The sequence below is a fragment of the Triplophysa rosa genome, linkage group LG18 (genome assembly GCF_024868665.1).
Source record: "Triplophysa rosa linkage group LG18, Trosa_1v2, whole genome shotgun sequence".
NCBI classification, from domain to species: domain Eukaryota; kingdom Metazoa; phylum Chordata; class Actinopteri; order Cypriniformes; family Nemacheilidae; genus Triplophysa; species Triplophysa rosa.
In genome coordinates, this window is record NC_079907.1 from 458,052 (window position 1) to 528,115 (window position 70,064).

Below are 70,064 nucleotides of genomic sequence, written 5' to 3' on the forward strand. Positions count from 1 at the left end.
TTTTAATCTTGCATACACTACTCTTCCATAATATAAATCTTCAGAGGGTTTAGGCTGCATTAGTTAGATCAACCGGAACCAAAAACACAACTGATGTACTTGTTGCATCAAAGAGTACAGAACAGTACTCTACTCTCAGCCAGTCTTGTCTCATTGTTCCAAGGTTACCACAGCGAGCAGGATGCAGTTCATGGCCTGACCTGATGGTAGAGCGGAGAATGGGAAGTGGGGACCTGACAAGAGCTGAGATGATAGAGCTGGATAAAGAAGGACGCGGTCTCTTGACATGTCTTCACCACAAAATTTCAAATGCTATTAGATTATTAATGATAATCTTAAACTATAATTTATTTTATTATTAAGTTTATTTATTTTATTTAGCCTTGTTGTGCAAGCTCTCTGGAGCTTGTGCAGAGGCAGCAGCTTTTGCCAGAGGGGAACTGGAATCCCCTGGTTGGGCCTGGGTTCTCCTGAGGTTTTTTTTCTCGATTAGAGTTTTGGGTTCCTCGCCACCGTTTGCATACTGTTTTTGCACTATCTGCCTGACCGGGGGGGCTGCTTTAGAATCTTAAAGTTTTACTTAATTAATATTGCATATAGGAATTTATAGTCTGTTATATTTGACCTGTGCTTCTCTCTCCCTTATCCTAAATGTGTGCTCTCACGGAGCGTGTGTGTGTGTGCGTACTTGTCTGTGTACGTACGTGTGTGTGTGTGTTGTGTGTGTGTGTGCGTGCGCATCCGTGTGTGTGTGTGTCTCTGTGTCTGTGTGTGTTGGTGCGTGTTGTGTGTGTGGAGTGTTTTGTATGTGGGTGTGTCTGTCTTCTGTGTTTTCAACCTTTTCTTGTTTTTGCAGGTACAACCTTGATTGTTTTGCTTGTAGTCAATGTGTCTCATGTACAGCTGCTTTGTAACAATGAAAATTGTAAAAGCGCTATATAAATAAAGTTGAGTTGAGAGAATTTGAAGAATTTAGGAAAACAGACCGTTCTGGGGCACCTCTGACTACCGTTGACTACGGTGGTCAATGATGTCTCAGACCTGAAAATTACTAACATTCTTCCAAACATCTTTCTCTGTGTTCATTAGAACAAAGTAATTCATATAGGTTTGAAATGACACGATGAATGAATTGAACTCTCTCTTTAAAGTGCATGTAAAGTGACACTAATGCAGCATTAAACGGGTTGAAAGGTTGATTCTTACAAACAGCAGAAACAGATCTGAGTGCAGTAAAGATGTGATGCGCGTCACCCATCACACACGACCTTCAGCGAGACACGTGCTGATTCAATCGTGTGTTGAATCATAAAGCCAGATTCACCCGTGACGCGTGTCATTACGGCAAGATTCAGTGCAAACCTCTGAGAAACAGAACGTTCACCCCAAAAATCACTTACTTCACTCACCGTCATGACGTCACAACCCACAGACTGACACATCTGCTGTAAAACATGAAGGAACACGCATGAATCTTTCCGTCCAGTGTTGCTTCAGAGTGACTGTCGAGATCTCATATATAAATCTCACAGATGTGAAATGATCATGAAGACTGCGGAGAGACAACACAACGGAGTCTTTTACAAACATAACACTGAGCTTTATTGCTTCATTTTTTAAACATAACACTGAATGATAATGAGTTCATTACACACACACACACACACGTACAGATGTGTGTGTTTCTCAGCTGTGCACAAAGAGCACAAACACAAGTGCTTCATGTTACAGGTGCAATAATAATAATATAATACTGTTTATACAAATAGACAAAATACAATATCAAACAGCTTGCATATAGAGCTCACAGGCTCAGTTATGGCCTTGTATTCCATTTGTGGCTTTTGGATTCAACAGTTCAGATTATTTGTACCGCTAGAACACAAATAGCAGCAAAGGCACAATATATAAACACTATATAGAGAGAGAGAGAGAGAGAAGTGCAATAAAAGCATCAGAGGTGTCTTTGGCATATTCATGAAGACAGACAGCACACCATAAATGAATGAATATTCTTACTGTCTCAACAGTTGTGTGTGTTTTGCGTTTACATTTTGTGTGTCTGCTTCTTCTACAAACAGCAAAGACAATGACGGAACAAACTGTGCAAATATAGTCAAGAATAAAACATTCTGCAGATAAAACAAAAATCTTCATTCTGGTGATTGTCTTTTAAAGGGCTCATCGGATGAACGTTTTCAACAAGTTGGCATGATTTATTAGGGTCTTCGTGATATGTCTGTAACATATTTAGCTTAATTACACTCAATGGGTCAGAGCCGATACCCTTGTGGTTAGTGCTCCGGCAAATGGTGCTGTTGCACTCCGGGTGACCCGAGTTCCAGTCCCGGCTCGTGGTGCTTTCCCAATCCCACCCCCTCTTTCTCACCCACTTAATTTCCTGTCCTCTCAATGTTACTGTGCAAATAAAGGCAAAAACGCCAAAAAAAATAAAATAAAAATAAACACTCAATGGTTGTGTAAACAACCTCCTTTATGCTCACAGCAACTCGTTTTGGTGTATGTCTCTTTAAATGCAAATGAGTTACTGTGGACCCCACCCCTCTTCCGTCAGAGTCGACACAACGCACATGTAGTGTTTCCCAATGCTGGTCCTCGGGTAACACCTCCCAGAATCTTTTAGATTCAACCTGATTCAACTCGTCAGCTTGTTGGCGTGTTACTTAGGGAGACATTTCAAACATTCTGGGAGGTGTGCCCCGATGACCAGGGTTGGGAAACACTGGTTTAGTGCATGCCATGGCCACGCAGTGGGTGTAAACATGCAGATTATTGGGCAGTAACATCATAATAAGAACCCCTTCTTATGTCACAAGGGGAGTGAAATCTGAGCGGCTGGATTTCTCACATGCTACCAAAACAAAGTTATTTGGTTCTGATTTTTCATGTTTTCCGACCCGATTATAGCACTTAAAGACAGAAAAATTTGGATTTTCATCCGATGGGCCCTTTAAGTATTGTTTTTATGTTTTTAAAGGAATGCAAATGTCATATTTTGGATGTTTTAATACTTTCACAGCTCACGATTTAAAGTAAACCACAACTAATTTATTGCTCGGTTGGTTCTTTCAGAAAGTGTAAACTTGGCTTTTGCAGGGGCTGCGGTGCATCTGTTTGCCTGACCAATGGTAGACCATCCATCAAAAGAATCTGTATTAAAAACTACAGTCACAGTGATGCACAAATATAACACATGTTAAAACACACAATTTAGCCAAAAGACTTAAATTGACAACTCCTATTATCGTTATGGCCATGTCCTGTTCAAATAATATACATTTGTAAGAGATGAATTTGTTGATTTTGTTTAGGTGCGTTAATCAAATCTAAGCTATCCATTGATGCTTTTAAATCTTCATGATTGACTTTCATCATAGGTGCTTTACTGTAACTGTAGTTTTTGCTTTTAGAAACCTGTCTGTTTATTTTTTAAAGGGATACTTCTCCCAAAAATGAAACTTCTGTCATGGTTTAATCACCTTCCAAACACGTTTAAATGTCTTTGTTTTGCTGAACACACAGGAAGACATTTGGAAGAATGTTAGATCACACCCACCATTTACTGCCATAGTAGGGAAAATAAATAATATAGTCAATAGGGGGTGAGATTTGACAATCTTCCAGGTATGTTTCTGTGTGTTCGGCAGAACAAAGACGTTTTGATACAGGTTTGGAACAATCTAAGGGTGATTAAATGATGACAGAATTTTCACTTTTGTGTGAAGTTGCCCTTTAACAGACATTTAGCCACAAAAACATTTGACTAGAACTAAAGCATTTCATGTGATGTCAGAGGAATGTCAGCGAAATGTCTTTTAGTTCACGCGAGAGAAACTTTTCTTCAGATCCTAAGAACAGAGTCCTGCTCAGATCCTGCGTTAAACGTAACACATTTGTAATATTTGTGTTTGTCAGGGCCCTTAAGAACGTCTGGAGTGAACCGCTGGAAAGTGTGAGGAAATGTTGGCCTGGACGCACACACGGGCCTTTTATGAAACGAGTCGTACACAAAGATTTCAATAAAATAAACTTCACAAACACATAAAGTAGATCATGTGTCGTCATGGCGATTTTTATAATAATCTACACACCTGTATCTCACCTTCAACATAACTGTGAATATAATCAACCGATAGCAGATTATGAGAACACTTGGGTTTTATAATACATGACAGTAGCCGCTATAAAACATTTGAGCGTGTCTCAACGCGTCAACGCTCGAGACGCCTCAAGACCCAAACTCAAAACTCACAGTGAGATGTCATCCATGGCCGAAGACGTGGATAATTCTGGATGAAGGACACGTATAATGTTCTGGGTTTTAAAGGCAGATGTTGATTTGTTTGGCTAACTCTCTCTCCAGGTCTGAAATGAGAGTATCGAAGTCCTTCAGACTCAGTCGACACGTGAAGGGAGCGTCAAAATCCAACGCAAAATCATCCACGAACAAACCGTCAGGGGACACCCACACGTCCGTCTTCTTCGTCTCTTCAATGTCGTCATCATCGCTCTCGCTGCCGGCAACCTCGTCGTAATCTGCCTCATCGTTAGACAGGAAATCCCGCCCGCACACGCTCCAATCGCCGGCGTAACGGTTACAGGGTGGGCTTTCCAGACGGCCACGCCCCCTGCGGGACACCACCACCGCGTCCTGTGCTGACGGAAGGTCGGCGCGCAGCTGTACACGTTGAGCCCACCGCAGTGAGGATTTCTGGGATGCGAGGGGAGCTTGGTCGGAATCCTCCGTCACTCTTCCTTTGGGTACTGTGGAGACAAGCACAGAAAACACACGCATGCTGAACATCTTTTGGCTGATGCCGCGTACAAATCCATTAGACATGCGTGTCGTGACTTCTGGAAACAATAAAGCTCTGGTCACATGACTCGTGTAAACATGACCCGATACCCTGAGGTTTATGATGCAACGTGACTCCAAATGTTAAAGGTCAGCCGATGATTACTGGACAGTCTGCATGATGTCACAATGTGGGCGGTGCCATTTAAACTGACTGAATGACAGACACTCACCGGGCCAGAGCTTCAGAAGGTAATGCAATGCCTCGATGTGCCGTTTGAAGTCCACGGCGCTAGCGATGTCTTCACTGTGAGCAAAGCCCCGCCCTCCTCGAGTGACCCCGGGCCCTGAGCCGGGAGCCGTTAGCCCGGCCTGCCAACACTCCTGTGAGGGGGTCAGAAGAACCGGCCCGAAACACACCGCCAGATTCTGACAGGTCATTCGGTTGGAGTCACTGAAGGACGCCACGAGACTCAGATGATCCAACAGGAAGGACAGAGTCGCCTTCAGGAGGAACAACACAACAAACATCAATCATGTGAACACACACACGGTCACAAACACACACAACAACAACAACATGATTGCTTTTACATCAATTGATAAACTCTTCCTCGAAGGACCAGGAAGATGTGTGATGTGAAACAGAGCAACAGGACACTCAAACATGGCCAGAGAATCAGATTCAGATTTTTCTAAAAGAAGAAGAAAGGATGAGAAGAGAGAGAGTAGAAATAGATGAGAGCAGCAGGAGCAGATGGTTCTCACTCTCTATTAGTTTGATTTGGAACGTGATGGAAACCCTCAGGCTACTGGTGCTGTTCCTCACATGAGACAACAAACCACACATTTAAAACACACACACACACACACACACACACACACACACACATGTCTGGTTTATTATCTCCGTGGGGACAGTCCATAGGCGTAATGTTTTTATACTGTACAAACTGTATATTCTATCCCCTATCCCTAACCCTATCCCTAAACCTAAAGATCATAGAACACTTTTTGCATTTTTAGATTTGAAAAAAATATTGTTCTGTACAATTTATTAGCTGTTTTGCCCATGAGGACCTCAATTTTGGTCCCCACAGTGACACGAGTCCCCATGTGTTGGTGTGTATTCAGGTTTAGGTCCCCACCGGGATATACAAACATGAACATATACACAAATAAACACACATACACACAAACAAACACACGCACGCTTCCTCTCACCCAAATACTTTTAGTTCTCTTACATAAAATCACATCCTCTCACTGCTTCTGCTGTCCAAGACGAGACACACACTCACATCTGGCAGATTCATGAACACACACACACACAGTGATCATTACCCTCTCTGGTTCAGGCAGACACTGAAGGAGTGAGATTGTGTTGTCTGATCTGTGTGTGTCGCTGTCACTCTTGCAGGCCGGACGAGCCATCATGTCCTCCAGAACAACTTCATACAGAGTCCTGGTGATGAGAGCTGACGGCAGCTCACGCAGATAATCCTTCAAAATCCCTGAACACAACAGCACACAACATCACTACACAGCACAGTTTCCCATCTCTGTACCGTGGTATTGCAGATGTGGTTTTGTGTTTAGCATCGCTGTGGTTGAAGCTCAACACTGATGTGTAACAGTAGATGTGTGTTTAACATGTTTTACACGTGTGTGTGTGTGGTTGACTGACCGGTAATAACATTGACATCGGGATAGAGCTCTTCATTTAACACGACCACAGCACTGTCCCTCTCAAAGGCATCACGCAGTTCCTTCTTCACTGCTGCTGAACCGCACAGACGATACAAGCCCACAACCTACACACACACACACACACACACACACACACATTAAGAAGACTGCTGGAAAACAAAGCCTGTATGTTTGAGCGATGTGTGACGTGTCTCACCCTCAGACCTCTGCGCTCAATCTCACACACGCACTTCTGAATGATGAGAGGAACTTGGAGAGCAGACGTCTCCTTCTCCACCAGCTGTTTCAGCTCCACCCCAAACACGGACGGAGGAGGAAGATCACTGAGACGAGGAAACGGACTCACAAAGTGCTCCAACAGAGTCAACTTCACATAGAGCAAACCTCGCGGTTCCAACCTCACACACAACTGCTGACAGCGAGAGGCTGACGGAGACACCAGAGAGAGACGAGAGAGGTCATTTTGTTGATCAATAACAATCTACGGTGGCACAACAGCATACATTGTCCAATAAGATGCGAGACGTCTCACCTTTGAAGAGGGGGGGTATGGCCACAGCACCCACGCAGCACACCCGGTTTCGGGCGGGTGCGGAGGGTCCATTGTCAGCGCCGGCCGGTGTCAGAATGACCAGTTTGAGCAGTCGTGCTCTCTCCAGCTCCAGGTTAAAGGTGTGATTGAGCGGCAGCCGCGGCCCTTGACAGGTGAGCAGTGACGTCCGAGCTCGGGTCACACCGTCCACCTGAATGGCACAGAACACTTCTTTAGTAGCGTCGCTCTGCGGGGAACGCCGCAGCTCCTCGATGCCCAGCAGATGCACCGTGAGCAGACCGGAGAGACGCTGGGCACAGCGCGGCTGATCCGTCAGAGAGTACAGGCGGAACGAATCCGTGTCTGTGACGGCGGGTGACTCCTGAACTCCGCCGTGTGGCGGTGATGTGGCGGGCTGACCCGACCCCTGCTTCGGCAGCAGTTCAGGCGAGTCTCCGTCGCTAAGATATCCTCCTTTACTCGCAGAGCGAGCTCGCGAGGAGCGTCGTGTCGGCCGGGCGGGAGCACTGGTGTCCAGATGGTACCGGCTGATGACGTTGGACGATTCTTTGCGTGCGTTTGGGGGCGACGCCTCATCCGTCGCGCCGCTGGCGTTCCCCTGAGCGTGCCGCTGGTTACGGGACGAGCGCAGGCTAAGCTTTCGTCTCAGCTCGGGAAGTTTGCGCATCTTCATAGAGAGCCGCCGCACTGTTCCTGGAGACTTGATCCTGTCAATCACACTCATGCCACTCCCACTCGGCCCTGCGGGACTGTCCGGAGTCCCTCGGCTAGCAGAGCTAACACATTCTGACACGACAGCATCTGCACCAACACAAACCGAGACACGTTAGAGAACAAGTAGTGTCCAAATTTTTTTTTTGAAACGTAAAGTGTGATCGTACCTGAGCTGGTCTCCGGTTCGACGTCTCCAGCAAGACTCAAACCTCTCGCGCATCTCTCCGTCTCTCTCTTTCTCCACGGGTCTCCGTACTTCTCCACATCGTCCTCTTCAGGAATGGGGTTGTACCAAATGTTGGAGTCTCCGTGCGCTCCCTGACGCCACTCGGTGAGGCTGGTTTGAAGGGGTTCGTCTGACGTCTGGGGTTTTCCTGTGGACAGAACCCACGCTCGGCTGCTGCTGTCCAGATGCTGGAGGTAAGCGCCCTGTCCGGAGATCTTCACTGCAGCGGGAGAGACGCACACATCTGTAGAGAGAGGGCTTAACTCCGGCACACCTGCATCAACAGACTCGTACGGTGTCCCGGAGAATCCCAACTCCACATCATTCTGCTTGGAGCCGTCTTCACTCAAAGTCCTCTGACCCCAGTCCTGCGGCCTGTACACTAACCCAGGAGGCGCCGGCTCTCGGCACGCGGAGGAAAGTTTGGCCCAGTTCTGTATTTTGGAGACGGTGATGTGAGAGCGTCTGGTACACTCCTCCGTCGGCTCTGTCTCTACAGGGCCTGCGCTGGACGTTGACGATGAAGAACTCTGGATGAGATCCACCTTCCCCGTCACTTCTGAGAAGAACAAAAACAGCTGTTATTACCACAGCAGCACTTCAGGCCTTATTTGGAGTTGAAATATTCGGTGGGATTGAAGATCGCTGGAAACTTGCAGTTTGATTTGAGAGAATGCCTCCCTACCACAACATTTCTGATACGAGTTTCCAGTGACGGAGAGAGTGTGACTGGAACGACAAGAAAAAACAGACGGCTGAAGATGTTCATCTCATCTGGCACATCTGGAAGTTTCTCTAAAATCTCTCTCTCTTGAAATGATGAACGTGGCTCATGACACACAGGATCTGATCCAGAAGCAGTGAAGAACTGCAGCTCAACACATCGTCTGTGATAACATCCATGACCTCTGAAAGACCTGAATAAAAACATCAATCAATCCGTCTCTTCTTTACTCGGTACAGCTCGGGAATGTGTCGTTCGTTTGTAAAAACCAAACTCTTAAACATAGAACATAGAACTTACTGTGACAAACCTCTGAACTCTTAAAGGGGTCATATGGCGTGAACACATGTTGTTCTGTGTCTTTGGTGTGTTATAAGTCGCTCATGCGTGTATAAGACGTGTAAAACTGCAGAAATGAAAGTGAGGGAACAAAAGAGTCATTCTATGTAAAAGCGAATGCTCACCAGACCTGCCTGAAACACCTCGTGTAGCCACACCCCCACAAATCTACATCAGTTGGTGGTCTGATTTGACTAAGACCGCCCAAATGTAGACGCAAGTAAGGTGGGCGTACCTGTCAGTACAATTGAAGAGGAACCTGATGTTCCAAATATGGTCAGAGGCGTTACATTTCCCTCACACGCTTGCAGTATTCCACCAATCACTACACACTGGTGAACTGACCAATCACAGCACACCTCGCTTTTCAGAACCATGAGCTTTGTTAAACATCTGAGAGGCGGAGCAAAGAGGAGATACAAACATGCGCGGTGTGTGGAAAATACAGCGTTTATCAACCTTAAATCCTGTAGACACATTACATTACATCTAAAACAAACCATAATATTCCTTTTAGCCGTGTCATGTGACCCCTTTAAACATAGAACTTACTGTGACAAACCTCAGAAGTCTCAAAGTTTCCTTTGGATTGGTGTGGCTGATATGAAACATGTGGACAGTTTAACTATCACTCCATCATGAAAGAGAACATTTTACACACACACACACACACACACACGCACACACACACGCACACACACACACACACACACACACACACACACACACACACACACGCACAGGCTTTGGTTGACTATCCCCGTTGGGACAGTCCATAGGCGTAATGTTTTTATACTGTACAAACTGTATATTCTATCCCCTATCCCTAACCCTATCCCTAAACCTAAAGATCATAGAACACTTTTTGCATTTTTAGATTTGAAAAAAATATTGTTCTGTACAATTTATTAGCTTTTGTGCCCATGAGGACCTCAATTTTGGTCCCCACAGTGACACGAGTCCCCATGTGTTGGTGTGTATTCAGGTTTAGGTCCCCACCGGGATATACAAACATGAACACACACACGCACACACGCACGCGCACACGCACACACACACGCACACACACACACAGACAGACTCTCTCGGAGCAGGAAGTCTTACAGTGTGTTAAGTGGACCAGCAGACAACTTCCTGTTTTGATTAAATAGCCAAAAGAGAGAGACATATACTGTAGATTAGGAGAGAGAGAGAGAGAGATGGAGAAACAGAGGGAAAAAAGAGACTTTACTCTAAAAAAATATTTTTTTTCATTTACATCTTTTATTTTTATAATCATTTTTATCTTCACCTAGAAAATTACTTCAATGTACTAGTATGTTTTTTGTTTTGTTTTTATGTCAATTGCTTTGGCAAGACTGTAACTACAAACAATCACAACAAAAAAGACACAAAGAATGTAAGATGGAAAAACGATAAGAGAAAAAAAAAAGAGAGGAGACTCAGACACGATCAAAGAGAGATTTCAGTGAGACGTCAGTGAGAAACACACAGCTGCTGTAGAGGATTTCAATGAGCGCTCTGTGTTCAGCTGGACACACACACGCACGCACGCACACGCACACACACACACACACTTAACCCCATTCACTATTCATTACAGCAGCACCCTAAAACACACGCTTATGTGTAACACACGCTGGACTCGACCCTCACCTCTGACACTCGCTCAACACCACACTCTCTCTCTCTCTGTGTGTGTGTGTGTCCCAGGTTTCAACATCACATTGATGAAGTGTTCTCACACTGTTTAGTTTATAGGAAGAGAAACTATAAACCCAGCAAGAGTAAAAATAGCATCATTTTCTGGAGCTGCTCACACTCATAAGTCCAGATACAGTTGCTCATTCAACTTTATGAAGGAAAACAGACACAGACACACGCACACGCACGCACACACACGCGCACATGTTGGGTTTCCATGTTTTATGGGGACATTCCATAGACACAATGGTTTTTATACTGTACAAACTGTATCTCATATTCCCTCCCCCTAACCCTAACAATCACACACAACTGTCTGCTCTTTTACATTTTCACAAAAGTTCATTCTGTATGATTTATAAGCTTGTTTCCTCATGGGGACCAAAACATGTCCCCACAAGGACAAGGGTTTTGGATATTGCCATCTATGTGGGGACATTATGTTCCAATTTTTATTGCATGGCAAGAAATAGAAAGGTTTCCTTGTGTTGTGTGTGTGTGTTTGTTTATTTGTCATGTTTGACAGTTTAGTGGATAATGAGGGGAAAAGTTTCCTGAGCATTTTCACAGTGTAACGGTTAAAGAGTTTTTCCCAGAATGCCGATCTCATCCCCCCGCCTCGGGCCGCCCACATCTCTGCAGCTCATAATCTGAGACTTCCTGTTTCTGTACGTGCCCTCATCTGCCTATAAAAACAACACATCCAAACTATTAATAATCAGCAAAGACAAAAAATGATGGGAATATTCTGTGTTCTACGTCCCAAAAACACTGCTGCGAGTTATCTAACAGAGATACAACAACAGCCAAAACAAACAACCACCAGCAACACACACGAACACACACACAAACACACACACACACACACACACACACGCACACACACACACACGCACACACACACACACACACGGTCCTGTGAGAGAGGAAGATCATGTCTCTCTCTGCCGATGAAGATCTTTCCTGTGAGATCTCTGACTGTCACACATCACACCGAGAGGAAACTCGCTCATAAACAACAACAGAAACAGACTTTACACACACACACACAACACAAACATTCATGATAGAAGCTAAAAATAATATAATGTACAGCTGCATTTTTATTCACCTCTCGTCCAAAACTAATATTCTCATCATTTATTCGCTCTCATGTCACGTCAACTCTGCGTGAGTTTCTTTCATCTTCAGAACACAACAGAAGATATTTTGAAGAATGTCGATACTCAAACAACACTGAACTCCACTGACTTCCATTGTATGAACACAAAACCACCGAGACATTTCTCAAAATATCTCCTTTTGTGTTCCACTGAAGAAAGACTCGCATACAGATTTACAACCACACGAAAGAGAACAAATGATGCCAGAATCGTTTTTCAGGTCAACTGTTCCTTTAAAGCCCTTTAATACTCTAATAACAAACTCTGCTCATTCGTTGAGCTGTTATTCTGGAAATCTCTTGATTTTTGTGTCACATTTTTGAGTGTGATCTCTGTGTGGAATGTGTTCCGTCTGTACAGAACGTCTGCAGATGGAACGTTGTCTGATTATAGCATTAAACTGTCACTCCACATGACAGATCAGACGGAGTACAATGAACCAAATCTGTTTTTCAATAAGCTTCCAACTGCAGATGCACACATTTGACACATTCCCTCTCAGTGCGTGTTTATTCAAGATTGAGATATATAATTATGGCTCAGTGACCAACTAAAGTTATCCTCTGACCTCTCTATTCAGTAGAATGTTTGGGCAGAATTTCACTCGCGTTACTCAGTAATCCCACTACAGTATAATATCATATTATACAGGTGCTTTACCGTGGTATAATCACAGCACTAGAGCTGCGTGTCTTCATGTTTATGAGCATCTGTTCAGACTGAATGTGTCCGGTGATCACACTTCCGGGAAGAGGAAGATTCCGAATATAAATAAATACTTCTTCAGTAGGAAAAGCTGGAGGATGTATCATATACCACAAACACTAGGACACTAAATCATATCTAAAGACCTGGGCCCGTATTCATGAAAAATCCTAGTGACAAAATTCTTAATAAGAAAATTCTTAGAAATGTGGGCATTTGCCCTTAAAATGACAGAAAAGATTCCAGTAAAGAAAAAAGAAATTCATAAAGCATCTTAACCCTTAAAAGAGCTCTTAAGGTCCAAAAGTTTAGGAGTAGCGAGGAGGACTTTTAAGAGACTTAAGAGTTTCTTTAGCAGCAGAGAAAATGGACGAAACACGAAAAGTGAGAAGAAATGTGTTGCGATGCATGACAATTTCCATATTACTTTAAAGGTTTATCTGATTTTTTATTTTTATTGTTTTTTGTGTGTGTTCAACTTTTGTTTTTCTGGGTATTGGTGTTCTTGAACAGCTGCTTTGATGCAATGCAAATTGTTAAAGCGCTATATAAATTGAATGACAGCGAGTTAATAAGACACAACACATTACATTCTTAGAAGTTTTAAAGGGGTGATATGACACGGCTAAAAGGAATATTATGGTTTGTTTTAGATGTAATGTAATGTGTCTACAGGATTTAAGGTTGATAAACGCTGTATTTTCCACACACCGCGCATGTTTGTATCTCCTCTTTGCTCCGCCTCTCAGATGTTTAACAAAGCTCATGGTTCTGAAAAGCGAGGTGTGCTGTGATTGGTCAGTTCACCAGTGTGTAGTGATTGGTGGAATACTGCAAGCGTGTGAGGGAAATGTAACGCCTCTGACCATATTTGGAACATCAGGTTCCTCTTCAATTGTACTGACAGGTACGCCCACCTTACTTGCGTCTACATTTGGGCGGTCTTAGTCAAATCAGACCACCAACTGATGTAGATTTGTGGGGGTGTGGCTACACGAGGTGTTTCAGGCAGGTCTGGTGAGCATTCGCTTTTACATAGAATGACTCTTTTGTTCCCACACTTTCATTTCTGCAGTTTTACACGTCTCATACACGCATGAGCGACTTATAACACACCAAAGACACAGAACAACATGTGTTCACGCCATATGACCCCTTTAAGAATACGGGCCCAGAAGAATATAAAGATGTTTGAGCTGACACATGAGAAACATGGCCGTATGTTGGGTACAGAAACACACGACATGTAGATTAATGGAGCAGATGAAGTAAGACGGTGCGTCTGGACGAGAGACTGAAGCTCACTGTTCAACTCTATAGAGCTCTTCTGTTCAACAGTTTACACCTCAAATGTTGTCACACTTCACATTCTCAACCACCGACCGAACACACTGAGAGCTGCTCTAAACTCTCCATTAACACACAAAAACATGATGTGTGCGTGTGTGTTTATCATCTGAGAACATGCCCTTCTTCAGTAGAACTGAGAAACATCAGGACGTGAGCTCACATACGGTCGGACGAAAACACCAACGTAGAGGTTTTCCTATAAACTACCACAAACTATGGTTACCATAGTTAAACTCATTTTCATAAAGGTGCACAGTTCAACAGGCCTGGAGACGAGTCAAAGATCAAGAAAAACAGATCGAGATGTGAAACAGACTGAGGTTTATGTTTTGGACTGTCATGTGGTCCACAGATGCACAGTAATAAAGGACTCTATTGACCCAGACTGTTAAACACACACACACACACACACACACAACATGAGTTTACTGTGAGGCTGAACGGCTCCTCTGGGAAACAGCGATCCGGCTCTCAACAGCCGTGAATTTACAGCTGGCATCTGTATTCCCAGACCGAGGGTTCACATTCCTGCTCCGCATTTCTCATTTCTCTCTCGGACTCCGGCTTCAGTTCTGCTCCATCATTCTCGCAGGCTCTGTCCCAAAAACGAATGAGCCGCCTACAGAGACGACATCTTAAGACATCATGGGTGTACTCCTTCCAACACAAACACTGCTCCATACGTATGGCAGCACATTTATGATGCCCTAAGGAGATGCATAACAAGATAAAGATGGGTTTCTTCCAATCTCATAGTAAAATTGAGTACCTATACAGTAGTATTGCATTCGTCACATCATCGAAGAGTCTTCAGTTTGATCACATTTATAAAAGAGAGATACAGCTGTAGGATTATTTCTGGAGAAACACGATCTGCTGCAGGCGTACAGTGACCGGAACTACAGCACGAGCACACAACACATCATCCGTCGCATGAATCCCTTCGTGTTTTGTACATTATGCACGTACATGCCGACTGCCCAAAAACACAGACACATGACTCCGTTTGACTTACCGCGTGCAGTTCATGTCCGGCATCTTTTAGCACTGGGACCAGTTTCAAACCGTTATATCCAGCGTTTATATAACATCCATCACTGAAATGGCGTGAACAAACAGACACACCTCAACTTCTCTCACTATGGCAAGAGTAACGAGCTGCAGATGCAGGCCCACAGCAACCGCGTACGTTAAAAGCTAAAGGTAAGATAAGATAAATTAATTTTAGCGATATTTCTAGAGTTTCGTACCATCACTTTGAAAACTTGCTTATGTCAATCAATGAAACTCAATTGTGTATCGAGTCACTGCCTGTGTAGAGCACTTCAGATGAGTCACTAATGAGGGATCATCTGAGTTAGGATGCTCAGTGTTTAACACACAGTCGGTTATTGTCTGCCTGTCTCTTATCAAATCATTCTGATGTCATTCTTTACATAGTGCTGTAGTGACTGTATAGCAGCATTACAACACACAGCCTGCAAGCCAACAATAAACTCTTCACAAACACACACACACACTAACAGCACAGTGTGAACACAACACAGCCACAAACTACTTTCCCTATTTTAGACATACAGAGAGAGAGAGAGAGAGAGAGAGAGAGAGAGAGAGAGAGAGAGAAGAACATTGCGTCATTGCTAAACATCTCATTACTCTAAAAGATAAAGCACGACGGCATTGACAAAAAAAACTGAAATCATTCATGAGCATTGTATATGATTATGATTTGTTGTTTTTGGAGAGAGTAAAAAGAGATCAACAAAACCACAGTGAAAATCTGATAATCATGTGATTTTCTGAACAGAAACTCTCAAAACAATCTTTACAAAGACAACACGTAAAAGCAACACAAAACTGAATGTCATGTGTGTTATGGACTAAACATGAGCAAACAAGACAGAGTATTATTTCAAACCTCCTTCTCTGTAAATCATGTGAGACGGCACTGCTGATCATTTATTTAGATTTATATGAAGAAAATCATGTTTGTTTGCAGACTGTGTGGGAGTAAAAGTTCCCATGAGAACCCTACTATATATAATATTTATAAAAACTATATAATATCTTAGTATTCCACGGTATTATTATTTACACCGTACTGCAAGTGACAAAACACAACAACATGTAGAGATGTGCTCTTACATCCCATCACCTCACGATCTCTATCTGTCAGACAAACACTCATCTGCTGTTACATCACAATAAAAAACTCTTGAAGACTGAGCTCGGTGTCAGATATACAGTAACACACAGAATATAAATATATAGCAATCAATCAAACATACACTAGTCTAGCAGTCAAAAGGCTTGGACACATTTGACTGATGTTTCTGAAGGCGTCTGCTGTAATGTTAAAGGGAAAGGATCTGTGAGCACACTTACATGTCATGATGAAGTTGAAACAAGAGAGTGGATACAGACGCATAATACTGTGAGAGACGCACACAGATTGATCACAGTTACATTGATTTGTATTCATTATCATTGCATTGATAGGTGTGTGTCCAAACTCCAGACTAACTTCATCTCTGACACTGCGAAACTTTCGATCCCCAAAACGCACAAACTTTCTTCATATTAAACTCTTTCAAAAACTATACATGAGATAACGGTGCACTGGCGCATGTTTCAGAGTGGTAATACAATCTTCGTCATTTCATTACAGAACAGAGAATAAAGCGACAATGATGAAATAAACAGTTGTGAAGTCTCACCGGTGAGTTTGGGGTCGGTTTTGCGGCGGAATCGGTCTTTTCCTCTCAGTTTGGAGAAAGTTCGTTTGAGCAGCGGCTCCGCCATCACGAAACGCCCGGAGTCCGCGCGAGACGCGAGCACAAATCAAGAGGAGAGCGGAGCGAGTGCACGCGCTTCCACGCGTGGAGATCCGCGAGCGTCTGCGCTCATGATGCCAAACACAGGAAACACATTCCACACATTCCAGGGCTGAGTGTTTTTACCATAGATATCAAAACTAGATGCCGCTTTAGCATCTGTTTCTAGGGGCCGTAGGTCGTCCGCCATATTGGAACAGAGCGAGCCGGTCTGTGTTGCCAAGTGTGCGGCTTTCCAGTGGAATTGGGTTACTTTGTAACTTTTGCTCCGGTTTGTTTTATCCACAGGTTAGGAGTGGAAGGATTTTGTTATTTATCTGTCAATCTTAAGATGAATTTGTTATGAATGTTAAGTTCTGTTATTTGGACTAGAGACGTTAGGCTCGTGATGAAGGAATTTGGTTCACAGATCTGGCAACCCTGCCAAGCCGGTCCGTTAACGCTCAAGAGCAAGCTGACTGATTGAAAACATATTTGTTGTCGTGTAAACTCAAACATTACATTTCAAACAACGAAAATGTATCCAATTTTTCGGGAATTAAAAGTTTTCTGCATTCTGGCAAACTAAGTGACGTCAGTGACCGTTCCAAGATGGCGGCCGCGTCTATGTGCCAGGGGAGCTTGAGTGCGGCATCTAGTTTTGATGTCTATGGTTTTCACACGCTATTACGGTACCGTGGAATCATGGGAAATGTAGTTTACACGAGCACAGCGCTACTGACAGACCGACAGTTATTCTCTGTGAGAGAGAGGCAGAATATCTGAAAACAGTTTTATACACAATTTATACACATTTTGTATAGTTTATACACAAATACGCCAGTCACAAACTCTTCAATAGCCCTTTTATTATTCTATCTTTCGTTTGCTGTAGATTTGAATGTAGCCATTCAACAAAGCAGCATTTCAAAGTTATTTTCTCACACTCATCACAATTTATTTTGCACTTATACTTTCTAAATGTATAAAGTGATGCTTTTATACTCTTTAACGTATATTTGTGTAAACATATGTACATGTCTGTGCTTAGCCAATGTAAAGACTCTTTTTTAACATGCCAGTAAACCTATTAGAATCTTGAATATCAGATAGATAGAGATATATTAATATGTTTATTATTAACTTTTTTAATTATTACAAAAGTTGATATTAAGAAAAACATTTGACCTTTTTTATGTGCAAAACAGTCCCAAATGCAATACATGTTATTCAACCTATTATGTTCCACTGCCGCCATCTGCCGGTAAAGTACAGACTTAAAACACATTGTACATTTATTCACTTATTATATTTAACCTATTTTTCAAGCAATACTTTAAAAACATAATCTGACTTGAGTGTACTGCAGAAAAGGGGGAAATCAATCGTCACAAAACAGAATATTACGTAAAAAAATACTATTTAAATATTACAAAATAAACAAAGTAAATAATCATTCATGAAAAATCAAATAGAAGTAGTCGAAAATACTACTAAAAACTTTCAAAAGTCGTTTTTTTCGTCCACATGAGTTCAGAGTTTACACACTTTCAACTCGAATGATGAATTAAAATCCACCTGACAGGTGAGCGCTCTCTGCACATCAGTGGCAGAGCAAACAAAACACGGTTTACAAAACTTCATAAGTCAGTTATAAAGAAAAGTTAAACGCGATTAGTAAAGTAACGAATGACACTCATGAGTGTGACAGGACCCGGAACTGCGCCTTATCAGTTCTGTCAGAAACACTTTCTGCAGCGCGTCATTCGGGTCTGTCGTTATCGGTTTACACGAGTGTGTCCGACTCTGAACTCTTTATTAAGTGAAAAAATCTGATTGAGATATCGATGATCGGTGTTCTCGCGCTCTCCGGCGCGGTGCTCGTGTGCGTGCTCGCGGCGCGTCTCGCCTTCAAACGACGCGCGTTGCGATGCTTCAATCAGCCGCCGCAAAGAAACTGGATTCTGGGACACATGGGACTAGTGAGTTTACCTGTTTTACCTCGTTATACTATAATATATATATTGAGACTATAAATTATTTTATGTGATCATCTGCTATTGATACGAAGTCATTTGTTATCGGATGTCTGTGTCATTTTATTTTTATTGAATAGTTACATTATTATATGGTGGCTTTGTGTTCTGCGGGTGTATTTTAAGGCGTGTGGTGTATTTTGAAAGTCTAAAATGCTTTGAGTTGGTTGTTTTAAAGTTTGTAAAGGGTTTATACAGGAAGGTGTTTTACATCAGCTCCTGCTGTCATCACAGGATATTGTGCAAAAATATGTTTTCAAAGTCAAGTGTAACAGGACTCGAGGAAGCATGTTTTCAAAGATAACTTCCTTAAAAAGAGTGAAAACAGAAAGAGAAATGTTGCAGTGCTGCACAGTTACTGAAGCGTTTGTGTCTTTACACGTTTGACAGTCAAAGCAGAGAAACCGGTTTAAATGTGACACACTGCCCTCTACATACTGTACACTACACGACAGCTGTAACGACTCAATACTTCACCTGAGGTCTTTATTTATTTATGTTGCACTGACAGATTTAAAAGTCATAACAGAAGTGCCCGTCAGCCTGGATTCATTTATTCTGTGAGCAAAATAGACACCAGAAAACCACGGCTTTGTTCACACTAGCATAACTCTATTATACTTAGTCTTGTTAAATATGCATACTGGGCAGAGTTTGTACATTTTCTTTACGCATAAAGTACCCAAGTGACCTAATTGGCAAATTATTGAGTGACTAACAGAGCACCATGAGTCTGACTCACAGACTCACAGACTGACTTTAGACTCAATCAGACTGAATCACAATACACAGACTGAATCATAAACCACACTGATTCAGAATAGTTGGGTTACTTAAGAGGGCTAAAAGGGTACATACTGTCCAATCCATATTGACGTGACCATGTAAAGTAAAACCTTTTTAATTGCGAGTGGCAACTTACGTTTGAGGTGCATATCCACACCTGTACTGGAGTGTGGGCCAGAGATTTGCCATTTGATGTATAACAAACGCATCTTAAAAGTTATGAGAGACAGGTTGCATTAACACCTTATTGCATCAGTAATGCTATAACCTTACCTAGTATGGGTTTTCTCCGCATTTGCAAATTTGCAATGCCTTCACAAAGGAGACGTCGGGCAGCTGCTCGAAGAACACGCCATAGGAGAACACGGGTGATTTGATTGTCAAGAAATATACTTCCAAATTAAGATTACCCCATAAATGCACTGCTAGGCCATCCCTACACTTGCGCACAATATTATTAATAAATGCTGACCAATACTTAATTATTCTTTTGTCTGTATTCTGCCTAATGATGGACGTCTCTTATGTAGATAGGCTACACCATGTTGCACTTATATGCATTCTATTGTATTTGCATACAGTTGTCTAATTTTTATGTGCAAAGTATTTTAAAATGTACGTTCTCCAAATGTAAATGAGTTATTAGCTACTTCACACAACGCTCCCGACCGCGGTCTCCTCACCTGTTCTTTTCTTTCCTTGTCCATGAAACCACACAATTTTTACATGTTTTTTTTTTTTCGTTTGGAAAAATAAACAATTTAATAATAGTCATGAAATGGTTTAAGACTTATTTGTTTTTTGTAATTATTCGTTTATGGAAAGTGATGTATTAGAAAGTTGAATTGCGCCAAAGTGTCCGTTAAAACTACCTGATTAAAATGATTAAGAAGGCGAATATTCCCCCTTTCATGTACCATTTAGCTGTTTTATCTGCGAGTTAAAAAAAAAACATTTAAGCAATGTTTTATATAATATTTATATAATATGTATTTTATAAATACATATAAAACAAATGTAAATGAACTGCTGAAAATATAAAACACTGTCAATTTTACAACAAAACAAGGTCAATTTTAATGTTACATTAGATTTACAATACTTAACAACATGTTTAATTGTACATGAAAGTCGGCTGAGACTGTTTTGCGGGCTGTGCGTGGTATTCTGTCCCGTCCCGTGGGCTCATGGGATAGAGAAGTATGCCAAGTATCCGTCGCTGAGTACTTCTGGGCGTAACCGGTAGGCCATCCGGGAAATTCTCACCTACTCTTTTATGAATACTGACGATTTGGACGTACTCGTTCACGTACTGTTTTCTCCTACTACATAGTAGGTGAGTATAGGAGTATTCGGATGCAACATTACTATACGCACGTCCGAATCTTGCGAGAAATAGTCCACCACACAGATTTTTCTCAGATACTGTTTTATTAATACTGACGGACATACTATACGTTCGCCTACTGCTTTATGCCTACTATATAGCATGGAAGTATGAAATTTCGAACGCAGCTATGGATTGAATCAGACTGAATCATCCCAAACCACTGAATCAAATGAATCACAATAAACCACTGAATCAGACTAAATGACAATAAACCACTGAATCAGACTAAATCACACTGGATTAGACTAAACCACACTAAACCACACTGAATCAAAATAAATGACTGAATCAGACTGAATCATCCCAAACCGCTGAATCAAATGAATCACAATAAACCACTGAATCAGACTGAATCACACTGGATTAGACTAAACCACACTAAACCACACTGAATCAGAATAAATGACTGAATCAGACTGAATCATCCCAAACCGCTGAATCAAATGAATCACAATAAACCACTGAATCAGACTAAATCACAACTGGATCAGACTGAAGCAGAATAAATGTCTGAATCACACCGAACTGCAGTGAAATCATTTTTAAACATATTGAAAATAGTAAAAAAGGATTCTTTTATGCCACACATCATGGACGAGTGTCTGACAGAGGCAGTGTAATGTCTTTATCAGTCAAGTCAATTCTCTCTCATGTGGTAGGAGATCAAATCTGAAGTGCAGAACAGAGACAGAGATAAACACGTTGAGTGTTAAAGCCACAGCTGCTATATTGATAACGTGTTCAATGTCCGCGGATGTTTGCTGAAGATGATTTACTGATCTCAGTCAGACTGTGTGTGTGTGTGTTTCAGATGGGTAATAATGAAGAGGGTTTACAGGCCGTGGATGAAATAATCCGGCGGTATGTTCATTCATGTGCCTGGTATCTCGGTCCGTTCTACAATATGGTTCGTCTTTTCCATCCAGACTATGTGAAATCTCTCCTGACGGCCTCTGGTGAGAACCACATACATGACATGAATAAAACAGGTCACACATGTACTCATTTCTGTAGCTGATCACAAGTCACAGTAACACAAGAAGTATTTACAAAGTGCAAACTATCACACATTGAGAATATCGTGTGGTGAAGAGAGTGAGAAACTGTGTGCAAATGATCATCTGTTGTTGTTTTTTACTAACAAAGACTTTTCATTATTCTGACAGCTTCCATTACATTCAAAGACAGGATCTTTTACGGCTTTATGAAACCCTGGCTGGGTATGTGACATCCACACAAACACATGTTTATACGTACACTTGTGTCCACATACCGTGTGTCGGATTGAAATCCCAGCGCACAGAAATGAGTGTGCTTCACAGTACGTACTCCTGTATGAAGTGTGTCCGTCACCTTCTGTGTATTACAGGGAACTGTCTTCTGCTGCAGAACGGTCAGGAATGGTCTCGCCATCGTCGACTTCTGACTTCAGCTTTCCATTTCGACATCCTCAAAAAATATGTGCTTATATTCAATCAGTCATCCAACAAAATGCACGTACGTCAAACACACACATGCGTGTGACACTGTTATACTGGCACAGACATTTCAGGGCTGTAGATCTGCAAAGATAACCCACAGTGTAGACAGACGGCTTAGGGTCAGACCGCTGCTTGTGTCACAACAATGTCTGGTTTATTATCCCCGTGGGGACAGTCCATAGGCGTAATGTTTTTATACTGTACAAACTGTATATTCTATCCCCTATCCCTAACCCTATCCCTAAACCTAAAGATCATAGAACACTTTTTGCATTTTTAGATTTGTAAAAAATATTGTTCTGTACAATTTATTAGCTTTTTTGCCCATAAGGACCTCAATTTTGGTCCCCACGGTGACACGAGTCCCCATGTGTTGGTGTGTATTCAGGTTTAGGTCCCTGCCGGGATATACAAACATGAACACACACACACACATGCACGCAGACACACACACACACACACACTCACAAACATGCACGCGCACACTCTCTCTCTCTCTCTCTCACACACACACACACACGCATTCTGTTTTAAATTCAATTTAGCATACATAGAATTATAGAAACAGTAATATGATAAAAATATTGTAGTGTCTATTTACACCGAGTACAAATAGCCCACCTTGTTGGCAGAGACTATCTGCACTAGCTTCGCCCACCAATATGTGATTGGAATAGAGAAAGTGTAAGATTGACGCCATTTCAAACAGTGACTCGACTCATAAAGTGTAAAGTCTGTATAGTGTGGCATGGGAGACCGGTGTTCTAATCCCTCTGAAAACCTTTTTTATTACTTTACAGATCATAAAGGCATTTCTTTTCAATAAAATTGATTTAAGACTTAAAATTCATTTTTATTCATAAACTTTAGGCTTATGGTAAGGTTAGGGGTAGGTGTAGGCCCAGGGCTTTAATATCTCAATAAGTTGCCATCATTTTAATAATTTTTATAAATATAATGATTTACTGTCTGTTATTATTGCATAATGCTTAATGCACAACACTACTGAGGTGCAAATAGTAACGTTATCTGCCACTATTTATAAGTAAAAAACATCTAACTACTATTTCTACTTAATCCAAAGAAAATAGGCCCTACAGCTATTTTTGGTTAGTGTAAATATCATATCGCTAAGAAATGCTGCTATTTTCACTTAGTGCAAATAGCCGCTGCCTAAAAATATATTGTATTATGGAACACAGCTGCCGAGTCGAGAAACGCTTGCATCACATGTCGAACATTCAGAATTTCTTTCGGCAGTGTTTGAGTTGAAACATGAGCAGGACGTCTTTCATAAGGTTTATTTGTAAGATGTAAGCAGTGTTGGGTGTAACTAGTTACTAAGTAATTAGTTACTGTAATTTAATTATTTTCCCCTTGAAAAAGTAAAGTAAGGGATTACTCTTATTTTTTCTGTAATTTAATTAGTTACTTATTAAACTAAATACTTTGTGTAATATGTGTGTGTGCAGAAGAGGAATTTACATCAAAATTCAAAGTCTAACTTTAAAATCCGTGCTTTAATGTATAATTCTCACATTTGTAATTCATAATAATACTTTGTCGTTTTATATGATTTATTTGAATGAATTAAAAGAGCCGTTTCATGTCTATCCTTGAATCACTTAACTCATCGAGGTTGATGTAGGATATAGAAAGTAATTAGTAATAAGTAACGAAATACTTCTTGGAGAGAGTAACTTGTACAGTAATCTAATTACGTTATCGAATATGTAATTAGTAACTAGTAATTAATTCCTTTTTCAGAGTAACTCAACACTGGATGTAAGATGAAACATTAAGTGAAGTCGTTTGATGTGTTTGTTTCTGAAGTTGTCATTGTCTGGTGCGATTCAGGATAAATGGCGTCATCTGCTGGCGGCGGGGCAGAATGATCTGGACATGTTTGAGCACATGAGCTCATTGACTCTGGACAGTTTGCTGAAATGCACCTTCAGCTGCGACAGTCAGTGTCCGGGGTGAGTGTCCGCGTTCACCGTTCACACACACACACGGATAGAAAACACAGGTGTCTCACCTCCGTCTGTCTCACCGTCTCCCAGAAAGCCCCGTGAATACATCGCAGCCATTTTGCAGCTGTCCACACTGGTGGTTCAGAGACAACATTATCTCCCTCACCACTGGGACTGGCTGTACTGGCGCTCTGAACAGGGCCGGAGGTTTCGCAAGGCTTGTGACATCGTGCACGGCTTCACCGCTGACATCGTGAGAGAGCGACGACTCCAACTCGACCAGCAGGGAAGTGCAAAGAGCCGCTCTGCAAACCAGGAACACACGGGAGGATACAAGAAAAAAGACACCGATCTTATCGATTTACTGCTGTTGTCGAAAGTAAGTCACAGGTTTGATGATGCACGTGCTGTAGAAGCCTTCAGCCAATCACATTTAGTCACACAAATAAATGTCACACACAGGATGAGAACGGCGAGGGACTCGCCAACGAGGAGATTCAGGCACACGCGGACATGTTCATGTTTGCGGGTGAGTTCAGATCTTGCGTGTGTTCACTCGTGTTCACATGACGGCGGGTAACTGTGACCTCTGTCTGGACTCAGGTCACGACACCACGGCCAGCGCCCTCTCCTGGATCTTCTACAATCTGTCCATGCATCAGGACTATCAGGACCGCTGTCGTGCGGAAGTCACATCACTGCTGCAGGACAGAGAGACGGACGACATCACCTGGTCAGACACACGCATACAGTACATGATGACATCGCCTCACTGAAGCGCTTCAACAGTTCGAATTGTGGTGTGTTGATGGATGCTTGTTTTTGATTGGCTGTAGGGATGACCTCAGACAGCTTACATTCACCACCATGTGCATCAAGGAGAGTTTGAGGCTTCACCCGCCCGTTCTGGCTCTGACCCGATACTTCTCGCAGGACATGAAGACTCCAGGCGACCTTGTCATTCCACAGGGTATCACTTCACTGATGTCACGTCAAATCCAGAGATGTCTAGATAAGAAGCTGTAAAACAAGCATGGAAAGAATATTTAAGACGGATGCTAATCGTGTTTTTTTCCTGTAGGAAGTTTGTGCTTGATCAGTATTTACGGTATTCATCGCAATCCTGTTATCTGGAGCGATCCAGAGGTAAGACTCACTCTCATCGACACTGAAACAAATGAGAACATTAGGAATGATGTCTGCCGTCTCTCCCTCTTCAGGTGTTTGACCCCATGCGCTTTGATCCACAGAGGCCAAAGGAAAGGTCACCTCATGCTTTTATACCGTTCTCTGCAGGACCCAGGTACCGTTCACACTATAATACACACAAGCTCATGTCGGAGGGAGATGAGTGACAGTTCATCTGTAGCCAGGTTTCCATTACAGGTTTGCGCAAAATGTAAGCGATGTTTTCTAAATGTCGATTAAAACAATATCGCGGAATGACTGCGTTTCCATTAAAGGGGTGATATGACACGGCTAAAAGGAATATTATGGTTTGTTTTAGATGTAATGTAATGTGTCTACAGGATTTAAGGTTGATAAACGCTGTATTTTCCACACACCGCGCATGTTTGTATCTCCTCTTTGCTCCGCCTCTCAGATGTTTAACAAAGCTCATGGCTCTGAAAAGCGAGGTGTGCTGTGATTGGCCAGTTCACCAGTGTGTAGTGATTGGTGGAATACTGCAAGCGTGTGAGGGAAATGTAACGCCTCTGACCATATTTGGAACATCAGGTTCCTCTTCAATTGTACTGACAGGTACACCCACCTTACTTGAGTATACATTTGGGCGGTCTAAGTCAAATCAGACCACCAACTGAAGTAGATTTGTGGGGGTGTGGCTACACGAGGTGTTTCAGGCAGGTCTGGTGAGCATTCGCTTTTACATAGAATGACTCTTTTGTTCCCACACTTTCATTTCTGCAGTTTTACACGTCTCATACACGCATGAGCGACTTATAACACACCAAAGACACAGAACAACACGTGTTCACGCCATATGACCCCTTTAAATGATGTTATGCGATTAAAGTTTATTTTGATTCTTCTGGCGATAAGTCATTCTTCTTCTTCTTTGTACGTTTTATGACAGGTTGCAAAGAAACTTTAGTGCATATAGTGCCACCTACTGTGATGAAAGAGTGAAGAGAAATGTCTATAATTCCTGATATATGTTCATATGACCTCACTGTTCCTAATAAATCACTCGCTCGTTTTCCTCCATTTGAGCTGTCATATAAGATATTACTTCATGTGGATTCCTTACATCCTATCTTTCCCAATGTTCTGACAAAAAGGGTTTCCATTGCAGTTTTGCGAAATATGCCTTTGTCGTATTGCCTGAAAAAAACACCTCATGCGAGCGTGAGAACTTTTTTGCGAGACATGGGAGATTTTTCGAAATTGACCTGTTTGCATTGGGCGTATTTTTAATGCGCTATTTAAATGGGTAATGGAAGCCTGGCTATTGTTTGACTCACCAATCAGATCCTTCTACTGTTTCTCTTCTGTGTATGTCTGCTAGGAACTGCATCGGTCAGAACTTTGCTATGGCAGAAATAAAGGTGGTGGTCGCTCAGACGCTGTCAAGGTTCAGAATTCTGCCCGGACCCAAACCGGTGCGCCGTCTCTACAACCTGGTCATGAGAGCAGAAGGAGGAATGATTTTAAACTTTCAACCTCTCGCGCTGTCTCAGGATCAGTAACTTCCAAAAAAAACTGTGAACATGGGGAGCGCCCTTATACATTTTCACTGTGATTTATATAAATGTAGTTTTTTTATAAATGGCATGTTAATTTAAACACACAAAAATATAATATTTGCTTGCTTGTTGATTAATAAATATGTGTGCAAATGTTCATGGAAATAAAATATTTCACACAGTATGCCACTGATAACACTAATATATCTGCACGTGTGACACACACTCAACATGTGAAGTCCAGGAACTGTAGATGAGAGATGAGCGACGTCTGGTGTTCACAGCTCGTGCAATAAACACAAGCAGAAAACACACGACACGAGATATTATAAACATTTACAAGAAAAACCTTCACATTAGTTTCAATAATATTACAGCAAGCGCAGAAAGACAAAAACACTTTTGCTTTAGGCAAACTCCCTCACATCTGTCACTAACATACAAGAATATTCAATAACCCATGAGTTGATTAGACCCTTGATTAGATTTGATTCAAGGACTGACATGAAACGGCTTATTTAATTCATTCAAATAAATAATAAATAACTACATAAATTATTTTTATTAACTGACCATAGTATACAAATGTGAGAAGGATACATTTTTAAGTTAGCTTTATAATTTTGATGTCAATTCCACTATTGAATATATTCCACAGTATTTAGTTCAATACATCAGAAGTAGTAATTAAATTACAGAAAAATAAGAGTAATCCCTTACTTCACGTTTTCAAGGGGAAAAGTAATTAAATTACAGTAACTCCTTACTTAGTAACTAGTTACACCAAACACTGCAGGAGCAAGAACAGAGAGGAGCACAGCGTCAAGATGACTCTACCGACACCTTCCAGACATGATGAGAAAATGAGGAAGATCAAGAAAAGATCCTCCATAAGAGAGCAAGAGGGAGTGATCTCAGAGAGGGAGAAAGAAAGAAAGAAAGAAAGAAAGAAAGAAAGAAAGAAAGAAAGAAAGAAAGAAAGAAAGAAAGAAAGAAAGAGAGATGAGGAAGAGAGAGAGAGAGAGAAAGAGAGAAAGAGAAGGTAGGAGAGAGATGAGGAAGACAGATGATGCTGAAGGAATAAAGAGAGAGTCAACACCGAAACCGCTGGTGATGAACGCATCTTCTCGAAACTCTGCTTCAGTACCTGTGAGGTCGAAGAAAAGAGTCAAAGATTCAGAGCAACACATCAACGTATGGGAACACGAGAGAGATGATGAAGATCCAGACTGACATCAAAACAAGTCCTGCAGTTCACAGAAAGTCTAGTAAGAAATCCCAAGATGCTCCTCCATTGAGCATGCATACCTTGACACGTTCACTATCTCCTCCACCAATACAAGTCGCTCCATGTACACCGGCTTCAGCAGCAGAGAGGGAAAAATCCCATCATCCATCAGGGCCTGGACCGCTGGTCACATCACGGTCTGATCTCTTTTCACAACTGGCCCTGTTGGACATCGCAGATGAAGATGAGGTGCAGATCATCTCTCCGTTTGAGCTGAAGGACACCAGACACAGAAGACCGAAGCCCATGATGAAAAAACAACCGATGAACACGGAGATGCTGGAGAGTGAAAGATCAGAGAAGAAACTGAACAATGCCAAAAAAACGGATCACGAAGGTAAGAGAAGGTTTATAAAGATGTGACAAGAGTGCATTGTGTTGAGATAAAAACATTGTGACTCTCTCAATGTCTTCGTTCTTCAGGATCATCTCCATACATGCCATATGAATATACTGTCAGGACAAAAGGAATATTTGTTCTTCATCACTGGCTTGAGGAAAAGACCAAAGAAGGACAGGAGAAGAAAATGAGAAAAGAAAGAGAACGAACAGAAGCACAGTAACCGCGGGGGAGATACTTCGACAGTCCAGCAATGAAGCATTTCTACGTTAACAAGAACAACCCCTTCTATAACTCACACTACAGTAACACCTCCTCCGGCTCCGGGTGACCCCTCATCTGCTCCTCGTGCACCCCAAACCTCCTATACATAGTTGTTCTCTATGTGCGCAAAAAACCTTCAGTGTTATGTGCAAAAAAAGTATATGTGCAAATAAAAAAAGTATATGTGCAAAACAATCAAGTATATGCAAAAACCTTCAGTGTGTGCAAAGAAAACTCCTGTACAGTTTAACTTAACATGTGTGCAATGAATAAACGTGTCTTTGTTTGAAAACACATTTGTATATTTGTACATTTGTCATTGATAGAACTGATATTATTATTGAAATGTAACATGATTAATGATCAATTCTATCATCCACTCGCCCTCATGTCGTGTAAGATTCTCCACAGCTTTTCCACACCACGACCATTAACGTCTCTCCATGTCTCAAATAGAATAAACGCAAGAATCATCGCGTCATGAGGATGAGCCGCTTCGCTTCGAGTGCGCACTGCGCAGTGCCGCCTGAAGTCTGCAGCCAATCAAATGATGTGTGGACGGACAGGTGATCCTGAGCGGAAGTTGTCTCAGAGTGGCATGCGTGTCTGATACCAAACATTGAAGAGATTCTACGGGTTAGTAGAGACGCGTCTCCATCCGCAGCAGACGCGCGTTAATATCGCGCATACAGTCTTGACAGCTTTATCCGGACGGGCCGTGACACGCGTCTGATAAAGGTGAGATCTGATCAAACTCTGATAAACAGTCTGATTATTGCGCTGCGGCTGAATGAGCTTCTGCCGGGCCCGGATTAACTGCGCGCGTGCTCATGAGTGTGTGCGTGTGCGTGTGTGTGTGTGTGTGTGTGTGTGTGTGTGTGTGTACAGGTTTAACTGTGCGCGTGAGCGCTATTATAAAACCTGTCCAGGACCGTCACAATATCAAATCGCCTTATAAAGCAACTTTTAACCTTTTTAAAATAATAACTCATTATTAGTCATTTTTTGTTGTTGTTTTGTTTATTTAGTGTCTCTGTCTGTCTGTCTCTCTCTCTCTCTCTCTCTGTCTCTGTCTCTCTCTCTCTGTCTCTCTCTCTCTCTCTCTCTCTCTCTCTCTCTCTCTCTCCCTCTCCCTCTCCCTCTCCCTCTCTCTCTTTGAGCACTGAATTACACTCAAAATACGACTGTACTGTCAATCTGTAAACTGGAGTATTTACAATATGATCATATAATACAATGTCAGTTATCATGTTTATTAATATTATCGTGATTATCGGTATGCTAGCCTATCTAATACAGTGGCGCGCACAGTTGAACGGATAGAACCTAATATAACGACAGCTCAATGACTTTACATTTCTCAAAATGCTACTGTTGTGGTGCCATGATAAAGTGGTGATCACGTGGTAAAGAATTCCAATAAGTATGATTAAATCTTGTTTACATACAATTTGCAGTATCTGTGAAAGTCACATGATTTTTAAACACAAACCTTGATATATGAGTCAATGATGCACATTATGACTGTTTTACAAACATTATCTTCAATATTTTTGTTTTATCAGGTGACACGTTTGCAATGTCATTTATATTTGACTGGATCTACAGAGGCTTTAGTGGAATACTTCAGTTTTTGGGTAAATTGAGTGTTTTATTTTCACTGCCATTCAAATGTTGAGACACAGTTGACTGAACGTTTGCAACTGCTTAAAATAAGATTGTGTGTGTGTGTGTGTGTGTGTGCGTGTGTGCGTTTCGCAGGTCTGTACAGGAAGTCTGGTAAACTGGTGTTTCTTGGTTTAGACAATGCTGGTAAAACAACACTTCTGCACATGCTGAAAGATGATCGATTAGGACAACATGTGCCCACATTACATCCCAGTAAGACATCATCAGTATTACACAACTGTACGAGAAAATCATTGGTATGAAAACTCTTGACTGTTTTATTTTTTTAGCATCAGAGGAGTTAACCATTGCTGGAATGACCTTCACTACATTTGATCTGGGTGGTCATGTACAAGGTGAGAAAGTTCACTCAAGAACAAAGGTTCAGTCATCAGTCAAAACCTGTCTGAGTCTTTCTTGACAAAAGAAGATAGTTTGAGAAATGTTTGTTTTGTGTCAAATTCTTCCTGCGCCTGCAGCACGGAGAGTGTGGAAGAACTATCTCCCTGCCGTCAGCGGCGTCGTCTTCTTCGTCGACTGTGCCGATCACGAGCGCCTCGCAGAATCAAAGGTGGAGCTTGACGTGAGTCTCCTCTCTTGGCCAATCACGTTAAAGTCGAGTGTTTAGCGAAGGTTTTAAAGTGCCAGGCCGTGTGTTTGTGTAGTCTCTCCTGTCGGATGAGACGATCTCCAGTGTGCCGGTCCTGGTGCTGGGAAACAAGATCGACCGACCTGAAGCTGTGAGTGACATGAGACTGCGAGAGGTTTTGTGTCTGGAGGGACACACCACTGGGAAGGTCAGAATCAGCCAATCACAGACATCAAACACTGACATGTGATTCTTCAATGCTCAGTGGGATTTTCTGTGATCGTAGGGTGACGTGTCTTCGAAGGAGTTGAACGTCCGGCCGCTGGAGGTCTTCATGTGCAGCGTTCTGAAGAAACAGGGTTACGGGGAAGGTTTCAGATGGCTGTCGCAGTACATCGACTGATTTCTTCCTCTGATTTTAGTTCTGCTCGTGAAGCGATAAGTGATGTTGATTTTAGCTTGAGATTTCCAGTTCTTCCGTTATGTTTTTTCAATATATTTGGATAGAAATACACAAAAAATACACAAAGCCAATTCACTCTGACCAGCGGTATTTGCAGTATTTAAAAGCGCATGTGTGATATTTCTGGTTAAGTGGTGACATCATTTCTAAATGATAAAAATACAAACCATACTTGAATATCATATACTATCATTTCACATGATCAGATGACAAAGACATGATAAAATATTGAGTTGTACAGTATATGTGATCCGTTATTGTAGATATTGTTCATATTATCAGATAAGTTCAGTGATCTTCATCATATTCTATATACTGTATATATATATATGAAGAGTTCGGTTCCAAAATGAGATAACTCTGTTTTTAACATTTTTCAAAAATATTTTTTTTTATTGTGCAGTCCAATTAATTTCAATCAAACCGGGTTGGTTTGTTTTGAACTTGCACAATAAAACACAATAAAAACATGATAAAATAATAAAAACATGATTTTAGATTTTTTGTTTTGTTTAGTTGTTATCTTTTTGGAACCAAACTCTTCATATATAAAGCAGACTGCTTTTGTTTTGGTGCTGTGGATGTTTTTGATGATCAGATACGAGTCTGATAAGAGAGCATCTACAACACACACGTGTGTGTTTGATACACAACAGATGTTTTTGCAAATGTGTATATATTGTATAATGAAGTGTAAATGTGTTTTATTCTTCATAGCCTTGAATTGAATGTACAGATGTATCTGCTGTGTGTAAACATCTATAAATATTTTCAAGAATGTTTTGTGGTGCCTCCTTTTGTGCAAGATCTCGATCTAGTTATATCGCATATCTCTAAATGATAACAAACAAGATTTATAGAATTTATGAATGTTTAAACTGGTTAAAGTGTAACAAATGTTTCATGCAACCCCTGGAAATAATTTCATCACTTTGGCATTCTGCCGTGTGACCACACACAGATTGACATACCGTATCCCACAATGCAATGCATTCTGTAAAACTAGACCGAAAGTATTCTCAGCTGTGATTTCTCATGCTCAGGTCAGTACACTAGCTTACTGCACACTGAAGAGTATACACTACGGCCAACTGTATTTAATGAACAGTACACACACTTCATTTGCATTCTGAATCCAGTGTTGTGTAAAATGATTTCACATATTCGACAGTTCAATGACATGATAAAAAGAGATTGAGACTGTCACTCAACTCATTCTCAGCAGCATACAGAACATTTGCATACTGTTTATAATGACATACTGAGATTGTAAGTATGCTGATGTGAACATAGCTGTAGTTTGATGGGTCTGCCAGAATTCAGGCCAATTTTACACAAAATTGTTGTATTGGTTATATTAAAAGCATGCAATGTAGAGGTCATGTGACTATAATTTAGCATACTACAATATTAAGTAGACTAGTATTCTATTTCATTCTGACCTCAGTTCCGGTTCAGATGTCTGGCAAGAGAAAACACACCAACACACAGACGGATGAGAAAGAGGCTTTCAATACTTCTAATCTTTTATTTAACAGATTCAGGGGACACATTTTGCCCTACAAGAGCTGATCCTGCCCACATTACACATCTACTCTGAGACATCTGAAGGATTAAGTTTATTTTACAGAAAAGAACAAAACAAGAAAAGCTTTCTGCCGTCAACTATCATGCAATACTCAAACAAAACTATTCAGAGAACCAAAAACATTGACATAATCGCCAAAATCATAACATTTGACTTTTTTGTTAGAAAAACAAGAGAGGAAATTTCTCCAAACGTTCAGCAAATGCTCATTCATGTAAAACATCGCGTTTACATTCAAGAAACTGGAGTCACTCCAGAATTCCTAAAGGTTCTAAATTAAAAAGCAGAATGAGATGTGAAATCATTACATTTGAACTGCTCGTCTGTGTTTCATGATGATAAATCACACGCAGTGTTTTAAGATCGCTGATGATGCTTCACAGTTTCTAACACGCGTCTGTGTTCGCTACATAAAACCAAATATTATATTTAAAGTGATACTTCACCCAAAACTGAACATTCTGTCTTCATTTCCTCACCTTCCAGTTGTTCCAAATGTGTATAAATGTCTTTGTTCTGATGAACCCACAGAAAGATATTTGTAAGAATGCTTCTAACCAGACAGATTTTGCCCCCCATTGACTCCCATAGTAGGAAAAATACAGTGAGTCAAAAGTGCCCCAGAACTGTTTGCTGTCCTACATTCTTCTAAATATCTTCTTTTGTGTTCAACAGAACAAACTAAATGATTAAAGTATTTTTTCCTACTGGGGGGAAAGATCTGTCTGGTTAGAAGCATTCTTCTGAATATCTTTCTCTGGGTTCATCAGAACAAAGACATTTATACACATCTGGAACAACTGGAAGGCGAGGAAATGAAGACAGAATGTTCAGTTTTGGGTGAAGTATCCCTTCTAATCAGAATCAAACAAACAAAAACTTTCTGAAATGACTAAAATATGATCATTCATCTTTTGTGATATTGAGCATTGATATGTACATGTTTTGTTTCTAGAGCTGCCGTGTAAATATACAATGAAGCTGTTCTAGAACTGAGCACAGGATGAATCTGTGTGATCTGCGTTTAAACTCACTGCAATACTCTACAAACCAGGTTTATTTTCCTTTAAGATCAAGTTCATGTAATGTAGCTCAAATACAACATAATACCCTGTGTTAATGATAAAGCACTGTACGTGTCTGTCGACAGATCCTCAGACGTGCTGCTAAACCATCCTGAGCAGAAATGGATCCATCGCTTTCGTCATGAGCTCTGAAACTCCAGCAGACAGATGTAGAGTTCTGACACAGACACCGGTCAGGAATGAGCGACACTGAAATTTGATTTAAACTGAAGAAAGTCGAAGGTGTGGCTGTGGGGTTTCATGTGAAGATGGTGATGATGATGTTTTACCAGATGTATCCAGCATCATCAGTCTCCCCTGCCTCCTCCTCCTCCTCTTCCTCCTCTCCATTCTCCTCCATCTCTTTCTCCTCTTCATCCTCCCATCCGACACCACTGCTGAAATCTCCAGAGCTCACCAGCTCATCTACAGCACAGAGACACGCTTCGTTCAGTGGTCAGAAGCTTTAGAAGGATGAGTGTTTTTACTGTGGGGTTAAAGGACACCTGCTGAACAGTGAAATCTGTAAAGCCAAACCCATCTTAAAACTCGCTTACCGCAATCTGGGTTTCCATGGATACGCGACCCGGTGGCCTCTGTTCCGTGTGGATCCACACACCAGCACTCACCCCGACTGTGATCACACTGAAGTTTCCTGTAGTAACCATCTTCATCACAGCCGGGGATATACATACCTGTGCACACGGACACGCACACACACATGGGTAAATACTGGCGTGCATTCATTTCGGGGACAAATTTGTACCCAAAAGTAAGAAAACCTGACAAATCTGAACAAAGCTATGAAGGTAAAACTACCTTTTCACATGCGTGCGTGTTTACCTGGTTTTCTTTTTGATGCCCCCTGTATCTGAATCCTCTCAAATTCAGCCAAACATGGAGGTTCTGAAAACACACAAAGAAAAACTCAGATTTTTACACTTTCTACCAATTTATTATTTATTATCTGTCATGTTACTGTCTACTGCAAGTACTAAAACAATCCAAGAAACATTTTTCTAAATTGATAGTATAATACATTGTAACAAACGGCGGAGTCACGTCTTTGTAAAGCTTTATCAGTTTTGCTTGGCAATGTCTAAATTCTTTTGCTCGAACAGAATGTGAGGATTTTAGAAATGAACTTTCGAGATTTAGCATACAGTGAAAACAGAGTTAGAAGTCATGTGAGAATGAAACTCACTCTCTCTCCAGAAACACAGACACCACTCGGCTGTGGACACTCGACCGTCTCTGTACGAGTCACAGGAGTTAAAGAACGGTCTGATGCACACCTCATATTTCTCCAGGTTTATAGCGGCCAGCTCTGAATGATCCAGGAACAGATCATTACTGGTGTCCAATTTTGTAAACATCCAACCGATGGAGTCCTTACAGCCGGCCACCAGACCCGAATCCAACCCTGCAGCAGAAGAGACGTGTGTGTGCGTGTCGCTGTACTGCAGTCAGATATTTGATGTTTTTTAAAGTTTAGTTTTGTGTTAATGTGTGTGTTAATGCGTGTGTTGTGTTAATGTGTGTGTTGTGTTAATGCGCGTGTTGTGTTAATGCGTGTGTTTGTGTTAATGCGTGTGTTGTGTTAATGTGTGTGTTGTGTTAATGCGCGTGTTGTGTTAATGCGTGTGTTTGTGTTAATGCATGTGTTGTGTTAATGAGTGTGTTGTGTTATTGCTTGTTTGTGTTGTGTTCACCTGCGGCTGTTCCTCTGTGTCGATTCTGTTTTGAGTTTCCATGAAGAAGCTGAAACCAGTCTCTGAGTCTGTCACCCAGATCAGCCAAATCCTGACCCGTGCACACCTCTAGACACACACCATCACACAATTTAAAAATTCAACAGCAGTAAACAATGTCGTCTTATCATTGAACACATAAAGAGCAGTGTGAAAATCTTCGCAACAATTCAGTGTTCAACAAAAGACATGCAGTATAGTTCTGAACGACCATCAGTGAGCAAATGATTTTTAGGTGTGTTCAGAGACTGGATCACCTGGTTTGGGTTCAGTTGAAGTTTCAGTCTTGATCTTAGGTTCTGGTTTATGAACTCCAGCACTGATACACGGACATGAACCAGAACACAGTACAGACACACCTTTACCAGACAAACATGTCTGCTGCTCCAGTTTACACTGAACAGAGAGAGAGAGAAATGAATTTATTGAAGATTCAAACTCCACCCCAATATTTTTTGAAAATCCAATTATGCTAAATGTTTTCTATGATCTTCAGGTTTAGGGCATAAAATAACAGTTTGTACAGTATAAAAATCATTACGCCTATGTGTGTGCGTGTGTGGTGTGGAGTCTCTCCTCCTGGTGACTGTATTGATTCATGAAGTGTTTTTAATTTGGACCTTGTGTATAAGAGAGACAATTAAAAGCTTAAACTCTCTCTCTCTCCTTTCTGAATGAGCAATGGTTGTTCTGTGCAGTCACCTCTATAAATATTTGATCTGCTTCCAGCTATAGTCTTGATGTTCTTACTGCAGTGTGTGTGTGTGTGTGTGTGCGCGTGTGTGAAGGGTAAACCCTACGGTACGGGGACAAAATGTCCCCACAAAGATGGCAATATCCAAAACCCTTGTCCTTGTGGGGACATGTTTTGGTCCCCATGAGGAAACAAGCTTATAAATCATACAGAATGAACTTTAGTGAAAATGTAAAAGAGCAGACAGTTGTGTGTGATTGTTAGGGTTAGGGGGAGGGAATATGATACACAGTTTGTACAGTATAAAAACCATTGTGTCTGTGGAATGTCCCCATAAAACATGGAAACCCAACATGTGTGTGTGCGTGCGTGACCAATACCAACCGTGTGTGTGTGTGTACCTGTGAGGCATAACTGTGTCCGTCTGATCCACACACAGGTCCAGCAGAGGCCGTCGAACAGACTTTACAGTTGTTTCTATGAGGCTTCAGTTCAGACGGTCTCATTCTACAGCAAACACAACAACCAACAGGCTTTCATTCATTTCAACCATCAAAACTTACAATTCATATTTACAAATTATTTCTAATTGGAAAGAATGAATGAGACGCAAAAAACAGCACTGGTCAACAACACACTGTAATCTTTCACACATTTCATTTATCAAAGCTAAATGATGAAACTGTCTACACAACAACTGATCTCTATCTCACACACACACAAACGCACATGATTGAATGAATCTGACCTGTGCTGGAGTTTCTTGCGGTGGACACACATTGCTCTCTGATATCCCTGAGCCACACACACTTTATGACCACTGCAGCGGACATTCACACATGGGTCTTTAGTTGTGTCCACACCTGTAAACACACACACACGTCTGGTTTATTATCTCTGTGGGGACAGTCCATAGGCGTAATGTTTTTATACTGTACAAACTGTATATTCTATCCCCTATCCCTAACCCTATCCCTAAACCTAAAGATCATAGAACACTTTTTGAAGTTTTAGATTTTTAAAAAATATTGTTCTGTACAATTTATTAGCTTTTGTGCCCATGAGGACCTCAATTTTGGTCCCCACAGTGACACGAGTCCCCATGTGTTGGTGTGTATTCAGGTTTAGGTCCCCACCGGGATATACAAACATGAACACACACGCGCGCGCTCGCTCATGATAATGATTCACAATCCAACCATAAATCACATTACAATCTGCAATGTATCATTGAATGTCAAAAATCTATGAATTAAATCAACTCACTAGCTACAATTGTGCTTTAAAATGAACTTGGCAAATGTAAATAATAAATGTCATTCATTACAATAATAAGACTACAGTTTTGTGTATTACAGCAGTGATGAATCTGGGCTGCTTAAAGGCACAGTTCACCCAAAAATAAAAATTCTGTCATCGTTTACTCACCCTCAGGTTGTTTCAAACCTGTATACATTTCTTTGTTCCGTTAAACACATAGAAAGAATTTTGTAAGAATGTTAGCCATTTTCAGTTCTGTGACATCAACCACTACCATAGTAGGAAAAAAAGTGTATATTTTGTTGTTCTGTTGAACACAAAATGAGATATTTTGAAGAATTTAGGAACACAACCAGTTCTGGGGCACCTTTGACTACTAGGGGTGTAACGATACTTCGTATTACGATATTTCGCGATGCAAAAATGTCACGATGCGCATCGAAGAGAGAGGGGGATATTTTACATGTTTAATTGTGTTCGTTGAGCGGTCAAGACGCGTCACGTGTGTTTATCTCACATATGCGCTAGAGAGAGAAGCACGAGACACAATCTGTGTCTCCACGTGGTTTACAAAGCGTCATATTTTCCTTCGCAGTCGCCGGTAAAACACAGTAAACTTGAAGCGTGACTGCAGGCGAGTCACCCCGAAACTCATTACAAAGGAGCACAAACGTGTTTAAATGCCAATGTTCGTTTATCCGCTGACGTGAGCTGCTGCGTGACGTGATATGAACATAAAGCCAAAAGAAACCAGCGCTGTTCCGATCAGAGAAGCGATGAAGTGAGTCGTGCTGTAGATTAAAAGATCCAATGACATGATAAAAACAAGTACGTGATCTGCATGATTGAAGAAATGTAATACAGTTCATGTAATGTGTTTTTTTGACAGATTTCTCTCGTTCATTACTGTCTCAAGCAAAGACAGCGCACAGAGACACGAGCCAATAGCGCTCGAGCGTGAGCTCTGTCAGAGCGTTTCATTGGTTGAATGTGCTGAATGAACACGCCCTTCACTGAACGAACGAGTCAATTGAGTCAAAAAGAGACTGAATGAACTGCTACATGTCGCTCATGGTCTAATATTCTCTGTGTCACAACAATACATATCCAGTAGTTACTCAACTCTTCTGACAAATAAAGCTAATGACCTGGTCTCATTTAATTCTAAGGTAAAGTAAATGATGTCGAAACAGTTCAATCTTTGTATTACACCAATTAAATGAGTTAATCCAGATAGATTTTAGTAGACTAATATAATGTCAATTTCGTCGACTAAAAATAGACTAAAACTATGATGAATTGGGATGACTAAAATTAAACTGCATTTACATCAAAAGACTAAATTGATTAAAACTAAATCAAAATTTGCTGTGATCTTAATTCTAATTTCAGTTAAGCCTTAAAATGTTAAAATTCTTTATTAAGTTGTATGTGCAACAAAATAAGTTACTGAAATTGTTAATATTTTGAAAATAAATGTTATTTGAATTTTTAATTTTGTTCAAAATATGGAGATGTGTATGGTATCGTGAACCCAGCATCGAGATATGTACCGAATCCTGAGCTGAGTGTATCGTTACACCCCTATTGACTACCATTTAAATGTTCCTACTACGGCAGTTAATGATGTCACAGAACTGAAAATTGCTAACATTCTTCCAAATATCTTTCTCTGTGTTCATCGGAACAAATTTATACAGGTATGAAATGACACGAGGGTGAGCAAACGATGACAGAATTTCTATTTTTGGGTGCACTAAATCTTTAAGTCTCAAGAAAATGACAAACATAACCGTACTAAAATATCTTTGTTTTCTGTACACAAAACATTAATTGTCATTAAGGGAATGAGATGTTTTTGACATTTTTTGTCAGATTCACACAAATTCTCCTCCGGATGCAGCTCTAACGGCCGCTTTTACAATCTCATCAGGCAGTTTTCTGGAAAACAGAAATCTTAAATCTCTTTCGTCCGTCTCGGCTCCAATGATGTATAATTCAATACAGCGAGAGGAGGATAAACTTCTGGCCGAGAATCAGCGTTCCACCGGAGAATTTACCCTCTGTTTTAATGTCTGATAGTAAACAGATCAACAAGAGCACAAACATACAAACAAAAAACACGGCAGAACAAACAGAGACACGTGTCATTACAGGCAAGAACACGGATGAGATTCTGATAAATTCATCTACTCCATAAACAATTCTCTGCAGTGCAAGAGAAACAACGATTCTTAATATTCTCGCCATTCTATGCGTTCTCTAATGTCTACACTGTCTGAACTATACATTTTCTGTAAAGCTGCTTTGCGACGACACAACACTGTGAAAAGTGCTATGAAGTTGAATTTAATATATGAGTATATATACAGTACAGTACACATATAAACACTCTTAAAATAAACAAAGGTTGTTCACAGCGATGCCATTGAAGAACCATCCAGTCAAAGATTCTTTAAAGAACCGTCTCTTTCTTACTCCTCCAATCTCTCGTGGGTTTACCACAGTAAAACTCTGTGATGTGAGTAACATCAGTGTGTGTGTTTCTGCGCTGTGAGCTGCGCTGGAGGTGTTTCCATAGAAACATGAGCGATGGAATTTTCTGCACGGTGATTTGTGGCATCCTCACAAGCTTCATACGAAGAGTTTCTTTCCAAAATGAGATAACTCCGTTTGAAAACATTTTCAATAATCATGTTTTTTATTGTGCATTCCAATTAATATCAATCAAACTGCAGTTGGTTTGTTTTGATATAAGCCGTAAGAAATCAGAAAAGGAGCGTGATTTTAGAACAATTTTAAATAACTTTGGAAATAAACTCTTCCTATGTTTCTGCGGCGTCCTCTAAAAGCGTCTCTCACAGGACATTACCTCTGTGAAACACATCCATCTCAATCTGATGCTATTCATATCTCTTTCTGATTCACAAAATCATCAGAAGCTGATCGGATCAGAAGATTTTGGAAAGATGGAGTGGCCATGTTTGTATTTTTTCTGTATGTAATATAAATTGATTCGATTTTAAACGTTACTATAATGGTGTCATTTCCTATAATCTGACAATAACCTTAAATTTAGCTCATGACCACAGGCTGTTACTGAATTCAGTGATGCACAGCCATCTGAAACTCAGTTCCTGACTGTAATGACGGTGAACGGGAGCTTTAAGCATCTAAATAGAATAACATAAAGAACACAAACTGAGCTCAGATTCGTCTCGTCTGCATCAAAAGTCAATATTATTGAAGATCTCAATATCAACTCAAACATTTCTCATTAAATTTACTTGAATCCAGATGATTTTACATTCATTTTACACCTCCAGACTCTTCATGTGTCTCAACAATTACACTCTCGCTTGATCCTGTTTTGATTTCTCCGAAGACAAACATCCGAGACTAAGTTGATACTTAAATGAGACACAACCGAGAACCCCATCAAATCTCCTCGGCTATGAACGAGAAACATTTGAGCAATAACATTCTCTTCCAGGTTAACAGACATTTTCTACTGTAAATGAGAGAGATGATGATGATGATACTCACTTTCATCAGATGTATGTGGACCCTCCAGTGTTAGGATGTAATCATCCTGATGAGAAACATCACAAACTGTAATGAATGATCTCATTCAGATTATCACAATATATTTCAGTGTAATGTGTACCTATGCCAGTTCATAATGATCATGTCTGTGTGTTCCAAAAATCTCTCAATTACACTGCACATTTACTGTATCTCTGATGTCCAAACTGAAGAGAGATTTGGTGAATATATCGTGATATGAATCAGGAGGTTGTAAATGTGCTGACACTTCAAATGTTATTGAATTGAAAAGAATCATGAAACATTTAAGACACTAACCTCAACCTCCTTCAGCAGGACGAGACGGAGAGAGAGAAAATAAGACATGAAATTAGAAACGTCTCCATGAATGACAGAAGAGATTCATCACACAACACACAACTTTACATTCTCTTCACAGCTGAAGATTAATGACTTTATTGTGTGTTGACACAAACATGTATATGCTCATCTCTCTCTATGCAACTAAGCCACGTCAATATGAAATAAAAATGGATTTCATCTTCAGTCTGTTTCTCTGTTCCATATAGTCACAGCTCTGAATGAATTTTTCATTTGTCTGTTCTGTATATTCTACAATGTGTCTTCTGTACATCGAATCAAATTAAAGAGACAAGAAACACAGCAGACAAATAATAAACTAAATAGAGTTCATGTGGTGTAGAAAGGCAATGGATGGAGTTTTCAGAATAGACTCCATCTATCACTGACAGATTCTGATATAAAAGAAGATCAGACAGTAAATCTGACACTGAATCAGACAGTGAAACACACAGTGAATCAGACAGTGAAGCAGACACTGAATCAGAGAGTGAAACACACAGTGAAGCAGACACTGAATCAGACAGTGAAACACACAGTGAATCAGACACTGAATCAGACAGTGAAACACAGTGAAACAGACACTGAATCAGAGAGTGAAACACACAGTGAATCAGAGAGTGAATCAGAGAGTGAATCAGACAGTGAAGCAGACACTGAATCAGAGAGTGAATCAGACACTGAATCAGAGAGTGAAACACACAGTGAAGCAGACACGGAATCAGACAGTGAAACACACAGTGAATCAGACACTGAATCAGACAGTGAAACACAGTGAAACAGACACTGAATCAGAGAGTGAAACACACAGTGAATCAGAGAGTGAATCAGAGAGTGAATCAGACAGTGAAGCAGACACTGAATCAGAGAGTGAATCAGACACTGAATCAGAGAGTGAAACACACAGTGAAGCAGACACGGAATCAGACAGTGAAACACACAGTGAATCAGACACTGAATCAGACAGTGAAACACAGTGAAACAGACACTGAATCAGAGAGTGAAACACACAGTGAATCAGAGAGTGAATCAGAGAGTGAATCAGACAGTGAAGCAGACACTGAATCAGAGAGTGAATCAGACACTGAATCAGAGAGTGAAACACACAGTGAAGCAGACACGGAATCAGACAGTGAAACACACAGTGAATCAGACACTGAATCAGACAGTGAAACACAGTGAAACAGACACTGAATCAGAGAGTGAAACACACAGTGAATCAGAGAGTGAATCAGAGAGTGAATCAGACAGTGAAGCAGACACTGAATCAGAGAGTGAAACACACAGTGAAGCAGACACTGAATCAGACAGTGAAACACACAGTGAAGCAGACACTGAATCAGACAGTGAAACACACAGTGAATCAGACACTGAATCAGACAGTGAAACACAGTGAAACAGACACTGAATCAGAGAGTGAAACACACAGTGAATCAGAGAGTGAATCAGAGAGTGAATCAGACAGTGAAGCAGACACTGAATCAGAGAGTGAAACACACAGTGAAGCAGACACTGAATCAGAGAGTGAAACACACAGTGAAGCAGACACTGAATCAGACAGTGAAACACACAGTGAATCAGACACTGAATCAGACAGTGAAACACACTGAAACAGACACTGAATCAGAGAGTGAAACACACAGTGAATCAGAGAGTGAATCAGACAGTGAAGCACACAGTGAATCAGAGAGTGAATCAGACAGTGAAGCACACAGTGAATCATTCACTGAATCAGAGAGTGAATCATTCACTGAAACAGACATTAAATCAGACAGTGAAACAGACATTAAATCATTCACTGAATCAGACAGTGAATCATTCACTGAATCAGACAGTGAATCATTCACTGAAACAGACATTAAATCAGACAGTGAAACAGACATTAAATCATTCAATGAATCAGACAGTGAATCATTCACTGAAACAGACATTAAATCAGACAGTGAAACAGACATTAAATCATTCAATGAATCGAAAGTGAATCATTCACTGAATCAGACAGTGAATCATTCACTGAATCAGACAGTGAATCATTCACTGAAACAGACATTAAATCAGACAGTGAAACAGACATTAAATCATTCACTGAATCAGACAGTGAATCATTCACTGAAACAGACATTAAATCAGACAGTGAAACAGACATTAAATCATTCACTGAATCAGACAGTGAATCATTCACTGAATCAGACAGTGAAAAATACAAAGAATAAGACACTGAATCAGACAGTAAAGCAGACACTGAATCCTTCACTGAATCAGACCATGAAACATACAGTGAAACACGCACAAAATCAGACAGTGAATCAGACAGAACCGAGCACATGTCAGCAGACACAGAGAGACAGAACTTCAGCTCTTTTCTCATTAAAATGCAGTTGAGCTCCTGGAGTGAATCCTACAGAGAAGATCTGTTCAAATGTACTTCTCATAAAATCAGCATACTTCAAAGTGTGCACACATGCATAACTCTGACATCTATGTGTGTCTTCTGTCTGATCTGCACTCTTCACTAAAATAAGGACAGACTGAATGACATCAACAGCCCAGATGTTTAACCCAACTACAACTAAACTACAATATAAAGAAAACATGACATAAACATGTCATGTCAGTACAGAACTTTCATGCAATATGCTCAAAGACAACGGAAAGAGGACGAACACATAAAACATCACTGCCCATAAGAGTCATCAGATGATTGACACGGTGACGGTCGATTGACATGATAACCCTGTCGCTTTCTAAATGAAAGACGTCTAGACAACGCAGCATCCACAGATTGCTTTGGCACTGAAAATACAGCATCATGTCACTCTTAAAGCCACAGAAGAGCCTCGGCCTGTCAGCCTGTGACCTCTCAACACTATTCCACACCAAACGCTTCTCCCTCGAGGAACATGTTCAGCTTTTTATTCTGGGAGAAAAGCACATTTTCTCTACAGCTTCTTTCTATTCCATAATCTAATGATCCCTACATAAGCATCTGCACTAAAGATATGATGAGTTATGCTCTCACAGCTGAACCGGTAGTAGTGGGATTATTTTCTCTTCAAAAGAGAGCAGTCATTGTAAGAAGGCAGAGGAATGATTCATTTCATCAAAGTAAAAACCTCTTCAGATCATAGACACATGAGCGCGTCTGACTCCTCGTGGGTTTCATCCAAACTCACAAACTCACACTTCTTAACGACTGAGGGGCCCTTGAGCAAGGCACCTGACCCCTACCTGCTCCCCGGGCGCTGCAGTGATAGCTGCCCACTGCTCCGGGGGTACGTGTGGTCACCACTTGCTGTGCGTGTGTTCACTACTCTCTGGATGGGTTAAAAGCAGAGGTCACATTTCGGGTATGGGTCACCATATCTGACTAAAAGGTCACTTCACTTATCATGTGGGTTGAATAAATGGACTTCAGTCTTCTGCTGCCAGCCGCCTGATTTCATTCAGTTCCAGCTTCATCCAAAACCACACACATGACTCTAGAAAGCATCACGCCTCTTTCAAGAACATTCTGTCGAAATTCTTCTAAATTCTCACTAAAAACACACACATGAATCTGTGACTTCACATCCAGTCCATGAGACACTTCACTCTCATTAGCTGCGTTCCAATTCATCGGGTTCCACCCTTCCTACGCAGTGTTCACTGCTCCCTACTCCCTGAGCCGCGACATCCGTTGAAGTGGACTTCGCTGACAGTAATCGCTCATTTGGAATGCAACGGCAGGGCTGCGCAGATTATAATAACAAAAAATAAATATTGTTATGTACTTTACTTTTAAATTTAAAAGAAATAAAAATGACTTCATGTGTCTAATCAATATAATCATAACGTTTTGTTAAAGTTTGTATTTCTTTGACCGCTGCAGCTTTGTCAATTCTCATCTGGTGAGCTTTTTTCCCTTGTGCAGCAGTAAGGTCACTTAAATAGTGCAAAATAATGACAGAAGGAACGACTGCTTCTCACCGCTTTTACATTAGTTTGTATAATAACAGCAGCATTCACACGCATACGTCAACTCTATTTTAAGTGCAGAATAAAACATAAATACAAACATAAACGCATTCATCTCGGGTGTGAAGGTATAATAACAATGCTTCAAAACGGGATTTAACCGCTAAACAACGTGAAGCAAACCATAGTATTTAATGCAATTTAAAATCATTAAAAACTTTCACAATGAACAACACGCAAACGTGAATTTTTTTATTTACTTTTTTTAATTATAACATCAATACACATCATATGTAAGTGATAATGTCCAGGCAGCCGCTTGTTATGGCAGAAATAATCCCCTCCAGTGTGATGGACGTGAAGCGGAGGGTCTAGTGTCTCACTGAAGGGTTTATTTCTGTGATAACAGCCGGCTGCTTGTACATTATCCCGCTTATTACACGCCTACTTGCCACATGAGAAAAAACTGGACATGAAATGTGAATTTGAAATATTTTATTAGCTCATTTTTACCGAATGCAGACCTTCTGCGTGGAAAAGCCGTTAAGTTTCGGTTTTAAAATAAGAAACGACATTCAAACGTCACGAACAGGCAAATCGGTTGAATCATTTGTAAATATAATGTCATATAAACATTTGAAAATAGCAACACTTGGAATGTTGCGACTGGCCAATCAGAATCAAGCATTCAAATGAGCCGTGTAATAACATATTGATAACTTGAATATGAAATTCTCAATTTACAAAAACAAACTGATTAAACAAAGAGAAAAATAAATAAAAACTTTCTGTTGCTTTTCTGACTCGTGATGTGGCACGCAATGGTAGTCGGGAGATTTTCCCTCTCCACAATCTCACTTAAGATGGCAGAATACCCTATAAAGTCCACTTCGCAGTCCACTTACGGTGAAATGGAACGCAGCTATCGTTGTCCTTGAAGTCCATTTATGTGAAAGTTTCAAATTGAAACAAACCATGAATCATCTATTAATAATCAAGTTTATTCTCTCCACTCACTCTGATCTGATTGGCTGTCACCTCTCTTGCTTCTGATTGGTGGCTTCTCCACGTGCTTCTGTAGTTATTTACCTCAAGGTTAGAATATTATAACCATTAAGATTTCGAAGTAAATAGTCAAAGTAACCTGGCGTTGAAAAAATGGTTGTGGTTGTGTGACAGTAAGTGTGCCACTGCCAACAGCAGCAGGCGAGCGTTTCAAACCCAGTACCCTCACTTACACGCATGATTTAAGACTTCATTCACAACATCTTCAAACCTAAACTTTCATCTGCAAAACAAGTCTCTGGTGAAGTCTGCAGGAGACCCGTCGGTGAACTGAGAACAAAGACGTTCTCTGTATTCTTTTTATTTCAAAGCGTCTGGTGTGCATCTTCCAGGAATTCTTCGGACCGCTCGGATCTCAACACAAGATGACACAACACTGTTATACAACCACATGAAGTGTCCCAGTACCTCAGTCTAGAGCACGCTGACCTGAGATCAGATGATGTGATGTGTTATATGTGGATGACGTGGTGTCGATGTCACTCAGATCAGCCGAGAGATTTACAATCAAACGTCAAATCCTTCAAAGCATCGCACAAGATGTTAGGTTTCTTACAGAAAGTGTTCTTGACTTTATGTCGGTTAGCACCGTACTGTAAACTCTGTCTGTACATTCACCTGAGATGCTTCTGATCATCCCGCCAGCTGTGCTCGAGACTCAACATCCCTACGGTTGCCATAACAACCACAAGACCATCCTCTGCCATTTGACAGATCGTAGGATCTGAATTTCTTAAAAGCAACCTGTTTGTGTGTGTGTATTTCCTAAAGATTATGAAATTCTGACTTGAGAGTACAGACGTACATTTTGTGTTGTATTTAATTTCCACCAGAAATAGCACAGCTGAGTGTTCTGAGAGGATCCTTGCAAAATGGAATGCGGCACAATAATCGTTTTACGTCGATAATTGAGTTTTTGTAATTGTAGAAGGCCAAAATTGACGATTATGATTCATTTTCGATTAATCGTCTTTACATTTATATTTAAGTGATTTAAAGCGACTTACAAGAATGACACGTTGTTTGGAAATCAGTGTGTTTTAGATCCATCACAGAACTGATGTAGATGTCAGATAACGATTGTTCCTTATATAATGAGATTTCAGCAGAATGAAATAAATCTGCTGACAGAAGACACACATCAGTCAAGCATGAGGAGTGATGAATATCTGTGCACTGATGATGATCCACACACAAACGTCACTCGTATTAATAACACAAATATCAACCAATGGTTATTTTCACAACATCCTTTGTGAATGAATAAGTTAAAACTATCAATTAAATATTTTGCGGCCTGTAAAACAGAACGTGTCATCTTCACCCTCAACACATGTGTCCTCTCACATCCATCCTGTGATGACACGGCATTAACATTTATATCATTTGTGTTCACTGGACATTGTTAATACGTTTCTCAAAGAATACGAAGGACATTTTCTGCACCCATGAATTAATATAGAACAAGATCCGGACAGGTATTATAAAAGTAAAGAGAGCAATTTTTCACATCATGTTGACGTGTCGAAGCAATGCACACGACAGAATTAAAATAAATAAATGACTTGATATAGGATGGAACAAAAAACCTATCCAGCCAACCAATCACATCGCTGCTCTTCTCTCCTGAAGACCACCTGCCTCTCAGCCGCACACACACACACACACACACGTTTGAATAAACACGACTACATGTGTGCATGTATCATCGGTTCAACGTCCTCTTCAGGAAACAAGAGAATGTTCACAAATGCAAACAACACCACACCTGTGTCAACAACACACCCGAGTCATCATGCGGCCGTGAGCCTCTCTCACACAAAAACACACACACAGAGTCGCACAAAACAACCGACAAGCAAAGCTACTGTGACTGACACCTAAAAACAGGCTTTTACTTTTCCTAACCGTAACACAAAACACTTTACACATGAGTTAAATTATGAATCAGATCCCTGATAGCACACATACATCTGGCTTACGTCTATTTGACATCTACAATACATTGTTTGCTCATCTGCAATACGTCTCGGAGATGTCTGCTGTCAGACGTCATATAGACATCTAGAAGATGTCTGTAAGATGTTTATGATTTAGAATGGATGTACAACAGCTCTTTCTAAGATGTTTAGCAGATGTTTTTACGCAGCAGATCTCCAGATCTTTAGCAGATGTATTACAGACGTTCAGACGTCTCCGAGACGTATTGCAGATGAGCAAACTACGTATTGCAGATGTCTTGCAGATGTAAATGCAGACGTCAAATAGACGTAAACCAGATGAATTGTGCTATCTGGGATGGTTCCTTCACTGAATCTGTGTTTCATGAATCGAACTCATATGTGTGCGACCGCACAGAATCATCCACTCTCTAACACTGAAACTTTTCAATAGATACACATCGCACGTTTTCAGAAAGTGTTTTTAAACAACTTCGCACAGACACCTGATCAGTTCTTCTGACGTTTCCCAAGAGTGTCTCTGACTCAACACTAAAGTCAGCACATCAGTGTCTGAAGCACAAAGTCGTGCTGACAGGAGGACCGCCGGGATCAGCTGTCGTCTCTCTCTCGCTCTCTCTCGCTCTCTCTCGCTCTCTCTCGCTCTCTCTCTCTGTGCTGTGAGAACTCTTTTTCTGTATGAAAGAACTCAATAAATATTCATCTGTTAATAATATAAATGCACCTTTATGAATAAAAAGCTTCTCTGAGCACGCACCACGAAAACACACAGATTGTTTACAGGTATACAAGAAAAGGTAACGCAAAAGTGAAAATTCTCTCATTATTTTCTGAACAATACAGCTGCAAGACTGGACTTTTATTGTGTTTCTTTAAAGCCCTAGTGGGTTTTAATAGTTATGTGAAGATTGCTCAGATGTGTTTCATGGTAAACAGCAAAAAAAATTGAAACAGCATCACAGGTGAGTTAATCATGACAAACCCTTTCATTTGACTGATTCATGTCTTGAATATTGGTTACCTGTGACAGTTCAGGCTGGTGTAAATAAATACACATCAATAAAATCACATTTCTTTCTCCAGGTGTGACGGGTGCGACACAGGTGAGCACCTTCACACACTCACACATGTAAAAATACTGCAGATTTATTACTGCAGACCGTTTCATCGGACGCACGCGCGCGCGACCCCCAGTTAACTTCCGGTTTGTGTTTGGCTAGTGGCTAATAATATAACTATTTATTTTTTATTTAATTAATGTTAATATTAATTTACATTATTATTTTACTGTATAATAATTGTATTAAATAAACGATTTGTTGAATTGTGTTGTATGTTCATTTTATTAAATGTTGAATCGGTCCTGTAGTTCAGTCGCATTAAAGAAACCGTATGGTTCACTGACATCTAGCGGTTAAGCTTGGTATCGCAGTCTAAACTCAAAATATTGGAGGGACAAGTTTAGCCAATTAACGCTTCTTCTCGGTTTCTTTTGATTGTTATCAGAAATAATCTACAGGCGCTCTATTGTTTGTGAATGTGTACCGGAAGTTAAGTCGGGGGGGGGGGTCACAGTAACGTTTGTTTATGTGAAGATGAAACCGTCTATACTATAATTAACTGTAGTAAACTCTAACACAATGTATAATATTAGAATAATTATACCACAGTATTCTCTACTATTTAATATAGTGATTGATAAATGGTCATAAATACTGTGATATATCTTAATATTGACTATATTTAAGGTTAAAAACACTTTGTAGAGGGTAAAAATGGTTTTCATAAGGTGTGTTGAATGTAAATGTGGGTGTGAACTCACGTCTTTGAAACGGTTCCAGTGGCTGACGGTGCGGCGGTACTGATGGACGCTGGACAGCCACTCTTCATCACGCATAACATTACCACGCGCGTCTCTCGCGCTCACCACAGTCACGAGCAGCAGCTGCAGAGCGAACAAACCTTTTATCACCATCAACCTCATCATCGTTATCCGATCTGACCGACAACCGCAACACAGGTCCGACACCAGCGTCTGATCTCTGCTCAACTGACCGACGCGTAACGACGAACTGAAGAAGAGAATGAGCGCGCTCGTGACGTCAGCAGCATCCGTGCGCGTCCACCGGTGACTGGTCTCGATTAATGCTGATATTGATTAAACTCTGTCTAATACTGCGGTGTAGACAAATCTGCTCACAGCTCAAATATTTTTTTCAATTCAATTATCAATTAGTTTTATTTAGCCAACATGAGAATTTTTTTAAACGGGTGCATGATGGTTCTGGGTTTAGTCTCTATTTTATATCAAAAAACGATGGGATTTCTTTGGAATCATATAAAAAAAAACAATGTAATACGGTACGTTTGTTATCACTACATTTAACTTAACGTGCTATTAGTCAAAAAGAAAAGTGAAATATGCATTAATAAATACCTTATATTTCTAAATTGTCACACCTGCTACACAACGTCAGACTCGTGTCCACAGCGCCACCCAGAGCCTCACAGCTGAAACTGCAGCATTCAAATGACCGACTCCACAAATCAACCTGAAGACTGAATTTCCAGCAACTTAGCGCGCACGATTGTTTTGTCTTTTTTCAACACAATATTTACTTTAAATTCAATAGTTACTTAAAAAACTGTGGTACCCACTGACAGCAGAATCCGCACTAGAAAATAACAGAGATATGAGCAAAGACATTTCAACTGGCCAAATTTCTGACACATCAGTCCTTAAAAATACCAATCATTCATGAACTCATTAATATGTTCACAGTAAAAGTGTAACTCGTGGCACAAGGTGTCTGTAAACATATTTTAGAAAACATTCCTCAATACATTTAGACAGAACAAAAGGTTAACTATAGTCAGTTCAGGAAAAAAAGTTTATTATTTAAATATTCATATTATATATGTTTTGTGTATACGTTTAGTTTTGCAGAGAAGTGTATTTAGTGTGTGTAATGTTTCCATCAGGTGAATGTGATTTGTCCTGCAGAGGAATAATATCCCGTACAGTCTGTGGAGAATCTCTGAGACAGATGAACACACTTCAGATCAAACGCTCCAAAATAAAACTCGCCAAACTCCTGCAAACACACACACAGAGGGAGAGAGAGAGAGATGTTTAGTTATGCTAAATATTATTCAGAGTAAAATGTATACAGATATATACATATAGATATATACAGAAGTGACCGGTTTAAAAATAACAGCAGACACAGACACAATGAGAAACTGTCATACACACTCGGCTGTGCTCTACTGTTTTTTGTGTCTAAATTGTCATTAAACTGTTGGTCAATACTAAATAAAAATCTTAGAAAAACATCCACATCCAGAACAGATTCCTAGAAAAATGTCAACATTTATAGCAAACTTAAATTCAGAGAAACCAGACGTAGCTTTTTCTGGCCAGAAAAACAAGCAATCTTTAGTTTGTAATGCAAACTAAATTTAGTCAAACATTTAGGGGCAGTTTCCCGGACAGGGATTAGTTTACGCCAGGACTAGGCCTCAGTTCATTTTTAAGTTGTTTTAAAAAAACATACCTTTCAGAAAACATTACTGGTGTGCATCTCGAGACAAAGCAATGGCAATGATCTTTTTTAAGATATGTCAGTGGTCGTAGTTTTCGATCAAGACCTTTAACATTTCAATTAGTCTGGGACTAGTCTTGAGCCCTGTCTGGCAAACTGCCCCTTAAAGTGCTCCTCGACATCCTGACATGCTCACGTTTCTGCCAAACAGTGACTTGCTTTAAATGTCTACAGGTTTGGGGTATGTAAAGCAATAGGTATAAAGCCATAAAGCTGTGGTTCACAGTGAATTTAGAACATCTGAATGAGGTTCACATGCACCGTTTCATAAATATTATCATCTTGACATTAAACTCATTGCATCTGTCAGGGATCTTAAATATACTCAACAAGTGTTTGCAGTTAATGTGCAGTTCCTGTGACTGCCACCGGGAGGAAGTAGATACACTCCCTTTACATTTCATTACCAATATCATTAATGTCTTACAAAGAATCGCACAGGACATATACCAGAAACAGATACCTGTTACACTTTATATAAGAGCGGTCAATGCCATGGTATTATTTGGAACTGTTTAAAATCCTGAATATTGTAGTGTTTTAGTGGAACTCATCTTGTGCGCTGTTTCTCACCTTTAAGATGTTTCTTGCATCAAAAGCTTCACGATCTTTACCATTCAGTTTCCCTTGAGTTCTTTTAGCCTCAGCTGAAAGCAACACACAAACAACATACTGAACTTCACAACACTCTTAAATAATAAAACCGCGACGGACACGTTCCGTTTACATGGAACCAGCGGCATTTAGTGACGTGAACAACATTCCACGGCTGCCAAATAGAAAACAGCCCAGCGCACTGCCGGCAGGACGTCAACACATCCACACAAACCAAACGGCCGTCCCATTTCAACAGAATTCCTGAACATCTCCACAGCGTGTCCTATAGACAGAAACACAAACATGGCAGAGTCTGGCCTTCTTCCAGAAAACCATCTGAACGAAGCCTTTGTGTGTGTGCAGGAGGTGAAAACTGGAATTCCTGACGATGTGTGACATCAGATCAGCTTATCATCTGTGTGACCGACCGCTATTGGATTTTAGAGATGACCGGTCTCTCGCCGCTCCGTTCAGAACATCTGATCAAGATGATGTTTGGTACGAAAGCCGTGTTGAGAATGCATGTACTACTAAATATCACAACAGATGTTTAAGGGTTTCTAGAACATCTATTGTGATTTTATAAATACACATGTATGATGTTGGTGTGTGTGAATGTGTCTGGGAAACACACTTTCTGTGGGTCGGCCTCACCTGACGGATCTTTCCGGAAGAGGGTGTTCATCACTGTGCCGTGAATCTTTACTTGATCCCACTCGCGTTCCATCAGACCAGCTGACACGAAACACTCCACCAGCCTGTCGGCTATCTGCTGCAGTCTACAAACACACACAAACTGTGTCACTAACAAACATAAACATCTTCTGGACATCATCTTATGTGTTCCAGAAAAGAGAGAAGGTGGTACGGGTTTGCCATGAAACAAAAACCAAGTGTCACTCGTCTGTGTCTCCAGCAGGAGATGAACTGAATCTTACTTCTTTGATCCGTCTTTCGCGGATACTTTCGCATAGAGAACGTCCACCATGGATGGGTCGTCGTTCATGTACTCGATTCCTCTGACCTCAACAGCAAGAGCTTTTCCTTCTGTGATGTCTCTGCACACACATCATCCCTCACATCAAAACGCCATCACTATAAAGAAACATCCGTGTGTCATGTTCTTTCACACACACCTGATGGTCTCTTGACACTGTTGAAGCAGCTCGCTCGCACGTGTCACTTCCTGTTCGTTCAGCAGGACCAGAGTACCGATGGTGAGGTGGAGTTTAGCCGGGTTCTGAAAAATACTGCCCTCCACCCCAGCGTCCTGCGAGCACAACACAAGAGCTACTCCACAGACATTTCAGAAAAATCCTTCTGTAAACTAGTATTTTGAGACCCGAGAATGAAGAGAACTACCGGTTTACGGGTTTCGAATTTGAAGGAGGAACAAAATGTATGAAAACACAAAAGCGAGTTCATTTTGATGTTTGTGTTGAAACAGACCTGTCGGCAGCGTTCCAGCACCTCCTCGCTGAAGCGCACAAACCCCTCCTGCACCCGAGGATGATTCAGTGCCAAAGACAGAAAGTGGGTGAACGGCTGCTTCCTTCGAAAGCTGTCAATCAAAACCTCAACGCGTGTTACAGCGGAGACCACAGCGGCCCGCTGCGCACCTGTGACCACTAAACACAACACACAGTACTGAAGAACATCCTGTTACTAGAACATTCTGAGCCCTGAAGAGCCTTTACTTTCATGCAGGAATATTTTAGTTGCAGGCTACCTCATGCCAACGCAGCCAAGCGTCAGTCTCTCAATGTGTTTACGAACAACCTGCAGTGAAATGTGAGGAGGACGTGCCCGTACGGCCTGGGGGGTTGCTAAGAGGGTCTGAGAGGTTTTCAGAATGTTTCTATGCGGTTGCTGGGGCGTTATTAAAACCTTCCAGGCGGTTGCCTACTGGTTAAAGTCAAACAGTCTCAGGTCCCAGATAACACTCGCGTCCATTTTGCAATGCAAGGGAATTTGATGAAGTCATTTAATCATCCCTTTATCTCTCATTTTTCATTCTTACCGATTTGTCCCTCTACACCCTGTTTGGGTATACTGATCGAAGTTTTCGTCTCTGATTCCAGACGCTTCCTTGTCTCTCCTTTCTTTCCGATAATATACCTGAAAAAACACCAGAAAGCAAGGTACCTAAAAATGTGTATTATTTAAATTGATGTTAACCTAAAGATGTTAGGTTACAACTTTTTCAAATGTCAATTTAATTGTCACCTCACGATTCTAAGCCACGCTTCCGAAATTATTTAAACATCATCAATGTGTTAAATAACATTACCTTCACCTTACTTGGAACAATGTTCAAAACATCATCTCTATTGTTGAGCTCTAGATCTATCAAATCAGACTCAAATGTCTGAGAGCAAAATATTCCATTCAAAATAGAAAACGAACTTATAAAGGACACTTGGCACGTCTATGGCACAGCGGAAGCCTTTCTCTGTCTGTTCTATGACGTGAGCATCACAGGGTTCATCCAGACACTGCTCAACGGCTGGTGAAATAAACAAATCAACGATATTAGATTATATCTACATGTATGGTAATGAAATTGATCAGCACTCAAAAGCACAGACCTGTTTGTGAGTATGAATAATCTTCTTCCTCTTCTTCTTCATAATCTTCCTCTTGAATAGGATTTTTTCTGTAAATTCTCCCGTTGATGTTAATGAGTACCGGCCGTAAGACATCCATCATCAACAAAATACTGGAGGAGGAAGAGCAAGAGCAGGAATAATAAATACCATAATCACAAACAAGTGTTAAATATAACAAGTATATTAAATCAAGAAGCAGCAACACAGAAACCAAAATGCACCCATGGAACATTTTTATTCTTTGATTTCATTACCCAACCAAGGTTTTCATTCAAACTAAATCATTTAATTCTCTTTTTATTGTTAAAATGATCAGTCTGGAATCTGTATGGACATGGTAGTAAGTCATTGTGTTTGCAAACCCTTCACTTTCTGTAATGTAAATGTAAATTACTGTAACATCACAATAGTTTATGGTTAAATTTACAGAGCAGATCATTTTTTCACGAACTTGAATCATAATGAAAACATACAAAACATGTATTAGCATGTGGCGAATATGTTTCTAACCATGCTCTTAGATATCGATAATAAAACACGCACGGGATTTTATTATATTAGAACCCTCGAACAAGTAAAACCATAGCAGGAACGTATTATGACTAACTAAATAAAGAATAAAATCACATGTGTTAAAATTCCACCTTTAGCTGAAGTTTGTGGTGGAGCTTTCACTCGGTGCTCGCTTCCGCCTTCATCACGTGACACTAAACGTCACATTTCACCGCTTCGCTGCTGAAGTGAGAAATATTATCCAAAATATATATATTTCATAAACGTGGTAAATCTTACTCTCAGTCGTGTAAAAAGTAGAGCTTTAAAAAAATGAAATACCGGCTGTTGCCCAAGTAGCCCTGTAGTGGTACAAGTGGTACTACTGGTGTGTTGTTTCCGCCTCTGCCTCGGGGGGCGCTCTAACTCTCGTCCGTGTTAAACAGACGTCAACAAACAAGCAGAAGAAACATCGACTGTGGCGCTTTAGGTGATTCAAAATATAACACGATTTTACTTTATTGTTTGATTACTGCTTTATATTTTGCTTCGAAAACTGTTCTGAAGTGTGTGATGGTTATAATGTGTCACGGTATGCGCTGTTTTGTGTGTTTTGAGGATTGCTTTGTCCAATAGGTTATCGGTGCTGTTTATGCAGTTGTTGTTCTTTAACTACATAACGTTACTATTTGCTTTTTTAAACCTTAAGCAGTTTTCATTTTATATACACCTCAGATTATTTACAAATCGTTTAGTTTATTTCTGTGATCTTGATTGCTCTGTGTTGATAAATGTCTGTTTTCGCACTAGCATTAACTTGACTTGTATTGCTGATCTGCACGATTGACATTCACTTAATGTATTTCTTTACCCTTGTAATATTTCATGCATGCAATCATATTAGTTTAAGATATAACATGCTAAAGTTGTTATTCATGAGAAGTTTAACATGACTGGGATGTTTGGGATCTCAGAGATCTTGGATATAAGACATGGATAATGTGATGTCATGAATTTACATATATACAATAACATAAAATACATTTCTCTGATGTGGACAAACTGTAGTATTACAACCCTTCATATTTTTTTTCATCTGTTTTGTGTCCGTGTATTGCTCAGTTAAATTGTATGTGTATTTTTTTCTGCATTTATTTTATCTTTTAAAAAACAGTTTGAAGTTACTGCTTTGTCCAGTGACTCTCAGAAGAACGTGTGGGTTTATTTGTGCGTTTATACCATGGTCTGTTTGAAAACTTGATTCTGATTGGCTGGAAGGTAGTTCCAGTCAGTTTGATTACATTTATACTTAACTGACAAAAATAACTGGCATTTTCACCTGTCTGGTCAAAAATTACTCTATAAACATCCGATTACCATGGTATAAGCAGGATAAACCACAGCTTGCCGTGTATTAAAGTATTTTAATGCACTTCGCCTCCTCCTAGCCGTGGTTTATCCCTTACTTATGTGTCCTTTGTCCTGCAGAGATTCTGAATGGCGGCGTCTTCATCCTCCTCATCAGCAGGGGGGGTCAGTAGCAGTTCAGTAACCGGATCTGGCTTCAGTGCTTCTGAGCTGATCCCGCCCAGGAAAGTTCTGTACACCTACCCAAAGGGAGCTGGCGAGATGATGGAGGGTGTGTTAAATTTCTCTTTTGAGTTTCCCTTTTTGTCTAGTGAAGTCTGTAATAATTTAAATACGTTCTCCCGGTCTTATAACTATAAGTAACCCATCCGTTGGTTGACTTGCGTAGGACAAATGTGTGTTGGAGTGGAACTGTCTGTATTGTCAATAGCAGGCAGGCAAAGTGTTTTTTATGGCCCTAATGTTGCATAAATGACACCCAAAATTGTCCTTCTGGTTTACCAGTTGCCATGGTGCACATAAGCCTGTTATGTAAATTGTTATAGAAATATTTCTGCTGTAACAAACCCCAGTTAATGTGCTTTTGTAATGGCCTTTTTGTTTTTAAAATCTTCTTGATTATAAGAGCAGTTTGTGGGTCATTTGCCCACCAGCTCTCTTGGGGCAGGGGGGTAATTCTGTGTCTGGCAAATGGCCACAGTAACCTCTCTCTCTCTCTCTCTCTCTCTCTCTCTCTCTCTCTCTCTCTCTCTCTCTCTCTCACGCACACACGCACACACACAGTTTAATGTGCTCGGCAGAAACAAACAGTACATTTGCTCGGAACTGACCAACAGCCTGTTTGTGTGTGTGACCTCTGTGTATTTCTATAAATGGATTTTATACATTATTTATACATCTCACAAATCTTTAGTGTCAGGAGTTGGTTACAGGACATGTTCTGAGGCTTAAGCAATTATTTTTCTGATTTTTAAAAAAACCCGAACTATAGTTTTTAAACTTCCAGTCTTATTGGCATCAGCATCTGTTTAATTCATGTGAATGTTCCCCAGATGGATCCGATAGATTTTTATGCGAGTCTGTGTTCAGCTATCAAGTTGCATCCACGCTGAAGCAGGTTAAACATGGTAAGATGAAAAAAATGTTTTGAGCAGTCAATGCATCACAGAGTAAATGTATAATTGAATACCCAGATGTCTCACTAAAACGTTTCAACATTCATACATTTAATAAGAAATCACTGGGACTCGCATAGTTGTTCTTGGTCACTGATCTAGGATCAGATATACTTAAACATGTGAAGGTCGGTGATGTGTGTGTGTGTGATCTCAGATCAGCAGGTTTCTCGTATGGAGCGTTTAGCTGGGCTGGTGGAGCAGTTGGACGCAGATGAGTGGAAATATAAACCCATCGAGCAGCTCCTGGGATTCACAACCTCATAACATCTACATTCAGACACACTCCTATTTTATTTGTTTTGTCTTAAACTGATTAATTAGAGGTCTTTGCCATGTAGACTGTAGATATCATGTCCTGCACTAGCGTATGTAAAAAATAAAAAAAAATTTGATCATGTGTTTGGTTGAATGTTTGTTTAACTTGTGTACAATAAAAGTTTTTTTAATCATCATAAAATCACAGCTGTCTCCGTTTGCCTTCTATTGTCTATAGTACCCTGTTTTACTAAAAATACCTCGCATTGCAGAGGACACATTGGTTACAAACTTGTTTTGTGTATATATACCTATTTTTATTTTATGTTGACTTTATATATATTTTTTTCCTTTTTCAATTTCGATCTCTGTTGCTTTTTCTAACCTTTTATTGTAAAGCACTTTGGATCAACGACGGTTGTGTTAAAGTTGTGCTCTATAAATAAATGGACTTGACCTGACTTTTTTTTAAGTGAATCATTTCCTTTTGCTTGTTCTTTTTTTGTAAGTGTATTTTTATAACGGTGAGGTGGGCGAAATAAGCATGTAAATATTTCAGTCAGTTGTGCCGTATGTGTGCACATATGAAACATGAAAGGTTTGCAAACACCAGAGTAAGCAGACGCGCTTCACGCCTGCTCCTGCGCTGTGAGGAAATGCAGAAGTACAGAGTGTGGGGGGGTGGACAGCAGCTGTGCTGGGGTAGAAGAACCAGCATTCTTTGTCCTCCACTTAAACCTCCTCCCATACAACAACAACAAGCCTACCAAATGACCTAAATACCACTTCACCAAAACACTCTCGAGACAGAAGCTTGAGCTGAAAAGAGGGAAAATAAAAGTTTATGTTACTTAGTAGAAACTTTGTAAAATGGCACATTTTAAAATGAAAGAAAGTGTGATGTGATGTGAGTCTTGTTTGTTGCTTGAAGGTCCTTCGGTGTGATGTTTAGATGTTCAGAAAGGATGTTTATCACTCTCCAGCAGCAGCAGAGATGTTCAAGGATAAAAGTTCTGGACGTTCTGTTCTCGCTGCGATGATAATCTTCCACTCTGTGTTCCTCAAAAGGGCGTTTCTAACCCTTCACACAATCTGCAGGGTCCTAATGCCACAGCAGCACACTTTAGCATTTCATTTTACATAAAAAAAAAAAAAAAACGAATCTTCCAGATTATGACAATATTGTTTCTTTTTTATTTTCTTATCAGGTTCTCATGAGTTGTATTTATCACCATTGTCAGTGTGATTCAGTAAAGTATTGAAAAGTACAAGTATTATGTATATAGTTGGAGAAAGTAAAGTATTTTTTTTTAAAGGTGTGATAATATTTTGTCCTCGTGCATGTACTCACTGTGCAAACATACTTCGCTTTAACAGAAGTACACAGAAACTTTACAACTCTGTCTTACAGCTTTCGTTTTGTGACAAGATCTTGTTGAAAGCCAAAGGAAGTGTTGTTTTTTTTGGGGCCTAAAATGTATAAGTAGTCCATATGTAAATGAAGTGAGTACAGTATGTTTTGTTCCTGTACGTAGCACACGTGTCTTTGTTTTTCGTGCGGTTTCTCCCACAGTCAGAATAAGAACTGTTTGTCCAACGCTCACATGGGCTGAAATACATCAGTGAAGTTTGGCTTCTGGCCAAAACCCCTCACCTCTTTTTTTCACTTGCATTATATGCATTGAGATGCATGCGTGCGCACTTCAACACAGACACACATTTCATCAGAGGACGCTGATCCGACTCTGGACAGGGAAAACAACAACAACCAACTTTATGTGCGTTAGATTTTTTGAGTTGGAGTAGTCAAAGGGTTTTATTCATAAAGAGAGTTTAATTATAACTTGTAAAACCTTCTATATATTGTGGCATTTCATTAAAACTGAAGTGTTTTGGCTTTAAACGAGTTCCAGTTCAAATGCGTTTGATCTCAAATAATATGATAACAGTTATAGTGGTGACTTCAGGTCATAGATCACCTTCACTTGAGATTAAACCAGAAATCTTTGTTTCCAGTCATATCCTATATACACATCTGTTAGATACACACATCACTTTTAAATATAGCAGCATTATATTTCTGCATTTATTAGACAGTCCAAAGCAAACATATTATTAGTAGTAGCCTACACATCTGCTTGTTTTCATACTTTACATTATATTCACCAAATGTGCCCCGCTGTGAAGTTGGGTGGTTGTGGGAGTGTTTTCATTTGCACATCACAGTTACCTTCACATTCTATCTCATTAATCACATTTTACTGTCTGTGCAGTAAATCAAGTCTGTATTTCAATGTGTCCCAACCCAGAGTCAAGTACCCATTTCACACAGAATCAGACGTTTAACAGCTATTAATGACGAGGTTTGTGTATTGGTGTAATTTAATGGATTTAAAGCCTTTATATGCGACAGGCTGTTGTTGAGGCTTTCGTTCTCTTTGGGAACACAACACCCTTCAGCAGCGAACAGAAGACACTTGCAGACTTTTTGAAAGTTTCAGATAGAAACACATTAACTGATCAAATCTGCAGACTGGCACAGACTTTCTGCAACAAGTCCAGACTGAAAATCTGAGCAAAAGTCTTGTAGTGTATACTAGGCTATTTTAACATTTCGGGTGAATTCCAATCGCCCGACTCACAAGAGCACTTTCAGTGTAGTCTGGACGCAGACACATGGCGAATGGATAAGAAAAATAATAAGAAATACGACCCAATTTGATCATGATCCTTTTGTTTAGCATACTCTTTGCCTTTAAAGGGTGCAAAAATGCTGTTTGGAGCGCGCTTCCAGCCGCACCCGCGGCTTTGGTTTATAAATTCAATTTCCCGCACGGACCGATCGTTTCGCTTCATTAACCCTTAATTCGTGGTCAAGAGCCACGAGCATTAACTCTGTGTTGCCTGTATCTGCCTTTTGAACTTTCAAAAACATGGTAGCCCGCATGCGTCCACCGGTTAACAAAGTCATCTATTTTTATAATATTTTTTCTGTGAACTAAGTTGTTTGACCAGCTGTTCATCACACTTAAAATCGTGATAATATCAGTAATGGCAGTGTTCGTATGTATTTTCAAAGTTTAGAGCGCAACACGAACATCTCATCAAACGCTGCGGCTGCTGGCTGTGAAAAACGAGCTTTTTACTTCAGTTAAAACTGCGAACTGGACGCTACCAACATTAACCGGAGGGGGGTTAGTATTTCTGCCTAAATTCATTAGGAAAGCATTATCGCGTTAATTTCGAAACAAAAATTATATTACAAAATAAGTTAAGTGTACATGTCTTCATGTGATCATTGTACAGATATGGGGGGGGGGGGGGGGTGGTTGTAACTGATAGATCTGAGTATTGAAGGGGGTTACCTCCCCCCATCCCCCCCTGTACGCCCCATGGTAACTCAACACCATGAGTTTATAATAGTCTCATTCAGGTCTTTATAAAGTTTAAAACACTATTATTTTGCTAGTTAAAACATGTTTTAAAAATCAGTACTTTTTTAAAATCAATACTTTAGATGTCACATACAGTGTATAAAGTGACAATGCACAACTGCTCACAATTAATCAAGTTAAAAGTTCTAAAAGTTTTTAAAAGGCCATGTGTGGTGGGACACATTTTGTAGCTAATGTCTTAAATCTGACGAATTCACGGAATTAAACGTTTGAGGGTATCACTTTTAACTTTATAGTAAAAATGTAGAAGGCTAGCTATATTTTTGGTAGATACAAGTTTTACCAGATTTACAACAAATACAATGGTTAAGCTATGGTAACTGTTGTGAGACCATAGTAAAGTTGTGCTTAATATGGTTTTACCACATATAAAATCAAACTATGATGAATTAAACCAAGTTTCATTACTTTTTTTATTTTTTGTCAAATGCACAGCAAGTCGTGTCAATTTCTCACAAGCAGTTCATGTGAACTATTTATTTTGCAAACTTGACTCACGAGGCATTTTAACAGGGTAAAGCGCATTTCCCTGAGTAAATGCACAACACTTCTGCGTCCGTGTGTTTGTGTAGTGTTTTAGCAGTCATTGTGTTTTGCACGTACTCAATGAGTCAGTTTCACTGTTGCTCAACACACAAACTGGCGTTTCGTCGCAAATATCAATCGTCCATCGAAATGAGCAGCAGCGGGACGACGTGAGATGTGCCACTGCGTGTCCTGACTGAGACAATGCGCGAGCTCAGCTCACACCTCCTCCACCGCACACAAATAGGTGCGCGTGCATTCATCTCCGCTCCGAGTGTTGCCAGGCGAATTTGCGACGCGGAAGACGTGACCTAAAAGCCGATTGGCAGCGGGCTTGTCGGGGCGTGGCTTGCGTCAGCGCGTATATAAGCGGGCTCTGCGAGCATTGCGTCAGTGTGTTGCGGAGTTCTTTGTAGTTTCGCGCAGCTGCTGCACTTACGGCGAATGGCGCTTGTCTTTGTTAGTTTAGGACTATTTAAACTGCTGTGAATTCGTCGGACACTGCTGCTATACAGTTTGGGAGATAGGTAAGCGCTGATTTGTGATGTTTTTAATGTCGTTTTCATTGAGATTTCATTCAAATGTTGCAGCACAAAGCAACAATGCAACATTGAACAAACAAACGCAGAGCCGAACGAGACCATGTTCTCATCAAAACCTCTTCTAGGATGAATAAAATGACAGAAATGTGCATGTTTTTGACTTAAACTGTCAGGCTTTTGTTCGTTGTTTGTTGATCTGACTTGTTTACCAGCTGCTGTGTCTTTAATAAAATGAACCTCTGTCTTGTTGTGTCCTCTACAGTGACTTTACATCATCAAGATTGAATAATGCAGGAACAGCTGATTTCAAGCCCTGTGTCTGAAGACCTTCCTTCCACCCCGACATCTGACGGGACGTCCAAGCGTCTGTCCTGGAGCAGGCTGCTTCAGAAGATCCACAGCAGTCAGAGTCTGGACTCGGATTCAGACCATCACAGCAGCATCGATGACGCGTCTGATACAGGTACATCTACATCAGCTCTTCGTCACACAAAGGCATCACGCTACAAAAGTTCTCGGTTTTAACACTCGTTCCTCTCTCACAGGCTCCATATCCCTGTCCGAATCTGACCTGTTCTTTGACCCCACGGAGGAGGCGCTGTGTAAAGAAGTGGTCCAGCTCATCTCCGAGAACCTGACCGACGCTAAAGACGGCGTATTGCACTGCTCCAAACTTCTCATCCCCGAGAAACTCCTGGAGCACATCGGACAGGAGCTGGTCCATCTGTCCGCCAGCGAGCCCTGCGGCCTCCGGGGGGCGCTCATCGACCTCTGCGTGGAGCAGGGGGGCAGTTGCGAGGCCGTGGGGCAGATAGCGGTGGACCCTTGCCTGGTGCCTACCTTTCATCTGACTCTGGTGCTCCGGCTGGACTCCAAGGGTCTCTGGCCTAAAATCCAGGGGCTCTTCACGGGCAGATCTCCAGCCTCACCGGTGGTCAGACATGCACTTAAACTGAGCACTGGATTTCGAGTCATCAAAAGAAAACTGTACAGCTCTGAAGAACTTCTCATTGAAGAATGTTAAGACTGACCGTCCCTTGTGGACGATATTAGTTTTTTAAATTGTAAAATCTCTGTAACGCTTTGGTTCTTTCTCATGAGGGGACTGAAGTTGCAATGTCGTGTGACCGTTGAAAGCAGTAAGATATGAAAGTATGCTAGCAGGACATTTTAAATGCAGCTATAGGGTACATATGAAAGGACTAAAAAAGACTATGTAATCAAGTGTGTGGTGTGTTCGTTACTTGTTGAGGGATACAGATGTTGCACGATTTTGGGGTTATTTTTGGAAACGTTTACCTCAGGTTTATGGAAACCAGATGTGGCAGCTATTTTACATGCAGTCGTGTAGCAAACGTCATGTGTGTGTTCACAGATATATTCAACAATGTGTCTGAATGTGACCACATGCCCTTTTTTTATGCATATTCCATGCATCATATTTATTTGATATTCAAATACAACGTGTACCTTTTTGTACTTCTCATTTAAAGAAATGCAGAAAATAAATTATTTTTTGAAGATCCACGCTTGTACTGCATTGTAATACTGTGCATTAGAACATATTCAAAAGAACAAATGACAAAAAATATGATTGTGCATCATTACGCTTGTAAAATAAACCGCTAATCTATCGATTTACGAGAAAGCACATGTGTTCTAGTCAGTGTTGGGTAAGTTACTCTGAAAAAGTAATTCATTTCTAGTTACTAACTACATATTCAATAGTGTAATTGGATTACTGTACAAATTACTCTCTCCAAAAAGTATTTAATTACTGATTATTTTCTATATCTTGCATCAACTTCGATTAGCTAAGTGATTCAAGGATAGACATGAAAAGGCTCTTTTAATTCATAACTACATTAATTTTTATTAACTGACAAGTATACAAATGTGAGAATACATTAAATCATACATTTTGAAGTTAGACGTGTAATTTTGATGTCATTTCCACTATTGAATATATTAAGTATTTAGTTCAATTACTTCAGAAGTAACTAATTCAATTACAGAAAAAATTCGAGTAATCCCTCACTTTACTTTTGCAAGGGGAAAGTAGTTAAATTACAATAACTCATTACTTGGTAACTAGTTACACCCAACACTGGTTATAGTGACCTCTTCCTCAAAAACCATGACACCTAGGTGACAAACATTTTCAGGTGAAATAAACCTATCCTGTATGTGTCTTAGGTTTATTTAGAATTTTGTAAGAGTTAGACGATATACAGAAATGATTTTGGGCCTTAATATCAATTGTAAAATATGGATCCCACAGCAAAACCCTTTTGGATTATGTCTGGGTTTGTGACTGTATTGTTCTTCACATTATTTTAACTGATAAGTGATGTATAGATCCACACGGGACTCTTTTGTCATGAAGTCGGTCAAATACTGCTGATCAATATTCAGAATTTCAAGTTGTGCTGCCTGGCAGGTTTGTAGATTCAGCGGTGACATCAGCTGACATCCTGCAAGCAAAATACGCTTTACACCCCTCACAACAACTTCACACCCACAGAGAAGCACACTTTATTTGTATTCAAAGCAAAACAGTGTCAGCAATGAAATGTTTCCACAGTCATGTAGAAAATAAAACATCATACGAAATAAATAGTCCTATGTGATCTTTTAATAAATAATACATGTACAGCAGTCACTCATAACATTTACATTTATTCCATTACTTCATCCATAAATCCCTGCATTGATCAATCTCAAACATATAAATCATTCGAAAGGACATAATCTTTATCTAAACACACTTAAATAAATATATGCAGATGTTGTCATTGGATCCACAATCTGTTCAATGGTGATAAACCTGATTCTTCATATCCTGACACTCCAGCAGAGAGATCTTTCATTCATTCCAGAACATTAGACTGTAAAAAATCTACACATCCACACCAATCTAAAACTTGAGCTCATGCACACGCACACACAAACACGCACACACAAACACGCACGCACACGCACGCTCACGCACGCTCACGCACGCTCACACGCGCACACACACGCACGCACACACGCACAGCACACAGCCCTCTTCTGAAGTGTTTTCTAGTAAAACTCAACAGTTCTCAAGTCTGTTGAAAACACACATGTATTTACAATCTGTATGGCATTCTTCCATATTCCAGACTGCAGAGTGTTTTCGGAACCTGTCATTGAACAAACATATATTCATCTATTTATATGTTTTGTACAATATGTACACTTGTACATGTGTTAAGGCACGACATGACATTCACTACATAAAAGTTGTGCAGTGAAATAAAGATGAAGGTTAAAGGGGTGATATGGCACGGCTAAAAGGAATATTATGGTTTGTTTTAGATGTAATGTAATGTGTCTACAGGATTTAAGGTTGATAAACGCTGTATTTTCCACACACCGAGCATGTTTGTATCTCCTCTTTGCTCCGCCTCTCTGTGCAGATTTTTAACAAAGCTCATGGCTCTGAAAAGTAGGGCTGCTCGATTATGACAAAAATCATAATCACAATTATTTTGGCCAATATTGAGATCCCGATTATTTAACACGATTACTCCTTAACGTTTGAAACAACAGAAAAATTTAAAAGCTTGGCTTTTAATATGTGAATTCAACTGAAAAATAAATGTAAAGAAAATAGCACAGTTGAACCACTATAAACGAAAACTGTGCGCTGTGGTTTTATACCACAAGAAAAGAGAGGATCCTTGCAAAATGGAATGCGGCACAATAATCGTTTTACCTCGATTATTTTGTTTTTGTAATTGTTGAAGTCCAAAATTGCCGATTACAATTAATTTTCGATTAATTGCACAGCCCTACTGAAAAGCGAGGTGTGCTGTGATTGGCCAGTTCACCAGTGTGTAGTGATTGGTGGAATACTGCAAGCGTGTGAGGGAAGTGTGACGCCTCTGACCATATTTGGAACATCAGGTTCCTCTTCAATTGTACTGACAGGTACGCCCACCTTACTTGCGTCTACATTTGGGCGGTCTTAGTCAAATCAGACCACCAACTGATGTAGATTTGTGGGAGTGTAGCTACACGAGGTGTTTCAGGCAGGTCTGGTGAGCATTCGCTTTTACATAGAATGACTCTTTTGTTCCCCCACTTTCATTTCTGCAGTTTTACACGTCTAATACACGCATGAGCGACTTATAACACACCAAAGACACAGAACAACATGTGTTCACGCCATATGACCCCTTTAATGTGGAGAGAGAGAGAGAGAGAGAGCGCCCTCACCAGGTAGTGCAGAGATAGTGACGTTTTATCCATGTAGAGATGCCTGAACCTCAGAGAGCCGAGAACAGCTCGGGGTTCCCATTCTCTGTGCCCGCTGGAATAAATCACTGTCCCCGAAATACCGTGCACGGTACAGCAATCCCTCCTCTGAAAGACACACACAAGTCACCCTTCATCACAAACAAACGCTGGAAAACCAACAGAAAACCACACGACGAATCTTCTGAAGATACAGACATACAGTCCATACGTGAGGAACAAAGCACAACGTTTTACAAGCTATTCATCTCTAAACATCCAATGTCGTTGGTACATCATAGCAGAACGACACCATTTGGTCCGAGTGACGTCAAACCAGAATGTGTGAATGTGCACATATGTGAGATTCAGGAGACTGGGGGAATCAGATCAGAGGGAAGATGAACGCTGATTCAGCTGATGGTGAGAAGTGAAGTGACGCAACAGACATTGAGCCGGAATAAACCAGCTTTCACATACTGAATGATTCAACATAATCACACACACACACAAGAGTTTCAGAAGACAAATGTCTCTCAAACAAACAGCAAGGAAAACGCTCACATTTTGTTCTTTCATAGCTGAGGAGATTTAATCGAGATGCTCGGTTGTGTTTCATTTAAGTCTTAATCTAGTCTCAGATGTTTCTCTTTGGAGAACTAAAAAAGAGAATCAAGTGACAGTGTAATAGTCGAAACGCATGAAGAATCATCTGGATTTGAGTAAATATGATGATGAGAAATGTGTGAGCTGATATCGAGATCTTCAATAATATTGACACTTGATCGCAGACGAGACGAATCTGAGCTCAGTTTGACACACTGACATCTCTTCTCAAACTCTACTGACAGACACATTTCTGACTCTTTTCCTCAGGAGAAACATCTGAGACACGGATGAGACTTCCATTTGCTCTCCATTTAATCTCACTGATGTCTAGGAGAAATAACTGAGATATAAAGAGATCTCTACTGTGATTTTTCTTTTGAATGGGATTCTCTCATCACTCATTTTAAAGCATGAAGTGTGTGCGTACATGAGTGAGAGAGACGCGCACATACTCTGTTGTTTCTCTTTCCAGCAGTTGTTTCTCAGGTTGGAGATGTAATCGTCCTCCACGTTGCTCTCCACCTGCTTCAGTCTCGATCCACTGAACTCCTGACTGAAGCGCTCACTCACGTAATACGCCACGACCAGATGTTCCGTCACACGCTTGTGTGTGTGTCCCGCTGACCTGCATGTGACAGAGACCGACGTGTCAAACACACACACACAGCAAAAAGCAACGTGATTTTGTGCTAAACTCATCGCCGTGACTTCGGCCTGATTCCCATTATTCACAAAGCCGTAAGATCTTCAGGCTACAGTTCCTACGATATTCTGGTCTGTAAATATGACTCGGGTGAAAAAATCACACACTTTAGCAGACAGAACTCATAACAGTGTGTGTGCTTGAGAAGGAAAAAATGACAAGACAACGTTCTTGTGTGATAGCAGGTCAGGGTCAAAGAGTAGAGGTCAGAGGTCAGGAGCTTCATGCACATGGTGTGTGAAGACACAGCTGATCACGACTGTCCATTCAGACGATTTGACTTCAAAAAGGAATAATTCAGGGTCAAAGGCTGAGAGGTCACAGAGAGAGTCTTCACTCAGCCAATCAGACGAGATTTCACGTGATTGACGGATGGCATCTGCTGAACGCATATCTTTGGACAGCAAGTGTAAGACCGAAGAAAGTAAAACAACCCGCTCTTTCTCCACCTGCTGACAGATAACAGATATGATCAGAGAAACACGTGACCCACATGCGTGGTCTACTGTGACCCGACCGGTCTGGTCCGGCTGCTCGTGTAAGCGTTTAGTGTTATTGATCGCTCAGCTCTGATGAACACACGATCTTCACATGCAGAATCAGCAGATCAATCCTCAAACAATACATGAAGATCTGTCCTGACACATTCACACACAACAGCGCTTTTTTCTTTATTGACATACTTTATCAACTGTTGTAGAAGAGCAATAGCACACACACACATACAGTATATATATATATAAATATACATTTCTTTTTTGTTATAATGACAGCAGCGTTCACAACAGTCAGGGGGTCTCATGTTTACTGTACAATTGAT

General features: G+C 40.5%; 8 protein-coding genes across 13 annotated transcripts in view; 4 read left to right on the forward strand and 4 right to left on the reverse strand.

The window, feature by feature from the left end:
• Positions 1-1,578: 1,578 nt before the first annotated feature.
• LOC130568980 (rho GTPase-activating protein SYDE1) lies at positions 1,579-16,969 on the reverse strand. The gene is made up of 8 exons (XM_057358285.1): positions 16,722-16,969; positions 7,961-8,578; positions 7,059-7,880; positions 6,723-6,952; positions 6,504-6,630; positions 6,161-6,330; positions 5,050-5,320; positions 1,579-4,785 (listed from the first exon to the last, which is right to left on the reverse strand). The coding sequence occupies exons 1-8, from the start codon at positions 16,804-16,806 to the stop codon at positions 4,343-4,345; spliced, it is 2,766 nt and encodes a 921-aa protein (XP_057214268.1). The 5' UTR covers positions 16,807-16,969; the 3' UTR covers positions 1,579-4,342.
• Positions 16,970-18,534: 1,565 nt separating this feature from the next.
• LOC130569332 (cytochrome P450 4F3) lies at positions 18,535-27,372 on the forward strand. Its single transcript, XM_057358919.1, has 12 exons — positions 18,535-18,799; positions 21,841-21,985; positions 22,196-22,249; positions 22,399-22,526; positions 24,368-24,489; positions 24,574-24,862; positions 24,946-25,012; positions 25,087-25,216; positions 25,320-25,453; positions 25,565-25,629; positions 25,704-25,786; positions 27,011-27,372. The coding sequence occupies exons 1-12, from the start codon at positions 18,665-18,667 to the stop codon at positions 27,189-27,191; spliced, it is 1,533 nt and encodes a 510-aa protein (XP_057214902.1). The 5' UTR covers positions 18,535-18,664; the 3' UTR covers positions 27,192-27,372.
• A 2,323-nt stretch (positions 27,373-29,695) lies between these two features.
• sar1aa (secretion associated, Ras related GTPase 1Aa) lies at positions 29,696-32,572 on the forward strand. Its single transcript, XM_057358920.1, has 7 exons — positions 29,696-29,818; positions 30,646-30,717; positions 30,842-30,961; positions 31,039-31,104; positions 31,228-31,331; positions 31,414-31,545; positions 31,624-32,572. The coding sequence occupies exons 2-7, from the start codon at positions 30,660-30,662 to the stop codon at positions 31,738-31,740; spliced, it is 597 nt and encodes a 198-aa protein (XP_057214903.1). The 5' UTR covers positions 29,696-29,818; positions 30,646-30,659; the 3' UTR covers positions 31,741-32,572.
• Positions 32,573-33,311: 739 nt separating this feature from the next.
• On the reverse strand, positions 33,312-51,922 carry LOC130568768 (testican-2-like). 6 transcript variants are annotated; one of them, XM_057357811.1, is made up of 13 exons: positions 51,681-51,922; positions 51,504-51,602; positions 50,866-50,988; positions 41,704-41,749; positions 40,218-40,232; positions 37,646-37,760; positions 37,299-37,404; positions 36,461-36,599; positions 36,165-36,272; positions 35,657-35,875; positions 35,296-35,358; positions 35,010-35,147; positions 33,312-34,878 (listed from the first exon to the last, which is right to left on the reverse strand). In XM_057357811.1, the coding sequence occupies exons 3-13, from the start codon at positions 50,938-50,940 to the stop codon at positions 34,739-34,741; spliced, it is 1,164 nt and encodes a 387-aa protein (XP_057213794.1). In that variant the 5' UTR covers positions 50,941-50,988; positions 51,504-51,602; positions 51,681-51,922; the 3' UTR covers positions 33,312-34,738. The 6 variants fall into 6 exon arrangements, with proteins under 6 accessions (XP_057213794.1, XP_057213793.1, XP_057213789.1 ...); XM_057357810.1 differs by having other exon boundaries at positions 51,481-51,602; positions 51,681-51,920; XM_057357806.1 differs by lacking the exons at positions 51,504-51,602; positions 51,681-51,922 and having other exon boundaries at positions 50,866-51,463.
• Positions 51,921-56,610, reverse strand: ascc1 (activating signal cointegrator 1 complex subunit 1). The gene is made up of 10 exons (XM_057357813.1): positions 56,499-56,610; positions 55,834-55,964; positions 55,652-55,751; positions 55,266-55,363; positions 54,695-54,873; positions 54,382-54,515; positions 54,184-54,303; positions 53,900-54,024; positions 53,222-53,295; positions 51,921-52,138 (listed from the first exon to the last, which is right to left on the reverse strand). The coding sequence occupies exons 2-10, from the start codon at positions 55,952-55,954 to the stop codon at positions 52,022-52,024; spliced, it is 1,068 nt and encodes a 355-aa protein (XP_057213796.1). The 5' UTR covers positions 55,955-55,964; positions 56,499-56,610; the 3' UTR covers positions 51,921-52,021.
• Positions 56,611-56,723: 113 nt separating this feature from the next.
• Positions 56,724-59,608, forward strand: anapc16 (anaphase promoting complex subunit 16). The gene is made up of 4 exons (XM_057357814.1): positions 56,724-56,836; positions 57,835-57,985; positions 58,767-58,841; positions 59,047-59,608. The coding sequence occupies exons 2-4, from the start codon at positions 57,844-57,846 to the stop codon at positions 59,154-59,156; spliced, it is 327 nt and encodes a 108-aa protein (XP_057213797.1). The 5' UTR covers positions 56,724-56,836; positions 57,835-57,843; the 3' UTR covers positions 59,157-59,608.
• A 3,898-nt stretch (positions 59,609-63,506) lies between these two features.
• Positions 63,507-65,194, forward strand: ddit4 (DNA-damage-inducible transcript 4). Its single transcript, XM_057358637.1, has 3 exons — positions 63,507-63,654; positions 63,932-64,132; positions 64,215-65,194. The coding sequence occupies exons 2-3, from the start codon at positions 63,958-63,960 to the stop codon at positions 64,691-64,693; spliced, it is 654 nt and encodes a 217-aa protein (XP_057214620.1). The 5' UTR covers positions 63,507-63,654; positions 63,932-63,957; the 3' UTR covers positions 64,694-65,194.
• A 994-nt stretch (positions 65,195-66,188) lies between these two features.
• dnajb12b (DnaJ heat shock protein family (Hsp40) member B12b) overlaps positions 66,189-70,064 on the reverse strand; it is a 7,530-nt gene continuing 3,654 nt past the window's right edge. The window contains exons 7-9 of the mRNA XM_057358636.1: positions 68,994-69,166; positions 67,915-68,061; positions 66,189-66,836 (exon numbers count right to left, since the gene is read on the reverse strand). Of these exons, the coding sequence (XP_057214619.1) occupies positions 67,940-68,061; positions 68,994-69,166 (295 nt within the window). The 3' untranslated portion in view covers positions 66,189-66,836; positions 67,915-67,939. The remainder of the gene's footprint in view (positions 66,837-67,914; positions 68,062-68,993; positions 69,167-70,064) is intronic.

What these genes read in the sequence shown, in the direction of transcription:
- LOC130568980 (XM_057358285.1), bottom strand. Translation starts at nt 16,806, where the DNA reads ATGGCGGAGCCGCTGCTCAAACGAACTTTCTCCAAACTGAGAGGAAAA. An exon ending in CATACCCCCCCTCTTCAAAG is followed by an intron (nt 6,953 to 7,058) that starts GTGAGACGTCTC and finishes TGTCTCCGTCAG; the next exon opens with CCTCTCGCTGTCAGCAGTTG. An exon ending in CGATGTCAATGTTATTACCG is followed by an intron (nt 6,331 to 6,503) that starts GTCAGTCAACCA and finishes TGTTGTGTTCAG; the next exon opens with GGATTTTGAAGGATTATCTG.
- LOC130569332 (XM_057358919.1), top strand. Translation starts at nt 18,665, where the DNA reads ATGATCGGTGTTCTCGCGCTCTCCGGCGCGGTGCTCGTGTGCGTGCTC. An exon ending in TGCGACAGTCAGTGTCCGGG is followed by an intron (nt 24,490 to 24,573) that starts GTGAGTGTCCGC and finishes ACCGTCTCCCAG; the next exon opens with AAAGCCCCGTGAATACATCG. An exon ending in ATTTACTGCTGTTGTCGAAA is followed by an intron (nt 24,863 to 24,945) that starts GTAAGTCACAGG and finishes TGTCACACACAG; the next exon opens with GATGAGAACGGCGAGGGACT.
- sar1aa (XM_057358920.1), top strand. Translation starts at nt 30,660, where the DNA reads ATGTCATTTATATTTGACTGGATCTACAGAGGCTTTAGTGGAATACTT. An exon ending in TGTGCCCACATTACATCCCA is followed by an intron (nt 30,962 to 31,038) that starts GTAAGACATCAT and finishes TTATTTTTTTAG; the next exon opens with CATCAGAGGAGTTAACCATT. An exon ending in AGGGACACACCACTGGGAAG is followed by an intron (nt 31,546 to 31,623) that starts GTCAGAATCAGC and finishes CTGTGATCGTAG; the next exon opens with GGTGACGTGTCTTCGAAGGA.
- LOC130568768 (XM_057357806.1), bottom strand. Translation starts at nt 51,030, where the DNA reads ATGATGAGGTTGATGGTGATAAAAGGTTTGTTCGCTCTGCAGCTGCTG. An exon ending in CGCAAGAAACTCCAGCACAG is followed by an intron (nt 37,405 to 37,645) that starts GTCAGATTCATT and finishes TGTTTGCTGTAG; the next exon opens with AATGAGACCGTCTGAACTGA. An exon ending in CCATGGAAACCCAGATTGCG is followed by an intron (nt 34,879 to 35,009) that starts GTAAGCGAGTTT and finishes TCTGTGCTGTAG; the next exon opens with ATGAGCTGGTGAGCTCTGGA.
- ascc1 (XM_057357813.1), bottom strand. Translation starts at nt 55,954, where the DNA reads ATGATGGATGTCTTACGGCCGGTACTCATTAACATCAACGGGAGAATT. An exon ending in GTGCCAAGTGTCCTTTATAA is followed by an intron (nt 55,364 to 55,651) that starts GTTCGTTTTCTA and finishes GTGTTTTTTCAG; the next exon opens with GTATATTATCGGAAAGAAAG. An exon ending in GGGTGTAGAGGGACAAATCG is followed by an intron (nt 54,874 to 55,265) that starts GTAAGAATGAAA and finishes TGTTGTGTTTAG; the next exon opens with TGGTCACAGGTGCGCAGCGG.
- anapc16 (XM_057357814.1), top strand. Translation starts at nt 57,844, where the DNA reads ATGGCGGCGTCTTCATCCTCCTCATCAGCAGGGGGGGTCAGTAGCAGT. An exon ending in AGCTGGCGAGATGATGGAGG is followed by an intron (nt 57,986 to 58,766) that starts GTGTGTTAAATT and finishes AATGTTCCCCAG; the next exon opens with ATGGATCCGATAGATTTTTA. An exon ending in GCTGAAGCAGGTTAAACATG is followed by an intron (nt 58,842 to 59,046) that starts GTAAGATGAAAA and finishes GTGTGATCTCAG; the next exon opens with ATCAGCAGGTTTCTCGTATG.
- ddit4 (XM_057358637.1), top strand. Translation starts at nt 63,958, where the DNA reads ATGCAGGAACAGCTGATTTCAAGCCCTGTGTCTGAAGACCTTCCTTCC. An exon ending in CGATGACGCGTCTGATACAG is followed by an intron (nt 64,133 to 64,214) that starts GTACATCTACAT and finishes CCTCTCTCACAG; the next exon opens with GCTCCATATCCCTGTCCGAA.